This window comes from Plutella xylostella, chromosome 12 (assembly GCF_932276165.1).
Source record: "Plutella xylostella chromosome 12, ilPluXylo3.1, whole genome shotgun sequence".
Lineage (NCBI taxonomy): Eukaryota > Metazoa > Arthropoda > Insecta > Lepidoptera > Plutellidae > Plutella > Plutella xylostella.
Genome location: NC_063992.1, coordinates 5503600 through 5575688, shown reverse-complemented (window position 1 = coordinate 5575688; position 72089 = coordinate 5503600). Strand labels below are relative to the sequence as shown.

General features: G+C 37.4%; 1 protein-coding gene across 1 annotated transcript; it reads left to right on the top strand.

The window, feature by feature from the left end:
• Positions 1–41044: 41044 nt before the first annotated feature.
• LOC119693991 lies at positions 41045–71406 on the top strand. Its single transcript, XM_038119178.2, has 4 exons — positions 41045–41367; positions 67627–67669; positions 68636–70219; positions 70439–71406. Exons 3-4 carry the CDS (start codon positions 68697–68699, stop codon positions 71256–71258), a joined length of 2343 nt encoding a protein of 780 aa, XP_037975106.2. The 5' UTR covers positions 41045–41367; positions 67627–67669; positions 68636–68696; the 3' UTR covers positions 71259–71406.
• The last annotated feature ends 683 nt before the right edge of the window (positions 71407–72089 follow it).

Below are 72089 nucleotides of genomic sequence, written 5' to 3'. Positions count from 1 at the left end.
TGTGACTCTGACTGTGACTCTGACTGTGACTCTGACTGTGACTCTGACTGTGACTCTGACTGTGACTCTGACTGTGACTCTGACTGTGACTCTGACTGTGACTCTGACTGTGACTCTGACTGTGACTCTGACTGTGACTCTGACTGTGACTCTGACTGTGACTCTGACTGTGACTCTGACTGTGACTCTGACTGTGACTCTGACTCAATAAACAAGTATAGTAGTACCCATTCACTATAAAATGCACACAGGTCATCATTTGCATATCTGTTTATCTGCATTAGGGTATGCAGCACCGCAATACCGGGATCCCGTAATGCTGGGATCTCGGACAAACTTTACGCTTTGAAGTAACACCGGAATAGGACTCTTTTAGGCTATAAATAAAGCGATTAAGATATAGTTAGCCTTGTGTTCCTATATACCATGAAAGCCCTCTTGTCTCCAACCGTTTTATGCAGTTTTCGAACGTAGGAAATCTACTGTTGTCCATGCGTAAACGAAAATCAATGTTAAAAAATATATATTATAAAATATAAACTCTAATACTCAATTGTTGTAAGAAAAACTAAATTATTGCTTTTCTTGTTTAATTTGGTCCTATACGACCTTTAAACACAATATATGCCATTTATTACAATGAAGTCTAATACCGGCACTAATACCGGAATCCCGGTATTGAGTTGTAAACCGGAACTCAATACCGGCATTGAAAATTTATCCGGTATTGTATATGCCCCAATCTGCTTACCTTGCACTAAGGTGTTCTTATCTTATCTTATAATTACATAATATTTCAGTTACATCCCCATTGGGCCTCAAATATTCATTTCATGTATTGACACTAAAACACAACAAACAGCAACAAATGACTATGTACCTCATGTACCTACATGTTGCACTTATTCTATCTATCCTTCTTCAAGCCTAATACATAGTACGTAAGCACCAGTTTGCACATCCGTTCTCTAGTTAGGTAGGTACTCAATATTTAACATGGACATTGTTAATATTTAATTTTAATTGAGATTTAGGTACCCTTTTGCTTCAACACTCAACACTCACACTACTTAAACTTCTGACTTATACAACGTTCTTCTGATATAACATCTGTATGTTAAGGAAACATAAAGAGGATTACCGTACATCTGTCTATTGAATTCTTCTTCCATTTGGTGACGTACGTACGTACCCATGTATATCTAAATATAATTCTGTTCTTACGTAGGTACTTTACTTTATGAGTACCAATACCACATGCTAGTTAAGGTCATGTGCATTATATGTATACAATTATACATTGTATACCACACATAATTGGATTCTAAAAATGATATAAAATCTAAAAATATTGCAGATCTCAATAAAAGGGATGTGTTTATACTACTTGGTTATCCATACTATTTACCTATGGCCAACTTGTTTTGAAAACTATTTTGGATCCAAAATAACGTGAATCTGAATTTTATCTTTGATGACTGATTTAAGTCTGTGGTAGTCTATGTCTTATATCTAACGTTTCTCTATATCAGTACTGTTATAATCATGGATTTAAGATCACGTTTTGTAAGGTAAAACTCTAAATTAATAATCGATCTACTGTACCAACATGATATGTATCATTAAGATTTTGATAGTTACTTTGTAGGTATTCCACATTGTCAATTAGTAGTCTAGATTGACTTCTTAACTAGATCTGAATTTTTATTTCTTAATAGCAATGCTTTTGCTGCAACTGGGCTATTTTACGTGCTATTACTAGAATGTTATAATAATAATAAGAATAACATTAATCATAGCAGAACTTTCATAAAAATGGCCAATTTTACGACAGATTTGAATATTAGCTAAATAACTCATTTTAAAAATATGGTGAATACCACATACCACAATGCAACGTTCTGAATGACTGACTTAACTTGATCTCTCTGTATAGGCAACTTACTGTTACTGATAGGTCATAACATGCAACCATGCAAGTGTTGTCGCGCTACTTTATTACTTGTTTTATAATTCTAATGTGATATAATTCTAACAGCTGTAACGACACTAATCAACTTCATCTCACATACTGTTTCAACTTTGATGAAACTGAAACTACTTATTTTCGTCTCGGACTCATTGACTAAAACTTCTGAGATCACTCGTGATCCTTTAAATTATATGATTACTATAAACATTCTATAAGGTATATATCTTGTTTACGTTGGCACGTGATTGTGTGCCCCAACTTGGTACTTATATGCAAAGAAAAAGAATAGTCTTAGTTAACCCAGTATTCATATATCTAATTTCATCTGAGTATATCAATTTTACAGTTTGTTTTCCTTTACCTTCAGAAACTTTAGGTTGAAGGTACAGTACTTAAGCAACTATACAGACTTATGTTACGTTTGGTCTGCTTGAGAAGAAAATCGCAAGAATTTATCTGAAATTTTACATTGCTAAGATATATGTAAGTATAAGTAAGTATACTCAGTAAGAGAACGAGTTTCAATACAATGACAATTCAAACACTCTTAACAGTATTGGGCACAATGTGAATCATATTCATTTTTAAGAGGAGATTCATTCTCCGATATTGGCCACCCTGCTTGGGTATTAATAACCAAAAACGTTCTTTGATTTATAAGCTAAGTACTTTAAATTATGATCCTTTTCTGAGTCGCTCCTTGGTTAAGGCCATTCACTTGTAACTAAAGTTTAACGCTTACTGAAATCTAAACATTTTAAAGTTCACATTGAACTAAAGTAAGACATACATTTAACTTCTAAATAACTTGAAGCTTTATTATATTATAAAGCAGAATTAATTAAAATAACTTCAGAGAACAATATATACATGGGTATAATCTTCATTAACTGACAACTTCACTATTCATATTCGGTACAATTTTTTGAATTTAATTACTTGACTCCATGTCAAGAGATTAATCTTGACCGTCTAAGAAGTTCAGTGGAAATCCCGTATGTGCACGTGCAACGCGGACTGCGCCGTGGCGGCCGAACTCAGATACTTAGTACAAGTTCTACCAACTTTCACGATATCTAATTCTAATATCCTCGAATTATCAATCCGAAGAGAACTACAAAATGTTTGGTAATAGGCAAACTGTTCCTTTCGAACATCTGGTATAGGTATATTCTTTAGCTCATAGCTTTTCAACTGGTTATTCTAAATTTCAAGGAGTAGCTACCCACAAGCAAGAGCATCACCTGAGTTTTGTACTACTTATCATCAAATCAAAAAATATTTTCTGGGAAATCCTTCATTAAACTGAACCATATTCAATAGACAATAAAAAACAAATTTCTTTGCAAATTATTTAGACTGCAACAATGTAACATAACAAAGAAACGGGCGGTGGCGCCAGCGCGGGCGCCTGTTGTCTACTCGCCTCGTACTGTGACTTGAACCTTTACAAGTTTCATTTCATTATAAAATTGTAGAATTTGTGCTTCATTTATCAAGGATAGCATTAACTATGTAACATCTTTGCAGTCCAATAACTTGTGAGCAACCACTTGATTATCCCGATGGCGTCTAATTCAATCACTAAATATCTGAATCTGCACCATAATAAGTGCCAGGAATAAATTACTCACACACGCTATGATATATTACTCAAAAATTCACTAAATAGGTATATCTATAATACTCAGGGAAAAATATATGCTGAGTGAACAGATTGTAGTCTACAATACTCATTATCTAAAAGTCACAATTCGGTGAACGGACTGTACTATCACATTATTTCAGTATGATAACTAATAAATTCAAATCTGACTTCGCTCATTTGCTCAATTGCTAACTGCAAATTGACATACTGCAAAATTCCAATCATAATCCTCTCAGATATCGTATGCCATCCACTACTGGAAGGATCTTGTCAATATAATGTCACGCTACTCTAAAAGCGACTCTAATGCATGTATCATTTAAACTCTCATAGGTTTACTTCAATTTATAGGTACTTGTAATTTCATCAAATACTCAATAAGCGATGCTCAAATAAGTCAAATACTATTGACTACTAATATAACAGCTACACCAAACTAACTTAGTTGTATCTTAATCTTTATGTGTATATTTTCAATAAAACCTTTTACGAGTCTCAAGAATAGTCCCCAATTTCTATCAAACAACTTAACTATTCACTGGTGAGTGTTTATAATTGAATTTCAAAACATATTTACTTGTCTTTTGCAAAACCCTTATCAGGGTAAATTTAAATTTGCTCGCAAGTCAAACAAAGCTGTAACACTGGACTCAGATCCCAGCATCTCCACCATGTCGCGGTTTCATTAAACTATTTATATGAGTAAACGCGAATATCTGAACTGTTAATAACCGTGATTAGTACAAACATACTAATCACGGTGACGAACTGAATATGGGATATATCATAAACATATTAGTTACTTAATATCACGCACACGTGATGACCGATCAGTCTAATAACCTGATCGTCTGAATGTCAAGGATAATCCTGATGTTCTTAGGGGTTTCACCCCAGTGGCCTCCAACCTCCCCTATAGCCACCCCGTGCCTCGCTAGCAGGGTTGTTCCCTGGGACTGATCACATGGGATTGTTTCCCTAGCTTCTTACACTGATCACATGGGATTGATTCCCTAGCTTCTTACACTGATCACATGGGATTGATTCCCTAGCTTCTTACACTGATCACATGGGATTGTTTCCCCTGGCGCACTGAATATCTAATCTATCTATTATCACACGGTACGGGTACGGTATGTACCTCGTACCTCCTTTAAACCTTACATTATTAGCTCCTTAGTTTCCTTACTCATTATAAACACAATTGGTACATCAAGAAATCAAGTGTAGGTATAACTTATCAATCATAAACGAGATATAAAAGGTAAGTAGAAAGGTCACTTAGCTGCATACTTGCAGTAACTGGCTGTTGTCTGAACCGGGCCATCACGCCCGCCTCGGCTCCCCAAGCCTGGGCGCCTCGGCTCCGCTCCGCGGGGTCCTCTCGCACCCACGACACTGATAACTCCCTCACTCTCCGTCTGCTCACCGCGGCTGCTCACAAAAAGTGAAAAGCGCTCCCGCGCGTTTACGTGGATATTATATCGTCTACCCTCAACTCGCCGATATTAATATTAAGGCTCGTCTACACTCAGAATAATTATCTTGATTATTCTGTGAGTCGAAATCGGTACAATTCCCGATAATTCGGGACAGGAGCCATTTTTTGATATAACAATGTTTTAGGGATATGTACAAGGTGCTCCGGTGAGTAGAGAAAAAATCCGACTTTTAAAAAAAAGTTGTAAAAAAAAAATAACCGGACCCAAGTACAAAGTGTAATAGAAACACAAAGGGTAACTCGTCATAAAAAAATATACTTTTTTATTCCATACATTACGTAATTAAATTAAGTTGTGATGATGTGAAAGAGTGATAGTTTGTGTTTCTTTACAATTATAAGCACGAGAGGTAATTTGTATGAACTGGCATTGACTACTTTTTATCCAGGATCTTAAAAGCGAGAGAAATGTGGAAAAAAATAATCGTGTATAAAATATAGCTGGTAAATGTACCACATTGTATAAAAATATATTACGTTAAATAAAGCTAAATCTTTCGCTTTTCTCTTTTGAAATTCTGGCGGTTTAAATGATAACAGAAAAATATTAGTGACGTGGCTGTTTGTAAGTCAGGCGAGCTCGCGGCGCGCGGCTTAATGAAGCGTCCCTAAGCAGATAACTTCATTCCGGAGGTCACACAAAAACCACCCATTTGAAACCCCGCCTAATTTGACTTGGGCTTTTCCTATATGTATCGCTATCGCTATACAATTTTACAGAAAACTAAACGCTACAATTTCTAGTAGGCTATACAAATGAAGACTGAACAACTTATAAGTATTTAACTTTTCAATACCTTTTAATTTTTCTCTACAAAACTTTCCGAACTTGCCCGCCCAAGTTGGCAGTTAATTAACACGATTCATAATTCGTAAAGCTGCTGTAGATTTCAATTGTAGGGCGGCAGTTTAGGAGACAAAACCGAGGGTCGAAGGCGAGGAAATAATTAGAGAAACTAGTCGGTTGCCGACGATTAATGTAACTTCGCCGGTAGACGGTAGATTTACCGTCAGAGCGGCTCCGCCAACTTTGCTCCCTGTACTCCATGCTCTATGCGCTTTGATTTATTCTCGTAACTTGATTTCCTTTGTTCGACAACCTGAAATAACGAACAGACCCGCAATTTGCGGTGGCGCGTCAAATCAACTGTCAATAAAAATATGGATCGACACATCCGCATAATTTTAGTATATTTTATTCTAGTTTCACTAACTACCTATCTATGATTTAAAAATGATATATATTATTACCATGCCATTAGTTTTAATTAGCTCTTTATCTTATGTGAGTATTGAAGAGTACACGGATACGTAGTAGTGCTTTGTATTGGGATCCATTATCGCATGGAAAATTACTAAAGAAGTCCCTAGATGTTTGTATCAACTGTTTTTCCTGTTCATGTCCTTGGCCTTTGTGTGCATTACGATTCAGCTACTATATATAGCTCACGGGTTTTGAGGGGTTGCTTGCAAATGTATAATTATAATTGTTTCTTTGTGGAAGTGAAAAAAAACCTAACTACGAGTATAAAAATATATTAACTTATTCAAGAATACTGTGTACATTAGCTCTTGCCGAGAACCTCTAACCGCTCCAAATAGTTTATTGGCTGAGTGCGGTGGAACGCCGAAGTGGTAAGATGCTCGAAGTTTCGAATCGTGAGAGCCACTTCTCTCCTTTGAGAACATCACTTCCTTTCAGTATTATTATTACAGAAATGATCCCGCTAATGGATTATGAAGCAACTTTCTCATACGATTGTTTCAATCTGGGTTAAGATGGTTCATAGAGATGCTTCTCCGCCGAGCAGTGTTATTGACTCGGAAGTAGGTACTAGTGAGCACTTTGAAGTTATTCAATGTTATCACGCGTTTACAGCGAGCGGCCAGGCCATCTGGCACGGGCCTGTTTGCTCAGAGGGACTCCGTGTTCTGTCGATTCAGACGCACTCTCGCCGTTGCGTGTATTTGCGTTTCTTTAGAAATAGGTGATGCGTTCCGTCGCACGCGTCAATAGCATTCACGCCTCCTGCAGTCTGTTAGATAGAAGGCCACTTTTCTTACTACTTTCATACAACTGCTATAAAAAGAACGCGCCATCTAATTTCACAACTTCATTGTGCTTCCATCTAGACATTCATACACGTAGAAAGTTATTACATACTAGAATTTTTTAAATTGTAAAGTCAAAATCTGAAAGAAACAAACGTCAGGTTAGCACGGAACCTCTCAAAAATTCTCGTTCAAATGCACGAGAGCGATTCATAAGGCTAGCTTCGTTTGCCTCAACTCGTCTGCAATCTTGTATCTCCCCACTTTGAGTGTTCGGGCTCTCTTCGCCCAAATGAAGCTTACGAAACAGGCTACCAGGGACCCATTTTAATTCTTATTCCATTGCGTTAAGCATTACTTTCGCTCATTTTGGGTGTACCCGTAACATTGCAGGGCATGTCTTTGTATTTCTTTTTTTTAGTGTGCACACTCGTAGAAGAAAATCAGCCTGCCTCATTCCGATTTAGTGTTGCCAGTGGAATAAAATGGCTGGTTGGGTTGCAGAGCTACGGTACATCTTGCGTATATTGTGGACACTCAAATTTCCTCCTAGATGCGACTTTTCCGCTTTCCTTTAGATTTGAGCTTTTATACGGACTTTGCTCTTTCGTTTACGTTTTTCAGTGGTTCTTTACTGTTTGGGGAAATGTAAAGAGAAACTGTAGAGAGAGCCTGGGGTGCACAGTTGGTGGACATAATCATTGTTTATTGTTACATTAGTGCGATCGTCTTTTATAAAGATTAGTAACTTCAAACTAACGCAATAATGTCTCAGTTGATGTATTTTTTACTGTGTATCTGTGTACCTATGTGTGTATCTGTTTGTGGTAGCGTAGCTCCCAAACGGCTGAACCAATTTTCATGTTTTTGTTTATATTTTATGTTATATGTTACCCCATTTCTTATCTTTTTTTTATTAAAATCATCAAAAGTTAAGCGACTTTTACTCTTGAATTTCAGGGGATTTTAGTGTTAGTTAGGTAAGATATAGTACGATAACTTTGCAAGTTTGTCATGTGTTTTTGAGTTCACAACTTTCTCATGGAAACTGAAGTAATTCTTGTAATATTAAATCAAGTTGATGAATAAATATGTTCAGTGTTTATGCTTCTGCTGGGAGCGCATAAGTTAAGTGACATACAATTTAACTTTAAATAAATAATCATAAAATACAGGATGGTTCCTATCGGTTTGTAGCGTCTTTAAATAAAAGTTAATATTAGTATTGAAATACCAATATTTTTATAAAATTATTTTAAAATTATAAGTAAACGAATACTTTCTCTGCGATACAAAGCTGTATATTTGTATAAGTTTATTATGATATTCAATACATGGGTGACAGCTTGCAACTATTGATATTCATCTAACAGCATTATTGCCGAACAAAACCATCCGACTAATATATTTTTATGAATTCGAGCGGCCTGTGCTAACGAGCCATGAATATTCCTGCATATTCATTAACTCAGGAACGATACAAAAGAATTAACTTCGCAACTTTATGAAAAAGTTGGAATAAAAATGGGTGAATATTGAATATTAAAAGGTCTCCGTGCTAAGGCTTTTAATGCTATCGGTGTAATTAGATAATACTTATATATCACCGACATAAAAAAAAACTTACAAAACTGACCAATAATAGCTCGTCATTACGAATATGTTAATATCCCAAGGATCGTCGACTCGAATCAACATTCTTCTTAAAAACTACTTTCATGACATTAAGAAACAAACGAGAAACGAGCGTCGACAAGAATACGTAGTGATTAGTGACTCTATATTTGTCTTCGGGTCTTGGGTGTTGGGTGTTAAATGTTTGTGCTCTATATCCCCAACCCGCCTGCCAAACGTGAAGATTATGGCAAAAAGTCGTCGAGGAGTCCCATATGTCCTTCAGTGGACTATTACAGGAGGTGTGTGAGTGTGTGTGTTTAAGCAACAAAAACCCTAAAATTATTATAGTATTACTCCTACTCCGAGCACACAATTTAATTTATGGGTCAGAATCTGCACTATTAACGAGGGCAATAAACTCAGCTGTAAGTCTGAATAAATACCTAGGCAGGTCAGTAGTAATTAGTGCTAGTTTGTACCAACAAGCAGTGAGCGGTATGAGGCTTCGCCGCCGGTATCTCTGGGAATGTGCCAGCCCGGACGGCGGACGGGCCCGGACACTACAGACCTATATTTCCTGATCTCGGGCCACCCAGATTTTAATTAATACTGACATTCTGTGCCAACTACTGCCAACACACCACCAAATACCAATTGTCATGATTATTATGTTTTTAGTGGTGTTGGTGGAAGTTAGTTTAATATCATGTCTCTATTACAGTTCTTTTGAAGTATACTGTAAGACCTTGTTTTATCGTAAGGATACAAAATAAATTTGCGTTTTTAATGTAAAATTATGAACGGATCCATTCATGTTTTGAGCTTGTTTTTGTATCTAGTTCATACTTGTTACTATATTTTTTATTTTATACATGCGCTCACAACACTAGTAATTCAAATATAACTTTTCACACAGATTAAGAAGTCCCACGTCTTTCTCTTAGCTTGTTCGAGCACTGTACCACTTATTTTGCGGTCACTTTGCTGGTAATAGGGTAGTTTTTCGGTCAGTAGCGTTTGATATTTGAAGCAAAATAAAAATAAACAGTTATTATGAAGCCGACCGCCCGCCGCGTGTTCTATTATGTTATATGCAAGGTCATTTCCACTAATGGTCACTTTGGAAATGTCACGTTATAACGATTGAGATATCCATCTGTATTTTTGTTTCTGTGATGAATTAATACATATTCGTAATATTGAACGTGACGTCGGTTAATTATGTTGTGAATCAGGAATATGCGTGGATATACATACAAGATATAAAAATAAGTTGGGCACTGGAGGGAAACTACGATAAATCTTTAAGATAATTTTTACTCATAAGACATACCTATTCATTCATTTTATATATAAAAAAAGTGTAAACTAAGTAAAAAATGTAGATATTTCGTATTCAATCAGTGCACAGTCTCTTAAGCCCAGTACAGCCGGGTAAATATCAGCAAATAAACACTTGGCAGGGCATTTTATTCGTGTCATCACGAGCTCTTTATTTTAGTCGGTGGCCTGTCTCGCGCCATAATACGGTTATAAGTTGAGGCGCTCTTGCGCGGCGCTGCCGTCGACAAGTCGGCCATTTTACCAAAATTATCGCCCCTCAGCCGCATAGAGGACCTCTCGCGAACTCTTACAACGCATTACGTGAAAAATATATCAAAAAAGAGTCTTGGCACTCTAAAAGACGTCAAATATAAATATGAACACTGCTTAAAACACAAGAGTTTAAACACCGGCCGGTCACAACCAGATGATATTTTGTTCTTGGGACCGGGCGCCGTCTCTCCTGCCCCGCACACGCTCGATGGAATGACAACAGTAATTACCAAGTTTTCACAAATTCGTGAAACTGTTACGCGAAAGCGCTTCTAATTATAAATTAGCTAAATCTTCGAGTCACAAGTTTGAAGGCAGTCCTTGCAAGTTTCAGCAGTGGTGAGTGTGACATAAAGGAAACATGTGAATAATAAATCACTTCAAGTGCGAGTGAACGCAATTAAATAGACGTACTAAATCATTACATGAGTGAACTTTCTTGTGGAGCGGCCAACTTCTGTGCGGAACAAAAACGACCCCACTTTAAACATAAATAAGTAATTAAAGCAGAAAGTGTTGTCACGGCACCTGCGGCCGCCGCCTGCCTCCACTCGACGAAAATTAATATTGAGTTTTGTACAGCGCTCGCCTCACTACGGCGATATTGCTCATTGTTCCTCCAGATTTATATTTTATAATTTAAGCAGCGACGATGACCACATTACCACACTTTCAACTTAAACGTTACAGTTCGAACGAAATTGTTTGTCCCGAGTGGAAAGCTTAAGTAAAAAGTTGGAATTGCCTTTGGAACAATAAATGAATCCGCGCCGTCACTTCCTCAATGGAGTCAGGATTTCTTTTCAGGGGTGCTTAATTCACGAACCGCGAGGAAATGAAAGCTGAATAAAAACTCGTTTTTGCCGAGAGCGGGAACATTTGGGGTAGAAGGCAACTAAATTTAAAGAGAAGCTCCAAGATTTAGTGCTGTATGACGCCAAACGCAGCGGGGGATGATGCGGAAGGGGCGGGGCGGGCGCCGCCGCCGCCGTCGCCGCGCGCGCCAAAACGCCGCGCCTTCCAGAAATAAAAATTACCATAATACCCTCCGGGGAAGGTAAAAACGTTAGCTGTGATATTGTATGTTTTCCGTTAATATTGTGTATCAGCTCACTGTAAATTTTGCCAGAGTACCTAATATTTAAATAAATATGGTTTATATTATTATTTATAAATACGATGTACGTATTTTTTTAATAAATAAAACTTAACCGAGTTAACAGAACAGTTTATCAGAAAATCCCTTCTTCTAACTTATTTTCAAAAAGGCAGCGATTTTTTAAAAGAACGATAATAAAAATAAACTTTGGTACCTCATCCAGGCATCGCACCCCTCGGCAAATCATATTTAAATTTTCTCGTTTCAATTATTTTCCATGTTCCTCCTCACACTTCCATCGGGCAAATTCGTCGCCCGGAGCTGATTGAAAGATTTGTTCGCGAGCCTAATGGCGGCTCGATCAGATAACGGAATGGAATGTAAACACGTATCATTTATATTTGAATTACACGCGGCAACACAGCTACACATGTTAAACGTTCTTTGCCAAAACCAATTTCAGGAAATGGTTTACATATGCCCGACTCCCACTATGTACATTGTAAATCTCAATCATATTTACAGTGACAATTTAATTGAAATACTTTACATAGGTAAATTAATTATTCACATGGAAACCCGTGTGCACCAATTTTTTACGTTTAATAAGGTGATATTTCCTCCTTTTTTCCAGCATGTTGTTAATATTATATTATTATACATAATATACAGGGTGTCCCAAAAGTCAACGTCATCCCTTAAAGGGCTGATAGGTCAGCTCATGAGAGGCCAGAATATCACAATATGACCTTAGTAAAAACTCGATAATTTTCGAGATATTGACACTTTTATAAATTTGCTGAAAATCGACACCTTGTATTAGTTTTTTGCGTGCCGCCGGTACAAAAATCCATATTGTTAGAATTTGTTTGGTGTTGCATCACCCTGTATAGCGCTGCTATTGATCACAGTCAAAAAAATATCGAGTAATGCTGTATGTTTAAAAAAAACACGGTTTTCAAAGTCATAAAAGGTAATCGTATTTTTTTATAAACAACTTTGACTCTACATACTGTAAAAAAAATATACCACGCAAACCTGGCACCTTATTTGAAAAGATTGCTCATTTAATGCAGTTTCCAAAATGGTATAAAACGTTGCTATTGTTTTAATTAACAAAAAAGTTATTGCTATTTTAGTACAAAACGACCTCGATGTAAAATAGTTTGAAGGAAATTTATCTGAATGAATTTATTAAGGGTAAGTCATGTTGGAATGAGTAAAAGTAAAATAGGTGATGGGGTCAGCCGTGGCAACATAGACGTCGCAAAAAAAGCTAAGAAAAAACTTACCAAACCCTTATAAAACATATTTTGCGTTTTTTACACCTTATTTAAAAAAAAACAAACATTTATTGACTTTTATTTTTATTTCTCAAAATTATAACACCACATTATTATACTAAGCGCATAATCAGCAAAAAATTATACTCATTAATGGTCATAATCATAATTTTGAGAGTTTGGTTTTGTTTAACAATAACTTTAAAATAAATAACAAGTAATTAGAGGTAATGTTAATGACAAACTGATCTGTCCCTTTTTTGGATACTGTGGGTGTACAATGTACATGTGTAAGCGTTTTACTTCATTATATCACACATTAGCACTACTCAGGAATGTACGTTACCATGAGCTACATTTATGGGGAATGTGGAGTTGCTATAGTCCACTTTTTTCGAGAAAGATACTCAAAATGCGTTTTTTTTATTAACTGTGACAACGCGGCAACGTTGTCTCTTTTCCCACTCCCGGCCACACCACCTATTTTACTTTTACTCATTCCAACATGACTTACCCTTAATAAATTCAGTCAGATAAATTTCCTTCAAACTATTTTACATCGAGGTCGTTTTGTACTAAAATAGCAATAACTTTTTTGTTAATTGAAACAATAGCAACGTTTCATACCATTTTGGAAACTGCATTAAATGAGCAATCTTTTCAAATAAGGTGCCAGGTTTGCGTGGTATATTTTTTTTACAGTATGTAGAGTCAAAGTTGTTTATAAAAAAATACGATTACCTTTTATGACTTTGAAAACCGTGTTTTTTTTAAACATACAGCATTACTCAATATTTTTTTTGACTGCGATCAATAGCAGGGCTATACAGGGTGATGCAACACCAAACAAATTCTAACAATATGGATTTTTGTACCGGCGGCACGCAAAAAACTGATCCAAGGTGTCGATTTTCAGAAAATTTATAAAAGTGTCAATATCTCGAAAATTATCGAGTTTTTACTAAGGTCATATTGTGATATTCTGGCCTCTCATGAGCTGACCTATCAGCCCTTTAAGGGATGACGTTGACTTTTGGGACACCCTGTATATGCTGATAAAATTATAATTATGCCTGATAATATATATGTATCGGATGAGTATTGCGTCCATGTTCCATGTGTCCTAATCAATGTCACGCTTGATGGACCAGCGATATCGTTCCCATCTCGCTATCGCTATTTGAACAGACGTGGGAAGGTATAATTATAACTTATTCTATTCAGTAATATATTATTATGTCAATATTTTGTACATCCTACATTTATTATTAATAATAATAAAGACAGACTATTTAGAACGTTATTCTTATGTTTATCTAACGAGAGGTGAACGTGGTATTTTAAGTTTACATAATTAACATCGACGTAATATTATAATACTAACTTACAATCGAATGTTAACCAACTAACAAAGAGATGAAAATCATATTAATGAGTAAATACCTACTCTATTTAGTGATGAAAAATGAAAACCGCAGAAAACCATAGATGTTTACTAACACAATACATACACACGAAGGTAATATTTACAAAGCAGAAAATTTTACAAAAGGTAAAAGTAAAATCACTCGTGTATGTAAGTATGACGTACCTACATATGTACTTAAAATACTTTTCTGGTTCAGACGATGCCTCATACACTCACGAGCAATAAAAACGTAATTTAAAGTAATATTTAAATTTAATTTAACAAAACTTCTTTATTTGTATTGATTTTAATCTTTTACTTAAAATAAATGTCTCTGAGTACGGTAGCATGTTATTTAAAGGTTAATGTGTAGTAAAAAACCGTATAAAAATTTCAACAAAACAACAGGTAAATCCTGTTAAAATGGTTAAAAGAAATTATGAGAAAACGTAAATTATTTTTATACCTACCTACCTAAGTATAAATATCTCTAGAACTGCTAGTATCATAATATTCATGGTAATGTAAATGAAGCATGCCAAAAGCATGACGTGAAATGGCCAAAGTATGCTAAGTTAAGTACTTTCGAGTGTAATATATTAAAGAAAATTATAAATATTTACAAAAATATATATTGTTTTTCTTCTCATAAATAATTTCATAAAATAACATTTTATATAAGAATTAAACATTAGAGTTTAATTATGGTGCTTGTAGATTACGACCACAAGAGTAGGACTTTATTAGTTTGATCCGCTTTTATCTCCATAGCTTCGTAACAGATAATGACACTGTGTTGTTGTTTTATAGAAAACCTACATTATTCCTAATGCGTCACTGCAGATTCTACAAAATATATTAGACGGTCTGCACTGCATCGGTTTAACCGGAGCACCCACACAATAGTATCTTATTTGACAACTGACTTGCAGCAAGCACCTAATATTTCGGGCTCCAAAAAACCCATTTTCGCCAACAGCGGGTGTCGTAGCGAGAAATTTACATGCAACCTACCACCAGACCAAGGAAATGTAACACCGCCACAGCTAAAATTGACTTTGATCTGCGAGCGCGTTGTACACCCTCTTTGTTGCATGCCACAGTCACCAGAGCAACAACAAGAAATACTGGTAAGAACCCCGGCTTCCTTAACAAGCACTTGGACTGTAGCCAAAATAAGGAAGCACAGGTTTAGGGCGGGCGCACACCGTCGGCCGATTTGCGACTGACAAGTGCACGCGCGTGGAGGCGTCGTGGTGGTGTCGTGCTGGACGACCCCTGTTGCACTTCACTCGTGTCAGGTGAGGGAGCTACCACATTTGGTGTAAAACAAGATTTCCTTAGTGTCACAATTTCATATATTGCGGACAAGAATACTTCCACACTTCCACAGTACATGACTGCTTCAGTCGTCTGTGTACACTTTCCTGAATTTGGACAAAATTGCAAAAGTACGTGTATTCAATTTAATTTAAACTATTATGCTTGCAAAAGAATACTTAGATTGTATTTTATTTGACTTTTGTATAGTCGTAGAAATAATTGGTTCAAAAGTCCTCAAAGCTGTAAATGGTATAACATTTCTTTGTGAACTATTTTGTAATTTATATGTATATTGTGACTTGAATAATTTTAATTATATTTCTCAAACCACAACTTATTGCCTTATCGAAACCAACAGCATTGACTATTCCTTGTCTTAGTTAAGGTTGGAATAAAGTTTTTTATATATAAGTAATTTGTATAAATGTTTTACTTAACCTCATCAGACACACACAACATGTCTATGAAAGACTGGTCTGCAATTTACCGGGTCAATTTCTTCAAGTTTCAACTATGAATAGGAGCAATTTGATCAGGCGGCCCCGGGCGCGCAGGCTCGTGGGCCCTAGGGGCACCGTCTAAGTTTGACCGTGATAAATCTCTTGTCCAACATTAGACCCCGAGGTCTTGTTATAACATTGTGACCGAATTGTCCCGGGGGCGAATTCGCGTTTACCGAATACAGCTCTCCGACGGCCGCTATCTTTGTTAAGCCTGTCGTCTTGCTTGAATTATCGTATTTAGGTAGAGTCTCTTTTTTTCTAGAATAATACGAGTTTTTATAGTTTTTTAGTCATCTTGCTACATGGTTTGCAAGACCAAATGGTCTTTCAAGAATAAATATTTTTTTATTCAATTTATTGGTTAACGTTAGAGTGCAATTGAAGCTACAAACAGAAACATAGACTTGAATAAATAAATATAAACAGAGGCAAACATTATTTTGTCGTCAAGGTTTAAACACTACAGCTGAGTCTATCAGCTTTGTCCTGATGTGCATAAAACACATATAAAGACACCGTAAAATGATTTACATTTGTGGCAGACATAATTAAATCGTAGATTCACAGAAACAACAACACTCAGGAATTCAATGTTTGAATTAAGCTCTAGGTGCCACCCGAAATGCAGTTGCCATTTGCGAAATCCCTACAACGACACGATTCCGAATTTGGCCAAATATAGAATATGTAACGACACCTTGTCTTCCATTTCCATTTCAGACGTACAGGTCAAACCACGTAACTTGACCGATTTTACTGTGACTTTTTCTTATTTATTTTAGTACACTAAAATGTATATATTGTGTGTGGTACCCACTCTTAGCTTAGCTGTAATCGTTTTCAAAATCGTAGTCACACAGAGTACCTAATTTTATTATATCATAATTAGATGCCAAAATAATTAAGAAGGCTGTATAGAATAGCGTAGTTCTGCGTGGGCGTGGATATTTTTTGTCTCTTGACAATATTTTTGGTCAGGTTACGTGAACCTCAGTACACCTTTCATGACATTATGCTTGTTTTGAAGTTATGTGCGTTGAGGGCAATGCCCTAGTTTCGGTATGGGTGGTTCGTGCTAAGTACAAGCTGCTTACTGTCAAACAAATAAAATACAAATACATATTTATGTTATAAAAACAAATCGGTGGAGTACTTTTGGAATTTATGCTGGGGTATATTGGTTAGTGTGTGCTTGTTTGGTATTTTTGAAACGAAGATAAATAGATAGAGTATTTTTATTTGTAATTCAAAAGTAATAACACAATTAACAAGTTGTAACTAAGTAAATAAGGGTAAAAATTATCTATACAGGGTGTTGCAAAATTGGTATACTAAGCCGAAACCTACATGTGCAGCATGGTATATCCCGAAAATGAAATCAGAATTTGGAAACTTTGTTGGTCACGTGACTTTTTACTATGGAAAATGATATTTTTTTTTCGCTAATTTCCAAATTCTAATTTCAGTTTCGGGCTTAGATATACCATGCTGCACATGTAGGTTTCGGCTTAGTATACCCTTTTTGCAACACCCTGTATACGCGGTATCATCACTTAAAGCGATCTTAGCCAGACAATGGATTTAATGTTGAGTGTTCTTTTACTTTCTTTTAAATGAGAGTTGCCTAGGTTGCTAATTGCCGGTTTTTCATTTTTGCGGTTTTTTTTATTAGAAAAATACTACAGACACCGTCGAAAATACTACGAAAAACCCGTAGCAAGATGCTACGAAAGCCGTAGCATGATGCTACGAATGCCGTAGCAAGATGCTACGAATGCCGTAGCAAGATGCTACGAATGCCGTAGCCAGATGCTACGAACCATGTAGCAACGCGTTACGATAAACGTAGCAAAGTCAACTAATGGACGGACAAACAAAGTAGGTATAAAAGATTCGCTTTAAAAAAAATTAGTACGGAACACGTTAAACAATTGTGATGTCATCTTACTCGCTTCGGTTTGTGAGAATCAAATTATGCATGTGAAGTGAGCTCATTGCGGTATGGATGTATCCACTGCTCTATTCTATATTCCACCAGAGGACCAATTGAAATCATTAAAAAAAAATAAGATAGATATCTAGATACTAGTGTATGATTGCAACGTTAGTTCTCAAGATTTTAAAACCATTATAGGCATTAATTGTTCGCAACAATCGCTAGATCGAGTAGATCATTCGTGAATGTTCTGGAACATTCCATCACTTTCCTGAAGTTTCGATAATGGTCTAGAAGAATAAGTATGGATTCAATAGATCTACAATAGTCTGGATGCTTCTAGAACAATATTTAGGGAATGTTCCACAACGTCCGCGAACTTTCTAGATGCTAAGTTAGCTTATAGTTAGTAGATAAGTATGGATTATTTATACCTACTTATTAGTAATAATAATAAATAGTGTGACCTCGAGTATCTCTGGAACTTTCGGGAAGATCGCTCGCCGGCCTATATAAAGCGAGGTGTCCGGCGCACATTAAGTTCAGTTTATTAGTAACAGTCGAACAGTTCAGTTGAATAGTAAGACTCAAACAGTAAACATCAAGCTCGAATAGTGAACATCCCCAGAGATCCTCGAAGTGAATAGTGATAGTAATACTGGTGTTTTCTTCTAAGTTCGTACCATCCGGAATTCGTAATAGTTGTGAGTCGTGTCGAAGGGGCTCACATTAATAATGAATAATACTAAGTTTTTTAATGTTGAAATGAATAAAATCAGTAAATAATAAATATTTTAATAAACCATGTAGGTTATTTAATTTATCACATAGGCAGTAAATAGTCCACGGATATGGGCTCTTTCCAAGAATTAATTATTTCCAAATGTTTGATAAATAATCAGATCTAGGATAAAAAGCCATTTGCCATTTTTCAACTATAATTTGGCCATCACAGCAAATTATTCATATATAATGCATATTCCTAGTAAGTATTTTTAATTTTATAGAAGATTACGTTCGCTCTTGCAATTAATTTTTACTAGTTCTTATGCTCAAATTGATATTACGCTTGCAATAATTACTATAACATTGGTTAGGTGTGGGCCAAGTAGAACAACTGGAACAGTTTTGAATATTCGGTTTCCGTGCTACATGTCCGGAGAGGCAATTTGGATAAGTACGGTACTTACATTTAAACTTTCAAATTGTGCAGTTAAACTATGGGCTAGATACAATATATTAAGCCTAGACCTAGTTGTGGAGGGACCGACCATTGGTAAGATGCTGACAAAAAGTGCAGTTCCGACGGTTCTGGGTTCGATTTCACGGCAGATACATATAAAAAAATATATTCTATTCTCAGATTTTGGATGTGTCCAAAATATCAATAGACTTGGCCCTTACTTAATTAAATTGGGACTGTCAGTATACCTACTAAGCAAAAGTGGCTGCAACAATCCTCCTCTACCTACCCCGTAGAAAATTATAAAACAGGGCGTAATCCTTTGTTCTTCAAATGTGTGTATGTACGTGTACATTAGCAATATACGCATGCAGATAATACGGAAAACGTATTTCACATTAGTTGCATGCAAACAGGCCTAATCGGAGGATTACTATTGGCTGGCATTGTCATGTGTCATCATTCATTAACAGCCGACGTCCGTTTGGAATTATCTGTGACCACGACGGCTATTATGCTAACCAGGGATAAAAAAATACTCACAAAAACATCAGAACACTATCTTAAAATTTCAGTCCTTTCGACGTGCAGTGAAAGAGAACACAAACAATAAAATATATGTCCAGTGACCGTAAAATCCCGCTATACATTCGCAGCTCGCCAAATCCAGAACACGCTGGGACCGAAACACACATAGAAAGCAATCTTTTAGCAGCGTCCCCATGTGTTTTAGCCAGCGAGCGTGGCTAATTTGCAAACGCTGCAATCGTAGCTACGCGCCGGCTTTTAGCATGTCTTCCCATTGCGACACGTTCGATAAATGTCTACGGACGGTAGCAACACCAACATTCTACTATCAACTTTTCTCAATTTTAAGCTTACATGATTTAAAATGTATTATGTTTTATGTGGAAAACACAAGCTACATATATGATTGTAGATCCATAAACGGAGCGTTTCTTAAAAATACTTAACTTCTTATCAACAAAATGCCCTGAGCTATCAGACAGCGGTCGGAAATTTTATATTCCACTCGTATCTAAAGCGAAGATAAAAACATAAAGCATTTTTACGCTTATGAAGTCTGGAAAACGGGTGAGAGGATTAAAACCGTCATGTTTCTCGTTTAATATATAATTTCGATGAAGCTCAGTTATTGGGGAGTGAGTTAAAAGCCGAGCGTCGCCGCGCGCCGTCGTCGCTCCTCACTTAGTGCCACGGCGCGGCGGAAATGTAAGGGCACTTCCACTTAATGACGGTCGTCATTTCGACTACCTACTGCCTGTCCTTTTAAACTGTCTCCGAAATTTACATCTACAGACCAATACTACTCTTTTAAAGGCACCACAATAGGTTATGTTTTCGCTCGGCAACCCGCAGCTCTGTTAACGAATCAAGGGACCATGTCTCGGTGAACGAGCATCAACCGCAAATGCAAATTACAAGTATGGTTTAAATGTGATAGTTTACGTTGCCCTAATCCCATGTGATCCTTGCAACTTATAATTTCGGTGAATAAAATTTGATTCCCTATATTCATCCATGACGATTCTCACGTAAATTTTAACGATGATATTTCAGGTAAGCATACAGTTTACGATACTTTTATCGTATAATAATACGTCACAAGTACTATAAAAAATCTATATATATTCGTAAGCACCTACTTTGTCAGTAAATGTGAAAGACAACCAAAATACACAAACAACTTTAAATCCGCATGCAACACTTAAAATAGGTCTTTTTAGAGAACAGAATGCGTTATTCAGTCGTAATAGGACCGTTTGGTAACGTAGGTTCTTAGTAATGTATATGTGGAGCTCGTCACTTGAGCCAGGATTTGGGATAGCAAATTGAGTTGTAAGCTTCGAGCGTACTCAGCGGGAGTACAATTGTTCACTGAATAAGCTTCTACATATTTCATTTCAAGTTTTTGTGGAGCTGACAAAGCGTGGTGGATTTTGTAAATTAAGACTTTGTTCTAATATTCGATGGTGCTGTTTTGTTATTATAGGTATAAGAAACGGTTTAATAAGTTTGTGTTAGCGTCAAGTAAAATATGTTGTAAGATAAGTTGAAAGTTGACATCAATTCAACTGTTTGTTAGTAAAGGTTAGTTTTAAGGCAAAGCGGAAATAGCGGGCAAAAGAGCTATTTATATTTTTAGAATCATTAAACTTGTACGGTTCTCTTGTTAGCTCCGCACTGTCTTTAGTTGATAGGGTCTTGATGTAAACCAAACTTGATTCTTGATAGATTTATTAACTTTCACAGTCGTAATTATATTATAATGATATATTGATATATGCGATCGCACGCTAGCGTGGTGATATGAGTACTGAGTTGAATTACAATAAAGTAAGTAAACGCTGACGCGGCAAACATGTACGGTCGGTTCCGTACATCTTCCCCGGCCAGAAATGATAAGATGAAATAACCTAAGCAAATTATGTTAAGACTTAAAAACTTGAAACTTAATAAAAGTCTAATATACATGCAGACTAAACTTAAAAACTTAATAAAAGTTTAATACATGTCAAATAAACGTAAAAACTTGAAAACTTAATAAAAGTCTAATACATGATACTTAATTATTTCATTAAACTGAATTTTCACTTATGAAGTCGTTAAATTTTTTCAACACTGGGCTGGTAGACTTGTTCTCCCGTCGCCTCTCCAGCATTTCGAATACTGTGTGAGCGCTCTCTTGTCGCGCCACGGTCGTCCTGCTCTGCCGAGGCGCCGCCGCCGCTGTCGCCGGGCTCCTTGTCTGAGCACCCTCTCCGTCTGCTCTGGTTGTAGGAGCTCTCTGGCGCCCGCATTGGACTCGTCTTGCCATGTAGATTAGTCCCACCATACCAGCTGCGCCAACGAGTAAGTATATCATAGCGTAGTGGTGGATGTCGTGGTTAGACACGCTGTCTGATATCAGTACTTGTTTATTTTTCAAGTCATTAATTTTGTTCTCAATAACTGTTGCCTCCTTTTCCAACTCTTGTTGTGACTCATTTGCTATGTGCAAATGTGGGACAGTTATATTGATTAAATTATTGATAGGCGACATTGTAGGGCTGTGTACTTGAGGCAAAATTCGAACCTCACTTTCATGTGTCTTGTGAGGAGAAATTGTCAGCTCATCTGTCTTGATAATACAGCCATGACCTATGTGTATAATGCCCGCTCCGGTCAGCTGATGCGCGGCTACTTGATACTCGCACATTGACCTTATCGCGCACGTCGTGCAACAGAAAAATAGGTATGTGTTGATGGCATGGGTGTCTTTCCACTCGTTCTTGCATAGATGTATATTTGCCTTGCATTCTTGATTCTCCGTCTCACATAAGTTCTTGTCGCTTTTCATTTGATATTCTGGCTTCTGACTATGGCAATAGTAATTATTTTTCTGTGCATAACAACCTCTGACGTCATGTTCGCTCATAGGTATAAAGGTGTCTCTCTTCAAGTTCATTGAAATGAAATCTGATATTGGTATGACACTTATGACTTTATCATGTTGTATTTTAGGTATAGGAACAATCTTGAATATCTCATAGCTTTCTCTGCTTATAAGTGGTATTGTAATCTCAAAAATTAGGACTTCTTGCAGCATCCTTGTCTTGATTTTGAGAAGACTGTAGAGTTGACGTAGATCCGAATGTATATTATCTATCGGTAGTGACACATCTTTGGGCAGTTTACTTGATATAATGCTTAATTCGCTTGTCAGCTGTTCTGGTGTCAACAGATGCACGTTGAATCGTCCTTGATTTATATCTGTTACTGTTTCTAGTAAAGTTGTTTGTAGGTTTTTTAAGTTCTGGAGTACGTTACTTGCTAAAATAGCTCCAATTGCAAAGTCATTACTGTCTTGATTGGTTTGAACTATATTTTTCATGGAGTCTATTGTTTTTTCTAATGTTGTTATGTGTTGATTCATGATTTTGTACTGCTTGTTCATTATGCTTTCTGTGCGTTTTAGAAGGTTATTTTCAGATTCGACTATAGATGTTTGATTTCTCCATAAGTTAACTATGTGTTGCTGATTAGTTTGTAGTAAGCTTATATCTTTCTGATACTGCTCGGCGAATCTCTCGTCTAATACGCCGAATAAAGTGTTAGCGAGATATCCGACCCCGTTTACGATCCCGCGCGTGCCGCGCTGTCTGGCGCTCTTTCTAATCGCTTGCTGGCCGAATTGATGACTCATTAGGACTTGATTATAGTGCTCTAGTTCGACGAACCCGTGGTGTAACTGGATAAGTATTGAATCACAGTGAGCTTGATCTCGCAGTGTTAAACATGCCGTATCCAATTTGTTAATGTAGGTATTTAATGCCTTGTTGCCTTGCCAATACGGTTCCATTTCATAGTACACAATGAGCTTCCATTCATCTTTGATAAGGGACATGTCGGAGATTTTGTCAAAGTAAAGGCTCTGGTTATCTCTGAACTGCGTGACGTTTACGTAGCTGCTTTGAACACTTGATACGACTGTCATAAATAGCAGAAATGTGGCTATCATTGTAGTGAAGAATGACCTCGGGCTTGTGGAATTTCTTGTTGGAGGCTTCTTCTTTTCGTTTCTTTCTTTTTCTTGATTCACATTTACGGTGTGATTTTGCTCTTGACTTTGGTTGGGGTATGTGACGTTATCGTGTTCGGTAAGTACAGAGAGCTTAATGACTGGCCGCTTGAGGTACCCACTCTTGGTTTTCAAGGTAACCACGCGAACGTAGCCGTCCTTTCCAGGGTGTAGCTCTATCACTCTGCCCATGATCCACTTGCCTGGGAGCAGGTTATCATCGTGAATAAGGACCACGTCATCAATCTTGATATTGCTTTTAGGTTGTCTATTCTTAGACCTTGCTGTTAATTGTGTTAAATACTCAGAACGCCACCGCTTCCAAATATCTTGGTATATTTTTTGGGTTAAATGCCAGCGGGTTCTAAGGTCCTTTTCAGTTTCTATGATTGTCAACACTGGGCCGCTCGAGAGGAAGTGGGACGGTGTCAGGTAATCAAAGTCTTCGGGGTCCTCTGATAGAGGACAGAGGGGTCTTGTGTTCAGACATGCTTCGATCTGAGCTATTATTGTCGCGAGTTCCTCGTAGGTGAGTCGTTGCTCCCCGATGACGCGTTTTAGATGGAACTTGAAACTCTTGACAGCACTTTCCCACAGTCCTCCTGCTGAAGGCCATGATGGTGCGTTGAAGTGGAACTTGATCTCCATATCAGTGATTGCATCTACGCACTCTTGATTGAGCATCTGTTTGAGTTCTTGGTACTCTTCTTGAAGTATGCGACTGGCTCCGACGAAGTTTAAACCGCAGTCGCAGTACAGGTCAGTGGGGGCTCCTCTCTTTGAGGACATTCTGCGAAGACTGGCTATGAATGATGAAGTTGTCATGTCACCCACCAGCTCCAGGTGGACAGCCTTTGTTATCATGCACACAAAAACTGCCACGTAACCCTTTGTGGTTTTCATTCCACGGCCCTTGTTGGCTTTCATCATGATGTGACCCGTAAAGTCAACTCCTGTGTGTTGGAAGGGCCTGGAAGGGTTCACCCTGGCTTCAGGTAAATCTCCCATAATTTGTTCTTTCTGTTCTGTTTTCTGTATATATGTATTTTCATGTTCTGTGAACTTGGCTTCATACTGCTGGTTGGATCCTTCAAGTTCGCTGTCTAACTCCCAGTGAAGGGCGTCTATTGCCATCCAGCGTGTTTGCAGAGTTTTGAGGGAGTCTTCGAATTCCCATTTTTCATTCATGGTTTCCACACAAATGTTCGAGACTGATCTTGTAAATGCTTTAAAATTGCTGAGCTGCTTTTTCAGCAATTCGTCTAACTTGCTCTTGTTGCCAGAGCTCTTGAGCTCAACTGTTTGTTGGCTTGATGGTTGGGCTGAAGACTTACTTGATATAGCTCCAGGTTGAGTAGAATATTTTGTGCTTGTCTGACCTGGTCCTCCATATTCTGCTTGACTTGGTTGGACGGGCGCAGGCGTAGGCTTGTTTCCTGTAACACTTGACTGTTCCAGCAGCTCCCGGGCATGCAAGTAGAGCTTCTTCGTTTCACCGTAAAAGTCACCGCGGAAGTAATCAATTTCTTGTAGGGGGTAACTTTTTACCAGTTTGGTATGATTGGCTGTGTAATCAGACCAATACAGTTCTAAATTCTCCAGGCGTCTCTTGATATAGTCTGCTGTTTTGCGATCTTGTTTATCCTTCTTGAAATTTATGATAATTTTTCCAATTCCATCTTGTAATTGGGCTTGATTTTGCAGTACTGCTTCCATTTCTTGGTCCATGATTTTACTTGATGAATATATTACGCGACAAAATTCTTACTTCTGAATCTTCGCCTTGATAAACTTGATAGGTACCTTATTGTTTATTGATATATGTATATGCGCTGCTTGATTACGCTGTCTTGATAATTCGACGTAGGACTTGATTCCTTAGCTTGCTGGGTTCATGAAATTCAGTGCTCAATGCGTTCCGCGTGATATGTGCGCACTCTCAATCCAATCGGGGGATCCCGCTGGTGGGAAGCCGACGGAACCGATTCGCTACCACACAAAACTCACTAAGACACCAAAAGTCGCTTTCGAAGGACCATAAAGATGTACGGTTCTCTTGTTAGCTCCGCACTGTCTTTAGTTGATAGGGTCTTGATGTAAACCAAACTTGATTCTTGATAGATTTATTAACTTTCACAGTCGTAATTATATTATAATGATATATTGATATATGCGATCGCACGCTAGCGTGGTGATATGAGTACTGAGTTGAATTACAATAAAGTAAGTAAACGCTGACGCGGCAAACATGTACGGTCGGTTCCGTACAAAACTATTACTTAAAGGTAAGTCATGGTTAAATTTCTTGGAATATCAACAACAACCCTTATTATAAACACCTACCTAAATACACATATGCCTGTGCTAAAACCGTAAAACATAAGCCGTTGTGTGATAAATAAATAATTCAAGATAAATCATTATTTTACCAAGTTATACATCTAGACATTATGTAGCTGAAATTATCTTCAGCAGAAAATTCGAAACTGTGGTCTAAGAATCCGGTTACGTGTAAGAGTCGTCTGTCAGAGTGCAAGTCTGAACAGTTTGAGCAGGTCTAATTAAAGCGAAGCGAATACTAATGCGAGTCCAACAGTTACAATGGTCGACGCTGAAATTAGCAAACTTTGTTTTCAACTTGCACTAAGCTTTTGTTCTGAAGAGGCGCCCTTTCAATCTTGTCTATACTTTAAAATACTTATAAATTTTGTAAGTTTCCGCTATTTTACAATGCAATTAAACAAACATTAATATTTCAGGATGTGTGTGTGCAATACCTAACAAACGACGTAGCAAATCACAGTCAGTGCAAACCTTCGGGTGGTCCGATACATTATATCAAGGATTTAGTAAGAATTTTCGAATCAGCAGGCTGCGAGACAAAGGGGACAAAAGGGCCAAACGCGAGCTGGGACAGTCTCAATTGATGTAGAGAAAGACTTATTGCTGCTGTCCGGACATTCTTCTTGAATTAGAAATAAATTGCATTTTGTGTTTGGTTAAGAAGCTTTTCTACTTTGTGTACCTCAATATTTAAAGCGCTGATAGTTTGGTTAGCGATATTTTCATAGAAAAAAACACCCTAGGTGTCCCACATAAATCTTAAAAAATAAGTACAATGACTATAGAATTTCTACTAAACTAAACTTAACAGTGTTTGGCAAACAGTCATTTCATTTTAGGGTTTAATCAAATCGTTTTATTTACACGAGTTAAACACTCACGAGCAATTAAAAAGTTCCACCTGCCATTGCAGTTCCATAATTATGTCACTGGAACGTTTTCATTGCTTGCGTATATTTTAGATTATATTATATTATCTGGACTCCTAAATAATAAAAAAACGATATATGAAAATCACTAACTGCCAGTTTCAATAACTCTATCTATCTATAACTGATAGTTACTTTCATACGATTTGACAGATTGTTACTTTTGATCATGTCAAAATCGTATGAAAGTAACTACCAGTTATGGATAGATAGAGATATAGAAACTGGCAGTAAGTAAATAAAGCTACGCTAATTTACAAAACAATTATAACTGTCAAATAAAAATACACAGAATAGTATATAATCAGCTATTTTAGTCATTATATCCTGGAGACAGTCGCCCGGCGACCCGGGCGCTGACTCGGCCGGTAATCGTCACACAGTCAATTGAGTTTTATTAGCACCGCACTGTGCGTTCTGCGGCTGCCATCGCTCGAATAAATCTACACAATACCAAGTTAAGTATACGTAGGTATAGAAGAAACAATGCGAAAGAAACAACATTTTACAAAAACAATTTTTTATACGTATTTTTAAATGTCGTTAAACAATAACGTGCTCAATCACTTATACCACCTTTGCAACCAAAATATCTTTAAATGTTGAAATGAAATAAGTATAAAAAGTAATTTAATCAACTTTTATAGTAATTTAATTACTCCTATTTCCTGAGTAACTGAAAAATATAACTCAAAGTTAATATCTTCGTTTAAATCAGTCATCCAATTAGAGTCGGGATCTTCCCTTTTTCAGCCAAAGCGACAAACATTAACACGCTAGCTAGCCATTTCGTAAAATTAACTACAGAACCGCTCGTCTTAAAAGCTTTATCCAGAGTGGGACAAAATCACGGAAGGATTTCTTCTTATAGCCCGATAAACAAGTTGGACTGCTGGTGTACTGGTAACACAGACTCCGGAGAATATAGTTACGTCATTAATTTCATTATAATTAGAGATGCAATAATAAAAATCATACTAATAAGATCCATGTTTTCTTTATGACTAATCAGCATAAACACTCAAAGGATTATTTTGAAAATAAAATAAACCCACTATATTTACGATTCTCTATGCAAACGCTCTATAACTGTCCTCAATTTGTATAGTCAGATAAGAAGCATTGTAGTTAAAATGTTTCGTCTACAAAGTCTCAGCACTTGCTTATACAATTTGAAGAGACAATAAAGGATAAGATACTGTCCGAATAAAACATGAGTCAAAGAAAACAACAAAATTTACCGATTCCAAATGGACTTATACAATGTAGGCTGTAGCAATGTAATCTTAAACTCTAAAGCATGAGGTATTGTTGCTTGATCATCACTATCTAAAACTCCAGTTTACATAATACATATTATTATGAAATATTTAATTTACCATAAATTCATGGGCAGTGATTCAGTGATTGATTCGGTCAGAAATGGCTCAGGTTTAACTATCTTGAAATAGTAATGTATGTGTGTCCAATTAGTGCCGATAACTACAATTGATGATTGTGCTGCACTGGTTTCGCATAAAAGGTTGCATGAAATCATGCTCTACGCATCTGTCCGCCGCATGTACGAATTAGGTAAATCCCCGACCAAATCACGTTATCAGATTTACTGTGTTAGCGCGTAATAGGTATATTTCAGTTAAAGCATCAAGAACACAAGAAAAGCAACACGTTTACGAAAATATTTTTATTTTGAATAGAATTTGCAAAAGTTTTTGAAGACGATTTGAAAAGATATCGTCCGATTTTTAAATCGGGTCTCGGCTCGCGGGATGTAGCGGCGGTTGTTTATTTATCCGGGTTCAATCGGCGCGGTCGACACGACCTCTTTGCCCTGAAATACGTTCCAATTAAATCCTACAATTGCTGCCGCCGCCTTTATTGTCCCTCTAGGCTAGGACTCGCCTTAAATACTGTAAACCCGTTTTGCCTCAATTGTTTTATTTTTATCGGAGACGGGGCTCGTTGAATTAATTTTCTTTGTCTTTGCATCGAGATATTCTTAATTGCCTAATGATTTCGGCGTGATAGCTAAGACGCTTTACATAAGTTGTGTCATTTGAAAATCATGGATATTATCAAAGAATTGCCAGTCGTCACTTAAAAAGTTTTTAATTTCGGTAATTTAATCATATTACGGCTCGCTGTACTCTTACTGAATTTTAACAGAGTATAGGAGAGATGTGAGTGAGCGCGATCTAAATTTTGTATCATGTCTTGCATCCCATGCTACGCAGTACGCGGCCAGGGTTACTGAAAATAAACGACAATAAATCCAACATTATGATACGTTCGGGCGATTCTATGAAATACAATATTCAGTTATCTAACAAACCATGATAAATATCTTATTGTTTGCTTAAACTTACAAAGTGCGCAGATACTCATGGCGGTTACCTCATGTCACGATGCGTAAGACGAATAACAAAGATTGCAATCGAAAAACATTGTGCCCCGTTGTCGCATGTTTTTGACAAGATAGAATGACAGTGTCGGTGTGGTTTTGACAAGGACGATAGGCGACGGTACTCAGACGGTGTGACTGTGAGCATAAAAAATAATGTAGGTACACGTATACAAGTTTAGTTTACTTACTGTAGATACATTAGAGTTTTATAAGTGAATGAAGGGTGAAGAACCAACTTCATTCACCCCTACTCATCACATCACTAATATATAACTAACGTAGACGTTGGAGAAATGTTTTTCATTTAGTCTTCACAGAGGCAATCAGACACAATGGCACTAAGGGTGTTAACAATGCTCGGAGGTAGGGTATGGAGCACATTTTTGAAGACGCGGAGACGGGTACCTACCGGCGGGGCTCGCGGGGCAGGCGGGGCAGGCGGGGCGGGCGGGGCGCGCGGGGCAGGCGGGAAGGCACAGGAATGCGTGCGCTATCACCACAAAGTCGACATTCGCGAGCTCGGCCGAGCACCTTCCCTCTGGAGCACCCTTCATTCCGCCGCCGACGCAGCCAAGCGCTTTGTTAAAAATACTTACACGTCTAGTCTCCGTCACGCTGACAAAGAGCTAAGAGAAAATTTTCAAGTAATCGCTAATGAAAGGTTTTCCGCGTCCCCCCAATTTTTGTTTGCAGCCCGAGCCTTTGTTTGGCCATTGAATTGTCTCAGCATCACTCACTTTTATGCTTTGTTGATATAGCATGTTTTATGTGTTTTTACGTCGATTTATAGCGATGTCATATTTTTGAGTTGTGTATCTTTATCTCCATAATGATTGGATTACTTTGAATATCATTCATTTTCATATTTTAATATTTTTACCATCGCATGAAATCATCAGCTTATAGTAGGTATAAATGATAATATCTTTCGTGGAATGTCAATACATTTCACAAAAATGGATTCAGTTCAGCCCGATAAATCAGACAAAGCGATGCGGCTATCAATAATAAGCACGCATTAATTCGTATCCAGCTTTATTCACTAACAGCATACGCGTCAATATTAAATGAGTATAATGAGAGTGGCCAATTAAACGCGGCTAAAGCTGTCTATTAACTAGCTCGCCCACCTGCCGGTTGGCGGACGTGAATTACGCAGAAGAAGTAAATTCGCAAACGATTGCACTCCCCTTGGGCTCAAGCGATCCGATCCTTTTCCGATCTCAAAGAGATTCACTTCCAAAACAAGGGGCATGTAATCAACGGTCAAAGGGAACGGTTTCTTTTTTAATACCTTTGTTCCAAAGCAGTAGTTTGTGTCGCTGGAATAAGCCTGCATGAAGCATTGTGCAGGGCGATCCATTATGTAGGCATAGGCATTGTTGAGACCTGGCCAACTGAAAAGCTTGAAACCATACAGTCTTTGATATATTCTAGTAACTGTGACTAGCGGATCACAGATGGTTATGGTTTAATGAACATCTCATTCAACAAAGATGACGTAACAAAATTTTATGTGGATATTGTACAGAGACGAGAACAATTGGTTTCCATTCATTCATTCTTATTATTGTATGTTGTCTGTTGTAATACTGAATAAATGTTTAAGCCTATAATATACCTATATCGATCTATTCTAATGTTTAGTTTACATAATTTACAGACGTTTTTTTTAGTTAGTGGTGGCCATCCAAGCGCATATTATACGCGTTATTAAGAGTGCAAGTGTTCCTTTTGGCCATTAAGATGGCGCCGTAAAAAGGCAAATTTTGCATTTTCTCGCAGCTGCTTGCAATAGCGTTGTGACACAATAATTATTATCTCTCGGCGGCGCTGCGGCGCTGCGGAATTAGAATACGCAATGCAATGCAGCCGTATTACTCGCGGGCCGCGCTGCGTCGCAATTGTGGTTCTAATACGTTTGCGGAGAATAAACTACTTACCAAAATGTTGTACTGGTTGACCACTAACACACTTGCTTACGTCTCGGCGCTCGTTATTGTTTGCGCTTGGAAATCTTGTTTAAATCTTTTCGGTTTAATCCTTGACTATATTTAACATTTTATTAGTTCACTTTATGACTAAGTATTATACCGAGTTCCGGATGCAGAGCAATATTTTGAAATTTACCTATCTATGCTGCGAAAAAAGCGTAGCAAAGAAGGAAGAAAAAATAGTAAATCTTTAAATTAGAATGATATTTTAGTAAAAAAAATTACATCCATTGCGACCTTACTGCTAAAAACATGTCGCATAAACGACAGGTAGCTTTTCCAATATTAGCCAGAAACAAGAGGAATAACATAATATTGATGTTAGTGGTCTGCCCCTGCAAGGCTCCGCTGCAGGTGTTTTATGACCTCGTATGAGCCGTTACCTTGCTTTCTACTGCGGTTCCGATTCTGAAACATAGGGTGCTTACATAGAGAATCGGGTTCCCTATATCTACCCGTACCGGTAAACGGATTATGTGAAAGCGCTCACTCACGGAGCATTTCCCGGATTTTTTAATGTCATGAGCGCTTTCACATAATCAGGTTACCGGTACAGGTAGATACAGGGAACCCGATTCTCTTTGAAAGCGCCCATACCCTATAGACTCAATACCTGTATGTGTCGTAGGAGGATTTGACAACTCGAGTTTTAGCCAAAATCCTAGGGATACCGAATACACGGATAATTAGACATTATACATATATATCACATATTGTGATAATTTTTAACCTGCGAGGAGGAGAATGTTTGGTGCATAATTAGTTATGTTCGTCAAAAGCAAGCGGAGCGCAGCGATGTGGAGTGGAGCGACTATCTTAGCGCAAACTGGTTGCTAGAGAAAATTAACCATTTATCACATTGTTAAATTATCAGTTTTTTGCAAAATCCCTACGATTTTTGTGAGAATTCAATTTGATTCATTTTATTCGCTTCATTTCATTTTCAAATCATCCTAAGACGTATGCAATATCATAACTAATTTTTATCGTTCAATTTTTTATAATAATAATGTAGGTAAGTACTTAGTTATTTTTTATTAGAAATTGTCAAATCCCACCCAAACTAGCACTAACTTTTCCAGTCAGGTCAAAAATCAAGAACGCTGCATCCAGAATACAGCTGTCCTGGAAAGCAGCCAGCGTAATCATCGTTGAATAATAATATTTGCTAAGCGTTTGTGTTATTGCCAAGGGTGTTTACATACACACACTGTTTAACTGTTTAACGTTAAATCATTAATTTAAACGCTTTCGTGAAATCTGTTGCGCGGGCGGCAAAACATGCAATTGGATGTGCAACAGTAATTTGTTACCGTAAATTATTATGTGGAGTTTTCCGTATAATTTATAATGAACAAATAAAATGAACACGTTATTTATATTTTAATCGAACATTTTATTGTAATAGGAATTCATGTTTCATTGTTGGCTTAAAAGTACTAAGTGCTATTGATTAACAATTTGTTTTTTCTTACATTCATGCAGCCGTATTTAAATAAAAGATATATGTATTAATATAAAATAACGCAAATTTGTAATATCGATTCCTCTATGATAAAATATATGAGTTTTAGTTTGTATGTTCCGAAACTTTGAGTCCTCTCTGAGTGTGTCGGGACTTAATTAGTAAGTATTTTATAGTCCAGTCCTACATTGACAAGTATGAGGTTCGTTCACTCATTAAACACTCGTAGTATACTAGAATATAATGTTCATTAAACTAAGTTACATACAATTCTGCCTTACAACCCGTTCTATTTCACTGAATTAACCCGTCTAGTGTCGGGCCCACAATGTAGTCATCTGACGGCGCCACATTTACAGAACCAACTTTTTAATTGACGATTATTTCTCCGGGAGAAAATTAATATTAAATCCTCTAGCGGCTTCCTTCGGCCTCGAATTAAGTAAGTAGCTGGATTGTTTGCTAACTCGGTCTCAGTAAACACAATTAAAATAGCATCTCGCGTGTGCCCGAGCTTGCGAAGGCTTAAGACATAATTTTCCTCAGTAAATCCGGGATCTGCGACGGCCCTTAAACGGCCCTCTCCCTAGTAAACAAGTTACATTTCATTTGCGTGTGGTCGGCACTTGATAAGCGAGGCTTGTCGTTCTGTATGTACACTTTGACAGAAGATAATACAAGCCTAGAGATATGTGATGTGATGACATGTGGATGACGTACAATATCAAATATCAGAATTTGACACTAAAATAGGACTTTCTTGTTATATTTCAATTATTTTTTTTTAATTTTATTTTTACTATCGTGAGATTTTAATGTTACAAATATTCACTGATAGCGTATCTAACACTGCGGATACAGGAGCTCTTTGAGGCTGATAATGTGTAAACTAGATTCAAAGTTCCACTCAATACAGCAATGTACACACAGATTTTAACTATTTCACGATAGTACAGCGCAATTTCCTGCTGTGAAAGCTTATATACATGCTCCCGGAAACTAATCTGAACCAGCTAAATAACACATCAAATCTCAAATGAGTGTTCAGAGATAGACGCACGGAAATTGGGATGACAATAATTTAAAAGTCCCTTTCAAATACATTTTAAATGTTTGAATTGAAAACGTTTTATCTTTTCAAAGCATGACTAATTGGCTCGCAAAAACTCTAGGGATGTCAAAAGTAGGGAAAATACGTAGCAGCTGTTTCGTTGAAAAATGCTGAACCATTAATCAGAACTGGTGAAAAGAAAGCTCCGACGTGGCACCGCGACAAGTAGACGCTTCCTACACACATTTGTATACGTATAATATATATAGCATGCATATAAATATAGCATATCACTTACATTGTGTAACATTAGTAAGTATATATGCACGTATTACTTTTACTATGTGATGTTTGCTCGCACGATGGTAAGTAACTGTAGGTTTAATTCCCTATTCATTCATGGTTTCTATTCTACATTTTTGAGTATAGTTCACTAAATACTATGCACATTTTACCCCCAAGCCAAAAGAAAAGGTATACTTACGTAAATATTTATATTTCATAGAAATCTAAGGGATTCCCGTTGTCTTGGTATTATATTGATTTTTATTTAATTTGGTTTATTGAATATTTGGATTTAAGAGTAGAGCTCATACTTCTATAAGTACGATCTAATAGTACTTATATTATAGTACTTTTGAGAATATTTGTGGTTATTTTTGTATGAAAAAGGTATAATTCCAATCAATAACTGATATACATAATAGAAAACTAACTTTGCTAAGAGATTCTACATCACCGCATTACCTACTATCTTTTTGATGGAAGTCAATTAGATAAAAAGGTTCTATTCGTTGCAAGAAAATGATCTATTTAATTTTATCCTTATATAGCAGAAGAAACCCATCGAAATATATTTTACTTGGTATCTATTGAATCTACTGTATTTATTTTTAAGCCTAAGTAGGTACTACCTACTATTCGTTTAAGTGTACCTGCACTACATACATATACCTACAAATGTAATTTGCAATCATAAAAATCTTGGCAATACGGGGATTCTGTCAGTAAGCGTGTAATTTAATTATGCTTAGTATAATAGAGACAATTTACGATCCTATGTAGAGTACCACTATTTGAAAGATGTGAATTAAAATGGTCTTAGAAAAAAATTACAATCGCCAACACAGGTTATGACTTTCTTATGGACATACAGTATCAGTCATATTCGTATTAAATGCAGAATGACTATTGTCAAAACTTTTTCATGAGTATTTTTCAATTCGTTACAAGCCTTTTTAAATTTAAGTATTTGCACTTAAGCATAAATACATTTCGCATATAGGTGGCCTACTTTCGTAGAGCCACACTCATTCCCAATCCAAAGTGTAAGTGGAATATAAATTATGTATGTTTAAATCCGACATTACCATTTATTATTACGATTAACATGATTTCCTCGGAGCGCTCGCAGCAAGACGCTGTCTTCGCTTTTATGAATTAACCTCTTTGATGGTTTATTCCTAGCGCAGTTGCAGAAATAGGTAGTAGTAGTAGCTAGAAATAGGTAGTAAATAGTACACTCACGGGCTATGAAAATGTTCCACTCACAAAATGCTGACACCCCCAATTTTTTCAAATATTTGATTTTAAATTTAAACAAAATACTACCGTTTTCAGTTGAAAATATCCTGATGTTCTGTTAAATGTACTTCAGTGTTGCAGAAGCCGTCATTAAGCTAGACTTTTACGTTAAGGAGTAATTTGGTGCTTTTCTGAGTGGAACCTTTTCATTGCCCGTGAGTGTAGTAGCTAGAAGTAGGAAGCAGTAGCTACTAGTACAGATTACACTGCTGCCCCGACCACGTGACCAATTTAAATCGCCATTTTGGCAGTAGTCCACATCTGTACCTGTTATTATATTACCTTGGCAGACTATTGACACAGCCTCGGAGTAACGTCACTGTGTTCAGAAGGTACAATGTTTTACAACTGAGTTTTCACGAAAATAAATTCAAACGTAATTTTGAGAATACCTAGTTGTTGCTGTGTTTGGGTGACTACTTGTAGATAATTTTAGACTAAGTCTTTCAATTTTAATTTTAAACTACACGAGTTTTTATTTATCTATCAAAATTGATGCTTATTGATTTACAATTAGACATATTATACACACAAATTATATTCATACAAGAAAAATAAGAACACAGTCACTCCTCTAAACAAGGTAACGTGTTGACTGAATCTGCACTAACTAACTGGCTAGAGCAATTACTTTCAATACAGGCAAAACTGGACTCTATCGGCCGTCAATTAGGGGTTGTTTTTTGATAAACCCAGCCAGAGTCCACAGACCGGTGTCTAATTTTCCGAGATAGTGGGTTAACGTTTTAAGCCTTGCCTAATGCAGGATCCGTTTGTAGACGACTCTGTGGCGCCATCGAGGGCCGCAATCGCTCTCAGTAAACCTGCTCTCACACACTCTGCCGTCACGTGGAGAGAACTGGAAGGAGCAACTAAGTCTGTTACCTTGACATTGCAATGGGCAAGTTGAAATTATAGTGACGAGGCGTGTATGAACATCTGCCTTTATAAGCCAAAGAAGTGGACACAAACATAAACATGTATAACTTCAAAGTTATGACTTCTAAGACCCGAGTCCGCGTTGTTCTATGCTTCTAACCCTCATGAGTTAAAATTTGCCTGTCTACCACAACGTAGACATTCAAATTCGTTCCGTGTGGAATTATTAAAAGTGTACAACTGAAAATTACTTGCTTGTATAATGTAGAGTGTTATTAAATAATAGTAAGTATGTAATTGTGATATTTACACTGAAACTCACAGGTTAATACTCTTCAAGGTAATCTGCTAAAGTTCGAGCGGCAACAACAATTAATTAATATTACACCTTGTTCTGTGTGTAGTGAAACGCGTAATTTAATTACAAATCAAATTGTGTTCAGGCACGCGGCACTAGATTAAATGCAAACATTTATGTTATTGATTTGCTGAGAATTGAAAAGGATATCTATTGAGTAAGGCTCTTGGGTAGACAAGATTTGCAAAGATTAAGCTCTGAATAACGATATTTCAAAGTTTATAATGGAATATAATACTACTTTATTGATTTAACAAAACACAAAATATTATCAAATTATCATACCGTGGCAATTGCTTAAAAGGCGGTCTTATTGCTTAAAACGAGACCACCTATGGGTGCAGGAATGAATTATAAAATTGATTACAGAAGGTGATCACTTAAAATTAAATTAAAAACAAAAGTAAAAAACAACTGGATTTCGCAGGTTACTAGCGAATTATCCGGTTTGTTCACTGTAATAAATAAACAAACTAGTGTTGCTTAACCTAGGATTAGCCGGTCCCCAGTCGGTTCATTGTCTACACAGAAATGGAATCACCTGGCAACACATATTGCAGGTTGCCACGACTAGCTTTAAATGGCAGCAAGCGGTGTATTGGATTTAATAAAAGCAACGTAGCTTTTCAGTTGTTAGTCTATGAAATAATAATATATTTGCGGCCATGTTGGTTTCTGCAAGTGGTTTTGAGTTATTCAAAGTTGGAAATAAATATATACAAGCACAGCTTTTCGTGTACCTGATTTAACATAAAGAAACTTTGACCAAGGTTTTTTATTTACATAACTTAAAAACACCTAAATGTTCATAGTTGAAAACATACCAACATAACAAACAATCAATTATCTACCAACTGCAACAATTAAATCGCTTTCATACTTTTGAATGAAATTATTCATTGCAGAATGTAGATATGTAAAAAGTTTATTACACAATTCAGCAACAAAGGCTTCAACAGGTGCGTGATAGGTTCAATTTTTATTTTACCCAGTATTTTATACCGTGGTATTTCGATGTTTCACGCATAAAGGTTAAAAATGTCTTTATAAGGCCATTTGCCGGATGGCCCGGTCGTCAGGGCCATTACTTATCATTGTCCAGGAAACTCCCGGATAATTCCAGCATTAACACTGATTATACAGGCTTACCCGCACTCGGGGATTTACTTTAAGCGTTACATATTAAGGAATAATAATTTTGGCCCAAGTTATAGTGCGGCTGACAGGTGCTGTTCGGTGGTTTCACAATATAAGTAGAACAACGAAAGCCGTTTTAAGCTAATTTTCATGTAAATACTATCAAGTTGCATTGATTTTAAAGTTTTTAGTATCTTTGTGTTCAATTCTAAGGGACATGTCAAACAAATACCTACAAATAACGAGCTTATCATATACGATACTGATGTGGCAATAATAAAGATGTATGGAATACGAAAAAATCAGCAATTTTAATGACGGCACTACGCCACACCATCGCCACTGCCACAACGTTGTACTGAGAATTTTACCAACTCCACTACATGTACTTATTACATCGAAGTTCTGTTTCAATCCAATCAAATGTTTACTGATTAATCAAATGTTACAATTGGGTTAGAACACAGTTTAAGTAGTGCACAAATGCGGTCTTCAACTGAAACTATTGTCCAGCCAGATTAGTGTCATTAGTGCCATATTACATTCTTTACATTATAACAAACAGGTTACGACTCGAGGAGGATCCTCTCGTGAACGGCACTATGCTGGTGGTAGCAGAAAGGCGGGTGGTAAGATGCGATAGGCACATTATGTACATCGGCCGAGCGTCATTGTCCCCGCAGCATTCACTCGGATCATAAAACCGGAGGAGTTATTGTTCGTCGCTCTTCACCTGGATTCATAACAGAATATCTACATTTTACCCACTCCCTTCCCAACTGTCCCTTGTCTCTTCGTTTCCTGGGAATTTAAATATACGATCGAGGTTTGTTTGGGTCCGTAAATTTTGAATTCTGCTTGTGTTTTGAAGTTAAATTACAATATGTTTAACAACTGAAACTGTTCTCTATAGGTACTGAGTAAATTGGGTAGACATTTAGTAGTACAGCGGGTTTTCGAAATCTTTGTGTAGGTACATTGTGATGACAGCGTAACATTTTTTTCATGCTAATGGGACGCTAGTGCTACTAACAGACTATTTGAAGATGTGGATACAACTATGATAACACTAAGAGCAATTTGTTGATTATGTTAAAAAAACTTACATAAGAAAGATTTATCTCAGTTTTACATAAGAGCAGCGAGCAGGAAGCCACCTAAGCTTTTATTGCAGCTCAGCGCGCGCGGCTCAATATGCGTTTTGCGACATTTTCGCTTACAGCCGGTAACTATTGTGCGCCGCGTCATTTCGACGACTAACCGCCCCGCGCCGCCGCTCCATACATCGCCGGGAATTTGTTTGACATCTAGAAAATATTTAACGGTACATTCATTGTGTATATTTCGTATTTCACATGTTTGTATGAAAGCTCTAAACGATTTTCCGTATTTTTTCATGACTTGGTACAAGACTTGTTAAGTATTTCCAGTTTAATTATGAGATTTTGCGTTTACTTTGTATTTAATCAACTACCTTATATGTGTTATGTAGCTATTTATAGAATATCTTTTATTATTATGAATAATTTCGGTTCGAACTAGAGCGTTATGGAACAAATATTATTATAAGGAAACAATAATTTATTCACTGAATTCTGACCGAAATGTTAAACTGTCTAATGCACTGTGAAAAGGCATAACCAAAATAGCACAATATCGGATATCTCTATTGATAGTATTTAAATAGTATATTTATGTAAATCGCGTTTGGTCGCCGTTTGATTGTAGTGTAGCTGCTAACTAATAAATTAACACTGCCAGTGACAAAACTAGGTTCACCGCGAAACCAGGGTTTGTAATTAAATGAAATCGTATGCATCCATGTATGATTTGATTACGCATACAAGTTTAATCAAGAATACATACATACATAATATGAAGATAACCACTGATTAGTCGATTAAGGGTTGGTTTGCAATGCATGCATGGAAATTTAGTATAGGTTCAACCGCTCAGGAGTTAAAATATATTAAGTACGTAGTGTAAGTAAGTATTTGTGTATTTAAGTTATCAAAATCAATCAGAGATATCCGATATTGTGTAAATTTAATAAACAATAGTTTTCCGCATTTCAAGCGTCGGCATTTGTTTTAATTTCCACCAAGTTTTTCATTATAGAAGTAGAGGCTAGTAGGAGAGGTTGTTAATGGACAATTGTAACGTACACACACATACCTAGAATATTATTTTTATACTTGTTTTTTTTTGTATACATAGTTTATAATTTATTATTACATTGGTCCTAATTGTTATTGCCATGTAGCCACGTAGTTTTTTGAAACATTTGAGCCAGTCTCCTACAACAGTCCCAGGAGCGACGGTACCCCTACCACGACATACATCATTTATTCCCGGCAACCACCGTGTACTCGCGATTTCGCCGAGAGGAAAGCGCCGCTCTCGAGGGGAACTCCTGATTTTATTTACTGCCAAAGTAAGTGCATGTCTGATACAATGTAGCGAGCAAATGTAAGGACGTTACGAGAATTGGCCCCGTGAACGAACGTTCTACGTTACCTGGGGTTTCATGTGCACCTATGAAAACTGTTAGTATTTAACTAAGTAGAAAATGAGTACTTACTTTTTAGTTTTTTATATATAGTTAGGTATTAATTATTGTTATAAATATAGGTGATTCTGGCTATAAATAGATGTTACATAATTAATTCGTAGCTTTGAATCGACGCACGCAACCCTAACACACAAAAATCTCCACTGTTGGATATGGACTGTTGGATATGACTCATTATAAGCAGTACTCTGTTTGCGTGAAGTCGTTGGTCCAGCAGACTGGATACAGACACAGGATTGGGGAGTTCTTGACAGTATATTTGCTTGTAATGCCCTTCCACTGCCACACACTCCGCGCGCGCAGCACATCACACGTGCCCCTTCTACTGGTTATTGGTTTTTTGGTATAAAAAAAACAACTGATTGCCATTTTACCTTGCAAAAATCTAAACGTGCAAAATATTCATATTTTCGTTATAAAAAAACAACAATTATTCATGAGTACCTATCTATCGCACAAAAACCCGACATCCCCTTTTTGCGGAGCAAACAGAAAATATTGATAAAAAAACTCATCATTCAAATAAACTTGACTCGACCAGCATCACTTTTTACGAGTACTCGGCGTTCGGTCGCCGTAAAAAATTATCACTTCATCGAGTAGGTGTCGTGGAAATAGGCACCGGTCGGGAAAACTCGGGGGCGGTCGGGCGCGCTCGGCGCGGGGACCCGTGGGCGGGAACTCAGTTCAAATTGAGAACACGCCGCCGCGCGTCGCTTCCCAACCGCTCCCAACACGCACGTGAAACAAGTTACAGTCCGCCGTACTAACTGTGCAATTATTATTGCTTGTGAGTGAATTTATTCAACTTCCTAATTGGCTCAGTCCGGTGTTGGTTTTCAAATATTAATATTTTCCCGTGAAATTGGACAGTGAATCACAGTTTTGTCGTACCTGTATACAGAAAGGATTTTAGAGCTTCTAACTAGAGGGATGAGACGAAATGAGGTAAGTTTTAAGCGCAATTATGGTTAATGACAGCCGGCACCGCGCCTTTCATACACGCTCTCCCGAGCCGTGATTAGCTGCCATTGTTGTTGCTTTATTGACATCGCCTAGTGCAGGTCATAAACAACTATTTAGATAGGTGTTAGTAAATTAAGTTAGGATGCCGGTAAATTATTATAAGTACCTATTGGCAAAAATATAATACATAACAGCATAATATTTCTTTTTCTCATTATTATTTTCATATTTTTGCATCTCTATGTTGTAAGGTCAGATGGGAGGAAAACAATGGGGGGAAGATAAACTAGAATTAATCTATTCCATAATAGATATAATTACATACATTAATAATTACAATTATATGGATAGATTGGTGGACCTGTATCTAAGGCTGTACAACTTAATTAAGCAAATCTGCTTATTAAGGCTCACGGATGCAGAATGCAAGCCTCTACCTACCTGTAATTATCAACCTGCCTATGTATGTTCCTTCTCTATGGGAGTATTTGTGTACTAGGGAAACATTGTGATTACTCAAATATACTAAATAACTTGTATAGTGCAACCACATAAGGATTCAAATTCTGCTCCGGATATTGAAAGCTATGTAATATCCGTTCAGAAATTAATTTTAAACTTGACGTTACGTTAAATCTAAGTTAAACGGATTGTATATTATAAATACATACCTTTTACCTAAATACCTGGCACAGCCATTTTACGGATAAGGGAGCAAATAGAAATAAGATTACAGCAGACGATGTATCGCAATTACTAGTTTCTATGTTTAAGGCTGCCTGTCCACGGAGTGGCGTACGAGGCAATAAAGGCCCATTCACACAATCAGTGAAGCCACAGTAACGAAAATAATTATCATTGATACTTGTACCGATACTGTATTGCAACGGTGCACGGTGGCATCACTGATAGGTATGTGTGAATGGCCATAATCGTACATTGAAATTTTAATGCGTTTTTATGCAATTTCATTGGTCGATTTGTAGCTCACACACTGCTCCGTTAATCCGGTCCGCTCTATTGGACAGGTAGCTAAGGATTCATTTGACAACCAGCAACGTGTCGCTTGTCGATACGGCCATAGAAATACGTGAACTTACACTTATGAGATATGAAAAGTTCCAGTAACATAATAACATCGAACGTCAATGGCAGGTGGAACTTTTTCATTGCGTGTGAGTCTAGAAACCAGCAATAAAGTTGCGTCATGATATCTTTTGCAAGCTCAGAATCATGAAGTCATGAGTTCGCGATACACTTGGAGGACCAACTGATGTAGGCTGTGCGCGCACTGCGATTGTTTTGTAGCGCGCTATTTTTATCGCAGAAATATGACATAAGTATGTATTTATGAGCTTGTATGTGAATAGCGTGCTGCGTGACTTAAAATCGTGTGCGCAGACAATCGCGCTACAAAAAACAGCACAGTGCACGCAGGCCCTTAACAGTCGCATCCAAGTGCATTCATTACTGCACTTTTCAGACATCAGCTAAACCGTCAAACTTTAGAATTTTAGAAATAACTTAATAAAATATGCTTCCACGGGTATTGAACCCAGGGCTTCTGGAGGTTTAAGCACAGTATATCTAGACGGAGATCTAGAGATTGTTTTCCATACCGAAACTGCCTCTGAACGCATTTTAATCAATTTTGCACCGAACTTAATTCAACACATGAGTCAATAATGTCAGGAAATATTTTCAGAAAAGTAAACGTATTGTTTGTTCATTAAAAATATTATTTGCTTGCCATATTCGTTATTTTAATATTGAGTGAACTATTTGTACTTCAATGGTCTTAATAATATATTATGTACTTAAGCTAAGTCCTACTCTAATATCAATAAGGCTATAAAATTACTAGAGTTCATTTATAAATTCAATCATAAAATTCTCAATTTTAAAATTATGCTTTCATTGAGTATTAGTTTTAGGGCTAATTTTTCCTCATTTAAGTATAATCATCATTCTTTTGCACCCTGCATGCATAATGCAGGTAAATTCTCCATTTCTCTAACCTTTATTAGACTGTAGAAAAACTATTTCCATTTGCAAATCAGACGGTGGAGCTCCCTTTGTCACCGTTTCACTTCATGAATAGTGTAACAGCTGCAATCAAACTTTGTTGCGTCCGATCGAATAGAAACTATGAAGAATATTCTATTACGGACACCCAGGTGAAGTTTGTACAATATTACGTTACTTTACTCCATGTTTATGAATTCGGTTTGTTTATTTTTTTGACGTGATTATTATGTTTTTAAGGTACCCTTGTACCCTTAGACAAGATATCTCTGACTGTACCTCAAAATTTTTAAAGAATCACTTTCTTGTCGGTCTGTCCGTTACTCTGTGAACCTCTTTACTTCAACGTGTAGAACAAAACACTTAGGGCCACTTGTACAAAGATATTAAATCTAGATTTAGTGTAAAATCTCTATTTATGCCATAAATTGATATGGAACGACGTTTCTTAAATCGAGATTTAACACTAAATCTAGATTTAAGACTTTGGTGCATGTCGCCCTTAATACTTAATAAAATCCTTTGATAACTGCAAGCTGGACCACCAAGAACACTGCATAGTTATAAATACCTAACCAAACTAAGTATGCATAGTTCTGATCTACGCAGTAGCACCACAACTGTGCGGACCAATATATCCAGTGATTCATATCTGCATCAATAATGATCACGCGCAAGGATAACCCAGACCCAGCCTCCATGTTGCGGGACAACACTTAAACCGGGTGTTTTATATCCTTGCTATTCGCTACCACTTTACATGCCAGTAATAATGTTAAGCGCGGCATTACGCGCTAGCACTCTCGTAAATCTTAACTAAGATAAACACAAAAATGCATGGTTTTTATCTGAATACTTAACTAGATTTTGTTTAATCAAAAAAGGAGTAAGCTCTGAATGTAGTTTTCATACATAATATATAGGTACCTATATATACATACATAATTATTTATGTATTTTATCAAAGAGAATTTGTGCAGGCATTTTACATAATAGGTATACATTCCATCTATTCATTTGTGAAGAGATGTTGCAGTGCCCATTATGGGTATCAAGTTGTAAGTAGGTACTGTTTTATTTTAAGATCAATAATGTACACTTGATGGCAATACAATATTTGATTTGAGAGCTATCAATAAAATACTCTTAAATTCGTTCAGTAGGTACTTGAAAATTACTCAGCCTCAAGGTTGGTTTCTCAAGTTACCTAGTGTAAGCCGCTTATAATATATTCAAACTCAAATTTTATATTCAGAAACCGGGCCTTTATGATGGAGAGGTAATTACCAAGACGATAAGGGATGGTTCTTAACACCTGAGCGAGTGCGATAAAGGCGTATTGTGCGGAGTGACTGCCACACAATCATGTCATAGTAATTACATCAGACAGCGTACATTTCCGGTATTTAACCTGCTTACACAATGCTGCCTCACACAGGGCCTCACGCCATGGTGTTCATCGGATAAATTCTTGTCATTCTACACAATAACAAGCTCAAGCAATATTAAATTTTCCTTATCCGGAAGTTACTTTTAAAATTAAATCATATCGGGATATTTCACAACTTCTTGTTAACGTTGTTCAGATTTCAGCGTTAACTCTTAAATTCCTTTAAAAGTTTCACAAGCTATTAACGGAAAGCCTGAAACAAATTGCTACTACGTACAACTTTTGTAGCAACAGATACGCGTTCTCTATCACTAGACTTATATAAAACCGTAAGAAGCATTTTTATATATTATATACGAGTATAATAGTTTTCTTTTACTATAAAAATCAAGTAAGGTTTTCGCTGAGTAAATTTTCCATCTACATTATTAAAAGTACTTTCTCTTCAGGTGGCATTACAAAATTGCACCTGTATTTCCAATTTGGTGAGAAGGCATTCGTACAAACACCGTGTATCTAGTAGACATTAATTGTAGGACATCAACCCCGTGGAGCGGCCAGGCGATACTGCCCGATCTTGTAACAGGATTAGGGCAGTAATACACCAGGTACGAAGCGCCCCCGCCGCCCACCGGCGCCAGGACTCCTAGTGTAAACACGCCCTACTATAACTAAACATTCGAGATATACTCGTAGGCAGAATGATTTAAGCGCAAACGTATGTATTTATTAGTTAAAAGCAATGGATGGGGTCGTATCCGTAATGTTTCTTTCGGATTATAATGTGTATCCAAAAGAATAAAGATTAAGTACTACTGAAGAGCAGCGCTGTTTAATAATCCCGCGAGAGTTGTCGGAAAAAAAACTCTTAATTTTAACACAGCGTTTCCTTACGTTAGTAGAGTACGTTAGGTTACGAACTTTACTTAAATTCACTGTACCTATTCGATTTCAATTTACACTTGCACTTGATAACGCAAAGTACAGATTTACATTTCACTGTAAATAATTACGTTTGATCTACGTCAGATGGATTTAAAACATAGGCAGCGATGCGATATTATAATAAACTAAGTAAGTAGTACAGTATCTGAACCTCTACTGGTGTTGAATGATAAAGTGCCTAAATAAAACAAATTAAAAAGCTAACTGTGTGACATCGTGCACGAGGATTACGAGACGTACCTACACTCGGCTATAGCTATGCGGCATGTTGCCGTTGACACGAAGCGCAAGAATGTCAATTGCAGTTTTAGAGAAAAACTCCCGTTTTCACAAGGCGGAAACTGGAACGAAAACGTCACATGCACTTGTTAATTTTTCACAGGAAAAAACTCACATTTTCATTTGTTGGACTCGCAGTTACAGCTGTAGGCAATGTTTTTAAGAAAAACTGTTTTTAGTAACATTTTGCAAGCAACATACGAAGCTGTATGTATAGTGTTTCCTATTCTTTAACGAATAAGTGAGTTTTTTACCCTGTAAATATTGTTATTAGTTGCTCGGCTGCCAATTTTCAATATATTTGTATTTTATTAGTTACATAGTACTTCTTGATTAAATTTGTTATTTCAATTATTTTGTATCAAATATGAAATCTTTGTTTCATTCCTTCAGCATGTTGCTACCGCTCAATGTCTGGATGCATCTTAAGTTACCTAGAGCAGATGAAAATATTATGTTGTTTAATTTGTTACAAGTAATTTCAATCTTAGTAGTAGTAGTAGGTCCAAGATCCTGACATTCTAACAAACATATAATAATATGCAGAATGTCACACACAAAACACAATATTTCGTACTCTCAACATTCCCGAATGTTCTACGAAAGCGCTACAAAACTAACCAGTCCCAACCTGAGTTGATTGACTAGCACGACCCAATAGAGGCTATTTTCGTTTGAAACTCGGGGCTGGTACCAACAAAGCGACAGAAAAGCAAGCACCCTTCGCGCTGTTCTATACAGTTTGAAATGTCAACGAGCTAATACTTGGTTAGTATTAGCAGCCAGTGGCAGTTGCAGCTTTGTCCAGAAATGCGCATGTTGCTCTAACCCGATTCTATATAAGCGTGTTTCACGTTATAAGGGTTACATGTGATTTAAAACTATTTTTGTAGGTACAGACCTACTACGCAAAATTACAAATGTTAGCATTATTTTATTTCTACACACAAAGTTATTTATATTGTTTTCAACCAAATAATGTTAGAAAACAGTTATTAGATAATAATCACATTCATATCTTGTATTATCATTTTAGAGCATACACAATTGTATAACATAGTATTCTCCTAATTAAGTTGGAATCTATTGATTAATGGAGACAAACAAATAAATTTAATGCAATACACAGCCAGCAGAGTCTACAAACAAATAAATACAATTTATAAAGCAATCGGTAAAATTATATTGTGTTGGCTAGTGATTGCTCACAATGATATTTGTATAAGTACTATTGCACGGTCACACAGGGTGGATTTTACGAGTGATCAAGCTGAAAGCAGTTTGTACCCAATAGACTATTATGTGATATGACTTAAAATATGATTTATCACATAATAAATTAAAAAAACCTGTTGTAAATACAAAAAAAAATATTTTTTACTTATATACTTACACATAAATACAAGGATATACTTGTCTGTAAGTATATGTGTCTAGAAGTAAAAATGTAAGTACAAAAACTGAGGAAAATAAACATGAAATAATAAAACTATAATAATCCTTCATTAAAATTATAATGTTTCACCATTATCACTGTTTTTGGTAACTATAAACACATTATTAGCGTAGGACAGCCCTCCTGTGCGTTGTAAATTTTATCACTCACCGTACTTAAAGTTATTTCCGCGCTTATGACGATGTTAAAATTAGTTGACTGGAGGTCTGGGGACTTTATGGAGTTGATTCGGAAGTACCTATGTGATACTTTCTTAATTTCAGAATTACAAAATAAAATAAGTACTTACTCATTTTAAAAAGGCCTTTGAATTGGATTATAAGTCATTCCAAAATATTGGTTTGATTACAAACATCGCAACAAGCAAAAATGCCAAAAATATATACCATAATTATTTTATATACTTACTTATTTTCAAAACATTACATTTACATATATTATTATAGTATTTTAAACATATATATTTGCAAGAGTAACAAATTCTTTCAGACATACAAAAAGTTGTATAAAACATTTTTTTATAGAGCCGTGGTGGTGTAACGTTTTAGGCCTCGGCTCTCATTCGTGAAGCCGTGAGTTTGAATCCAGCCTTGTACCAATGAATAAAAGTACAATTATACCACGTAGGTACTCTTACAGTGAAGGAAAACCTCGTGAGGAAACCCATAGATAAAATTATAAGTGCATTATACTTATTCAAAAACGGCGATACGGCTGACGACCTATCATGTGAGTACACATATACAGCGAAAAGTGGGTGGCTCTCTGGTGAGTCATATCTGACTACATCTTTGAGGATTACAGTCGTGAGCATATTATGTATGTTATGTTTTATATCGTTAATAACGTAGGACACAAAACGAAAATGTAATTACAGATATTCTGTCTGCTAATGTTCAGTCCACTGGCCGCTGTTTATAAACATTGTTATTAAAGGAACATAAAAAGCCAATCAAAATCTTTTTATCGAAATCCGTAAAACAATTTGATTTTATTCTCTAAAGGGCTATAATTTGGAACGTAATGGCGCTAGAAGGCCATAAAGTGTTCTTATATCATTTTTACGCGCCGCAATGTAATATATTATTAATGTTTAGTTACAGTGTAATAAAATACCAGCAATTTATATTCTACACAATACACGCCTTCCTGGTGAAAAACGATTGAATATGGCGGACGCTTACGACATTAGTTTTTGCACGATCGTATTAGGTATTTGTCGAACTATTCATACTTTTAAAATCATTGAAAGTAACTGCTAGTGGAACTGGTTTATGATATACAACAGTAGTCGGCAGCCGCCGGCAACGTTGCATATTGCATTACACGGTCTAGTAATTTCAAAGGAATAGCCTCCTGCAGATTTTTTGCTGCACCTTCATTTAATTTCACTTTGCAATATTACTTTCCTCAGTTAATCTATTGAAACAGTCTAGTTTGGTTCCCGTTGTAAATAATCAACATCTCACGAAGTAATGACTAAAGACACAATTTTATCGTTCAGCCAAAACGAAACACAATGTAAGCTCCCACGTAGGAGTGTTATTAAAAAACCCCAGCCTATCCCTCAATACCCCCTATCTGCCGAGGACTTAAAATTTTACGAGAGCAGCCAAATGTGGCCCTATCTGAATACAGGTTGTATGGGATTGTTTAATATATCGGAATCCGCGGCACGCCCTAACTCTACACATTCTGAATACCAATTCGGTTGTGTTCTTTTTTGTGCAAACCCATTCGAGCATATAAACTTTGTGGCCACCTTCAATTCCATGGGGGCATCGTTGTTTTTTATTGATATAGGAAACACATACGTTACATACATTTTGTAAGGAATAAAAATTAAAAAATATGTAATAACGATATGCGGTCCAGTGTTAGTTAGTGTACTAACTACAATCTAACCCTGTTTGAGGTTAGTTACCTGCGCAGGAGTTCAACTGTACACAGTATACTCGCTCATCACAATAATGACTCATGTTGTGCGACGTAAAACTTAATTATTAAATAAAGTAGTCAAATAAGCTATTTTTATCAGTTTTAACCTAACCTTATTTTATACCTTTTTTGATCAAAAGGCACAATTGATCAGAGCCCTGTTTCTCATATGTATAAAGTTGAGTTGCAGTCGCACCATGTCATGATGCACAGTGACTTGTTTATATATGGCAGTCATTTTTAGAGATAATTGTGAGACTGCGACTCAATTTTGTACATATGAGAATCAGGGCTCAGTTGAGTTTATTGAATAGAGGTTAACTTCATAGTGCAGCAAATTCTATACTATTGCACCAATGAGGCAGTAATACATATGGGTATAATTGGTTCGTGTGGCCTAGTTAAATATTTTCAAATGGTAACGTAGTTACATATAGGCGGGTATAACAACTAACACTAGCTGTTCACAAACTTTGACACGCTATTAAACAAGGTTTAATTGACCTAGTTGACATAGATACATACATATTACCATAGAGTAACCTACTATTTATGTTCCTGGGTATTACGTACGGCGCAGTTATAATCCAAAGTTAATTTGGAACATGAAAGATTTTGTGGAAAGCCTTTCAAGTGGCGATTCCGTACTAATATTTCCGCGGGAGCGCCAGGCACAAAATGACTTGTTCCGACCAAAATCTTTTAATTGGATAGTAAAAGTAAGTACTGAATATATTGCTACCTGTACTTGATACCTGTTCAGTTTTACTGTATTTTTGGTGCAGTTTTCGTGCTATCATCGAATGAACAATTCTTAGCCACCATCCGACTTAACCTATATACGTTTGTAAGATGTTTAGTTGCTTCTTTATTGTTTACTGCTGGACATTTATACATATAATTATGTTAAGTTCCTATGCACGGAAAATCTCTCTTTAAAAATATAAATTTTTATCAGTGACATTCACGCTGGCACCTAAATACAATATGTACCTACAGAAAAACTCCAACCATAAAAGTGTGAATTTCAATGTCAACTTACACTTCCACCTCGGGCTTCTTTGTGGAACCCCCTCACCATTCCAACTCATCTCTACCACGGATAAATACACATATTTTTTAGCATAAGTTAAACTTTAAGATTATTTTTCGATTTCTAAAATAAATAAATGTAAAATTAATCAAAAAATCATTAACCGAAGTCACTTTAATTAAATTTAAGCTTTTGGCAATATCGTTAAACCTTCAATTGGAGCCAAAATTAATGGTTCGGTTGTCAAATATAATAGAAACTTCCTTTTGATAAATTATTGATAATCATAATTATCTGTAGGCAGTTTACCTATGTCGCAAAATTATTGAGATTTTGTGATGGCAACAAATTGGAAAACGACACTGATTTGATTTATTAAATTGCGGCAAAAATATAGGTACTTGTAACTGAGAGAATTTTTGCCCATAAAAATCTAATCTCAGCTTTTTTCAATTTCCTTCCAATCTGCTGCTGAAAATTCATTTTAAATCGTTTTAGCACCTCCCGCTTAAGTGCACCGGACCAAGTTACAAAGTACCAGGTCTCATTCTACAGACACGGAGAGCGCATCATTTTAAAATTTATGAAATATATACTTCAGAAAAAATAATTTATGATTGTAAATTTATGACATTTTATTATAATTGTTGAGCTTTTATATTACAGGGTGAAATTATATGAGTGACACTACCGTTGCCAGGGCAGTTGTACCCAACATACTAAGTAACTTTCAGTACCTAATCGACCAAATGAGAAATCGCGAAATAAACACTATTCCGTAATAATCGTTTCAGTATCGAACATTTACTTTGTATATAAATTAAAGCCATAATTTGTTTCATACCTGTAAACGGTAACAACATTTTATTCTTGGAGAATACCGTTTACCCATATGTGTATACAATGATGTATGTACATTTGTAGTTTAGCTATTATCAGTGAGCTGGGCGGGCGGCTAAGCGGGCGGCTGGGCGGGCGGGTAGCGGCAGCCCGAGCCTCGCGCGGACTGAAGGGCCACGAATCCTTGACGAGGGTCGGTGCCTGAAAGTATTTGTTCAAACTTTCCGAATCGCTAATCCAACTTGCCTCACTTCCAATAGAGGGCGAATCCACTGATTTGAGCGGAATAAATTGGATATTGATTCGACTCGAAAACGAATTATGGAGGCTTAGCAAGCGGCCGCGACAAGACGTGAGCAAGCTCCTGCTTTTTTTTGTTTTGGTCTGACTTTTACCTACACACTTTGCAGGCAATCATTTAAAGAGAGAGTTTAGAGAGAGATTAGTACGTTTGATTGATCTACTAAAACGTGGTTTAAAAAAATAACACTTAATTTTTTACTGAATAAATACTACCCAAGCATAAACTTGTGTCCTGCTTGATCACAATCTTACCAATAACCTCACAAACTGTAAGTTCACTTACGCTGTAAATTGGCGTTCTAGTCATGGTAGCGCCAGTTAGAGTAATGTTAAATTAATTACCAATTAAATGTTAATAACATTTGCCTCGTGTTCTACAAGTAGGTATATAATTATGTACAAACCAAAGCTTTGTGTTTGTACATCCAATACCCTTTGTTTAAGAGCCAATATATTATGAAGAGGTACAAACCACGATCGATACGAAATCACGTGTTCAACACAGCGCTCAGTTTTTTCGCTCACAAATCATTTCTCAGCGTATTCCCTATTTACATACTCGAGCGCACTTCTACAAAAAACAAAAGATCAACTGTATATTTCTAACTTTGCTCGTTCGTCCGCATTTTACCCCTTTTTACGCAGTTAATTCACATGGTTTTTTATTTGAACACTAAGTAACCCTAGAAGTTCATTTGAGGGAAAGCTTTTACTACAGCGGCTACATGATATTATAAAGTCAGAAATTTGTAAGTAGAATATGCTTTTTAGTCTTTCACGGAAAAACGGCTAAACCAAATATAAAATTTTGGTAGGTATGTAAGTGGTCTATACCCTGGATTAATAACTGATTAACACTTAAGCTCTATATTTTATACCGGAAATCCCACGGGAAAACCTTTGAAGAAAAGAAAGCTAGTTTTTTGTAACAATATACTTAATACTTACCACTTAGAAATATTTTTGTTAATTACCTATAGTAAAATGTAGGGTAAATAAGGAAAAGTTAACTTAAAAGAAGTACAGTCTTAACATACGAAAAACTAAAGATAAGTTATTTTTTTTTCGCCAATAAAACAAGAAAACCATTGAACTAAAATCCCCGCAGACAAAGAGATGTCGAGTTGTAAATGGAGATGGATTGACCACACATTGGGTATATTACATACGTGACTATGTGCAGCTACAGAAATAGTACAGTCAGGGACAATTTAAGCTAATTTTATGTCAAAAATTTTATCTACAAACATAATTTATTGTAAATTTTATATTCAATTAAATCAATAAATTCATTTGCCAAGCCAGTTGCAGTCACACAGATAGTAATGATGTATTTGCAAAAGAAATCCAAGATATCTCAAAGAAATTGCAAATGCAAGAAACCGAAAAGGATTTCCAAGCCAATGATTGTCATAACGAGCCAGAGCGAGTGCAAGCGGCGAAGGTTCTATAGTGCGAGTTTCAATGAGTCTCCAGAAAAAACATCGTCGGCTCATTATGTTCGTAGTTTACTTCCGTCGCATCCGGTTTGAATAAAAAGATAGAGATCTCAGTCGGCACAACCGAAAACTTTTACAGTATAAACCTCTATGTTTATGTCGGCTTGGCTATGTTCTAACTTGGAGTTTATTAAAACAAAAAACCATGAATATGTAACTTTTTCATAGTTTGACTTATTTTATACATATAATAGTATGAGGAAAACTGTTTTCTACATTTGTCCCACGATAAATTAATATTTTAACATATGAAATCATAAATTTATGATTTAAAATTCATGCTACTTTCATGAAACGTGTAATAAAATTTATATTTACATTCAATTAATAAATCCAGGATAACGCAATACCATTTTATGAATCTCCAATAAAATACACTACCTTACCATCAAAGTAGGTGTAAAGAGATACTATTATTATTATAAATATGGGGACATCTCAGACACGGCTATCTGACCCCAAACTAGGCAGAGCAGACAGCTAGACAAATTCGTATTGGGCAACACTGAAACATGGTATTATTTAGATATGAACCGTGAACAAATATCTGTTTATAACAAATATCTGCCCCAGCCAGGAATCGAATCCGGGACCTTCGGCATAGGAATCAGGGTCACTAACCACTACACTATTCGGTCGTCACACTTTGATATTATGGTTACTAGGTTACCTACTATCAGTAGTTGTTTGTTGCCAACACTCGTTTAATGCAATAGATAAGAAGTTTCACTTATTATTATGTAAAACAGGGCATTATAAATCAAATAGGTTTTTTTTTTATCTTTATTTATTTAATACATGTAAGATTACATAAAGTTAAAGTACAATAACCATGCGCTGAAACCACTAGATTTAAGTGCGACATGGTGAGATCGCTATATCGCTAAACAATATAAAAAAGTCTACATTTTTTAATTATTATTTTAAACCTGAATACGTATAAAAATAATATATTTTATGATAGGTACATTATTATGTTCTTAACAAGAAAAAAGTTAAGACAATGAGACACAAAAATGAGTACTTACCTAGGTACACACAATCAGAACTTGACTTTTACTAAGGCCTAAATTGATTTTACATGAAAAATTATTAGTTATATGTATATATTTATGTAGCTTACTTAGGTATATTACTTAATGTAACAGGAAAAATAATATGCTTTCAACACGGCTTTTCTCTTGGATACATTGTTTGTGAGGCTATCGACGGTTATCTTTGGTATCCTATTTAAAATACTGGGGAGCATGTATTCCCAGGTCCTTTGTCCGTAAGTATTATTATACCGGTGAGTGAGGACTTTGAAAATCCACGCAAGAATAAAAAATATTACCTCGCTGATAATTTTCTTGGTAACTTTACTTTACTTTATTAGGGACAATAAACAGTTATACATTAAAGTGTAATACATTGTGTTAAATTTAAAAACTTACATAAATGTACAACCCACGACAATGTCCACAGGTTACAAAGAATCAATATTTATAAAAGAGGATACGCTATAAGAATATACTTAGGATAGCATTAAACATAAATCAGTAAATACAAAACCAAATAAATAAACACACACTTACAAACAGTGCATAAAATAAAAATAAATCACTATTTATAAACATAATGTGGATTTTGTGTAAACATCAGAACAAGAACAAGAAGAAAGAGAACAAGAAATCATTTACAAACACTGTTGATTAGAAATAAGTACACGAGTGCAATGGTTTTTAAAGCAGGATGGTGAAAGGGCAAAAATATCCACGTCCACAAAAGTTCCATTATAGGTTTCAACCAGGCGATACAGGGGAGATCGTGAACCAGAAATGGTGCGATTGGTCCTCATGGCAAACAATCGTCGCACGCGCACAGCACGACGGTGAACGGTTCTTGGTACTAAGTAGCATAGACTGTTAGTTAACTGATTGCAATCAAATTTGTTGTGGCAGATTCCGTACAAAGTCATGGCTTCCAAAAGTTGGCGTCGGGACTGAAGAGAGAGAATTTTGTATTTTTCTAGTAACTGAGGATAACTGAGGGAGAATTTGAAAAATTTAAAGTGTACTGAACGAAGGAATTTACGCTGAACTCTTTCAATCATATTTATATATTTTTTGAAGTAAGGATTCCAAATGGGCACAGCGTATTCAAGTTGTGGTCTAATAATTGTTTTATAAAGATGTAGGTATGTTGAAGGTCGCTTAAAGTCTACAGCTGCTCTCATGACAAAACCATACATTTGGAAGGCCTTACTGACGATTTGTTCTATATGCTGGTCGAGTTTAAATTTAGAGTCAAGGGTAACACCCAGATCGCGCACCGTAGTAACTTCTCGCAAGGGGGCCTCACAGAGAGTGTAAGTGAAGCGAGTTATATTTTTCTTTTTGGTAAATATTATTGTATTACACTTAGAAAGGCTAAGATGTAATTTATTTGTGATGCAATAATTAGAAAAGCGGTCGAGATCATCTTGAAACAGATTGCAGTCTGCAATGCTGTGAATTGTTTTATAAATTTTAAGGTCATCCGCATACAGTAAGAATTTCGTATTTAGGAAACATTTTTTTATATCATTTATAAAAATTACGAAGAGTAACGGCCCTAAGATAGAGCCCTGGGGAACTCCTGATGTTACTCGTACAGAATTGGAGGCAAATCCGTTGACCACAACTCTCTGGCTTCGATTCGAGATATATGAGCAGAACCATCGTAGAAGATTACCTCTAATTCCGTTATACGCTAGCTTATTTAGAAGGAGAACATGGTCAACCTTATCAAAGGCCTTCTGAAAATCCGTATAAACAGCATCCACCTGCTCTCGATTATCGATACTTTCAAAAATAAACGAAGTAAATAACATAAGGTTAGTAGTTGTTGAACGCTTTTTGACGAAACCATGCTGTTCGGGCAGTATGATCTTATGGAGAGCCGGATAGATTACAGAATGTATGAGTCTTTCCAGGAGCTTTGACAAGGCTGACATGATAGATATAGGTCGATATTTATCTACTTCACTTCTGCTACCACTCTTATGCACGGGAACAATGTTCGACATTTTCCACAAAGCCGGACAGGTTCCCTCCCTCAAGCATTTGTTGTAAATAATGTAAAGAGGAGTGCAGACGCTTCCAGAAGTATTCTTTAGGAATATGGCAGGGAGGCCATCTGGACCAGGTCCTTTATTAGCATCTAAATACTTTAATTCATATTGAATCTTTTGCAGAGATAAATGGATATCACTGAGATGAACATCGCTATCAGAGAGAACAGAAGGGGGTTGCCAGGAGCTGGTATCAAGTGAACTTGGTTCATAGACTGATTTGAAAAATGATGAAAACATATTGCAGATTGATACAGGATCATTTACCACTTTATTGTTAAGTTTAACTTGTGAGGGTATCCCAGACTTATGTTTACGGTTAGAAACATACGACCACAACTTGTTGGCATCCAACTGTATACTATCCTCCACGCTTATAATATATTTATTAAAACATTTTTCACATTCGTTCTTAAATCTTTTCCTGTACAGAGAAAAAATTTCATAGTCAGAAATATTACTGTATTTCTTCCACTTTAACCAGTATCTGCTTTTGTTTTTATGAATATGGATTAAAGATTTCGAGAACCAGACCGGGAAGTTCCGTGTTTTGGAACTACAGAGAAGAACGTTTAATTTAATGATTTCGAATATTTTTTCGTAGAAAACATTTAACGCTTCCTCTGCAGAAAGATGATTTAGAAGGGACGACCAGGACATTTCCAAAATACTAGAGTTAAGTTTGTCATAATTTGCTTTATAAAAATTAAACTTAGTTAAAGAATTACTTTGTTTTAGTGGTGGTGAGGGAGCGTTAAACTTTACTATTAAATAGAATGATGGATGGAACTTACCCTCTGGCAAAAGCGGAATATTCGGTTTATAAACTTCACACTCGGTATTCGATAAAGCCAAGTCCAGTAATCCACCAGTTGAGTTAAAAATCGAATTATATTGCTTAATATTCATTCTTGATAAAAGGTCGACAAGATGGCGACCGGGGGAAGGGCCGCCGGATGTTAAACATTCCATGTGAGTATTATTAACACTCCACTTTAGTGAGGGCAGGTTAAAGTCTCCTATTAGTATAATACTATCAAAGTCTAGCCTACCCAATTCTAACTCCAGCTTGTCTAGTAACCTGTTATAAGCTGCTTCGGGGGTTTTCGGTGGGATGTATGATACACAAATTAGATTATATTTTTTAGGGGTTGAGCTAGGCAATTGAACAATTAGACACTCACTAATATTAGGAGATAACGAGGATATAATGACAGATGGTTGAAGATTACGTAACACTGCAATAAGTACGCCACCGCCGTCCTTTTTACCTGTCAAAACACGATCACGGTCACATCTAAAAACAGTATAGCGTTGATCAATAAATTCATTATCTGAAATATGTGGTACGAGCCAAGTCTCGGTTAAAACAATAATATCATAGTTATTTGAGAGGATATTAAAGTATAGCGTATTGAGCTTAGTACGAAACCCACCACAGTTCTGGTAATAAATAGTCAGTTTATCATCCATTTTTATAATTTAGTACAAAAATAGAAATAGGTTACTAAGATAAATTATTGTGTAAGTACCAGATCCAATTTCACCATCGATAGGACCCATGCGCTTGGAGAATAGTAGGTATAACTGAAACATGAAAAGTTGAAACACAGTGCACTCGCATCCAAATTTACAGTAATATTTACTACTATATATCAAACCCAGAAGTAGTTTGTAAATAAAGATAGATTCAGGATATAAAATAAATGTTACAATATTAATTATACCCAGTAGCTTAAACATAACAAACAGCATAACTATACAAAAATATCTGTTATATAAAATTACGTAGTACACATTAGTTTTTAGAGCGAATTTTAGCAATGTCTTTTTCCGTTTTGATCGCAATTGAAGGTGAGGTATCAGTCTCCCGAACAAGTATTGTGGCGTGCTTAATCCACACGTATTTATATTTGTGGAGCTTGGCTGCATCGCGGCATAGACGAAATAACTGTTTATTTTTCAGAGTTAGGTGTTCATTAAAATATATGGTGTGCATGGGACCAGGTATGTCCAGGACATCGGTTTTCACACCCTTTGCTAAGCGATAAGCGCTCAGTATATTATCTCTCAATAAACGTGAGGCTAATTTTACTATAATATTCTTCGGTTGTGTAGTTTGCGAGTTTGCGTGCGGCACACGGTGGATTGATAAAACATCTCTTTGTTGTATTGTAAAATTGATGACCGATCCAATTTTTTCTAAATATTTCAGTAAGTTTTCTCCTCGTTTTTCAGGAAGATTAGATATTTCCAGGTTGCAATCACGGGCGTGCTGTTCCATGGATTCTATTTTATGTTCAAGCATAGCCACGGTGTTCGTCACCTGCTCCGGCATTGAGGTGGAACCAAGTTTTGATACTTTTGTTTTGAGGTCGTTGTGCTCAGCGGAGTTAAATTCGATTGACGACTGGAGCTCAGTGATAAGTTTAGAAGTATCCTGCTGTTTATTCTCCAGAATCCGAACCTTGTCATTAGTAGCGACTTGATTGGTACGCAGGGAATTTATTTCACTTTTTATTTCCATTGAGGTAGTGCGTAGGGTGTCCAAATCCTGTTTGATGACAGAAATACTGTCACAAATAGTTGAGATCTTACTATCCATATCTAAACGCCAACCTCTTATCTCAGAAGAAAGCAACTGGAACGCGTCCATCATCTCAGATTCAGGCTGCTTGCGTTTGCGCTGACTTACGTTTACGACTCGATCATCGGTTACAGATAGGTCCGGATTAGATTGATATTTACCGGGCGAGTGGAACATTATTACCGGTTACGCCCTCTGACGTTGATCCGCAGTACTGGTAGATCCAAGCGATGAGGCAAGCGTGTGAGTTAACGTAGGTGTCAATGCAGATCTATAGATCTTATAAAGCGCTAAGCAGACGAACTAGTTCGAGAGAGTGTAGCTAGATGGCGCTAGTGTCGAGGATGATAAGCGAAATTTGATTAGGATATTATGATAAATAATTATGAATATTTTAGCACAGAAGCAATAGCACCACACTTATAACTGCAGATAATTCAATGTTATTATAGTTATTGTATAGCACTTGGAATATCAGTAGCTTAATCACTTCCTTTACAGTATTTTTTGGCACAGTTATTATTTCACAAGAGAACACTGTTTTGAACAAATATGTTCGTATTCTTATTATTTGTCACTGAGGATAGTTGTGTAATTAATGTCCAAAAGCACTTTTTGAAGCGGATGAATAACTTTTACTATTATTTAAAAAAATGTTTGTACGGAGATATAAATTCGCAATGTTTACTAAGCAGCGCCCTCTATGAATATGGTAACGTAAATTTGTAAGTACTTATTAAGAGAGTTTTTCTCGATTTTCCAAATTATATGTACAAATTTGCCAATTTATAAATAAGTTTAGTGTAGCTATGTATACTGTTGAAATTTTTCGATACCCAGTAAATCACAACAAATTTAACTTCTTGAAACTCTTTTTGACGATGAAGTTACAGAAATACAATAGAAATGCAATAACTTATTTTACGATCGTTTATCGTGGAAGAACCCGCTCGGCTGTATTACTTGCGGGGAAGCAGCCGTCTTCGCGAGCCTTACTGTAACTTGGCCATTCGCACAGCCGAACTTTGTAGCCTTATTCAACACGCAGAGAGCATTGCCAAGCTAAATCTTATTTTATTAAAGTTACAAAAAACAGGTCCATTTTAAAATTCATAAATGGTATTGAATTTTTACGCTTTAATTGGACTTTTAACTATTTAATTGTTTTGCGGAATGTTCGGATACTTTCGATTGATATTTCAATTGTTATGGATTCCTAAAATGAAAACAGGAAGGATTAATACATAAATTTTTGCATCGTTATTTTATTTAAATGAAACAATAAAACTCCGGATCATATCAAAACAGCCAGCTGTCCCATAGATACTTGCAGAGTTATTAAGTTAAGTGGATTCGCTCTCGTGACTCTCAAGAGACAAATAGCAATCAATAAAACAATTAAGTACCTAGGTATCCACATCACTTTTTATATTTTAGATGCAACAATTAAAGTATTTTTTTTAAACCTCAAAAAAAACTTTACAAATTAAAAAATAATAGACTTAACTAGCTGCTGCGCCGCGAACTTGCCTTCGCCATAGAATGTGTTCCTTACCGTGAAGGAAGTCGTAGCTCGTAGTAGTTTTCGTAGCGCTGTAGCTGGGAGTAGTTTTCAGACCGTCGTAGCTCGGAGTAGTTCTCGTAGCGTCGTAGTTCGTAGTAGTTCTCGTAGCTTCGTAGCTCGTAGTAGCTAACGTAGCCCTGAGTACAATGCCTCTTTTACGTAAGATATTTTTTAGGGAATCTCTTTCTAAAAAACTTTCAGTATTATCGAAAAAAGTTAAACCCGTTAAAACTGATTGTGATGGCGCTAGACATCTGTTTAACGGATGTTTAGTTTATTGTGGGTCTTGTGGGTATACATAACCTTTACGTCTTAAAAAACCATAAGTAATAAATGAAAATCATAACTCATAAATAAGTTTGTTATAGCAAAAGAGAGCCACAACGCTCAGTGCGTACGCGCTAAATCAGTACTTTTTGATCACACACAAAATCGGTCATCAGTGTGTACTGAACTTGATTGCATACTAATTACCTATATTGATGGAACACCTTAGTGCCTCAGACTGAGACTAGTGAGTGTACACGTGCCAGTGGGTGAAGGGTCTGCACACATGTACTGATCACGTGGCTTGTTGAACTCCAGGCAACATGTGTTGGCTCGTTAATTGCCTCAGCTCATGAATACCAACACCATATAATAGGGATTAGCGTCGAAATTCGACCGACGCGGCTTTACACTCGGCAGTTGTTTATTGAAAACGTTGCTAAAAGAAGGTACCTACAAGATAATATTATGTATGAGTAAGTATTCAGTTTAATTGGTTGATTGCCTTGATTGGTTCGTAATGAAAATGACTTCGTTCGATCTTACGATTACCTATAAATTAATGCATTTTTTTGGCCTCATTTGTCAGTTGGACGTTTTTACATGCATATTCTCGTTGTCATTGCAAGGAATGTTCACCAGTTTTCACTTAAACAATAATCTAACTAATTCTATTCAGTATAACAGGTACATTCACCTGCCAACGGTTCAGTCATTGATAAATTCCACACTACATTTGTAGGTACGGAGGAACAAGATAAGCATAGTAAACATAACAACCCTAGAGCCACCGAATGCTGACCAGAATGTCGGCTAACTCCCTATTTTTATGTTTCGGTGCGAGGTAAAAGGTCAATTCCTACCTAATGCTTTGTACATGTGTAATGTGTTGTAGGGTCATACCCGTAAAAGTGGTCCGTACATTTATTTCTAGAATGAGTTTGTTGTAAAATATAATGGCAATGAAACACAATTGAGGTAATACTGTTGGCGGAGTAGGTTCACTAGCAAGAATATAAACTCTAGGAAATTATGAATTTGAAAGTTTGTGTTCGTGTATTTGTTACTCTTTCGCTCAATACTACAAAACCAATTTAGATGAACGAACACAAGTACACTTCACAGTCACACAGCTTATATTTCGGATTGATACATGTACACACAAATTTATTACAAATGATCTTAATCTTCTTAGAATAAGAGGAAGAATATTACTTGTAATATGTGTGGTTATCTGTTAGCGGTAGCGTAGCTTGGTTCGTTTTCCACGAAAGAGATACATGTAGTCCTGTGCATGTAGTGTATAGACTGAAAAAGTAGTTATGTCGCAATTGATTGACTTTCTTTTATATATAAAATAAATGTATTTTGAATTGCTACTTTTTGTTTTTCCTCTATAAAAAATGTTAACTTTATGTAGTTAAAAAGCGCATTTAAATTCATCAAACCGACACATTTATCTAAACCCACAGCCATCCCGAGGGAATCTTCGGATTCGCAAAAGATGAGAACAAAACAAACAAACTCATTTACGAATTTACATATTAGGGATTTACGTCAACTGCAAACAGGTTTTCATTTATTGAATTTCACTCTAAAGTTTAGCTAATTGCTTCCTTTTCATGCCATTTACGAATCATATTTACATTTGAATAATGCTGAAGCTCAATTTCCTATTGCATATAATTTACTTATTGACACAAATAATTTTAAATATTTATTATACATTATTTTCTTCACAGTTGTTACGTACATAGTACCTATGCTATAACATAACTAAGATAAATAGGAAATAAGAAGGAAAGTAATAAATATAAGAGTGTTCAATATTTCAATCTTGCATTATCAGACCAATATCACGATGCATGGGTTACTTTGACAATATAACCATTAGGTGTACCTACATTTTGAACTAATAATAATTCTGATTATACCAATGGTGAACACGAGTACATGTGTTACAATATGCTTCGAGCAATAAAGTCCTACCGAAGCTAAGCCTAAGAGATAAGGTAAATAAGGATGAGACATTAAATCTTAAGTTCCCGATACCTTTGTTCTTAAGTCATTAAAATAAGTTGAGAGTTTGTTTGAGATAAAATTGAAGAACTTACGAAGTAAGAGAATACGTGCTATCGGTGCTCGCAATACGTGCTTAAGTGTAACTTTACATTTTTTTTTGTCTAAGTTAGCGGTATTATTGTACTCAATTACAAAACTAGCTTTTGCCTTGCCCGGCTTTCACAGAATTTTTTTTTTCTCCCATTCCTTTGAATTTAAAAAAAAAAAATTATTCGATTTTTACTGTTATGATGGCTATGCCACTGGTAGGTTGCAGTTTTAAGTTTGTTTATCAGTCAGTTGGTTAATTGTCTTTTGTAATAAAAATAGTAAAATAAGTCAAAATACATATTTTTTGTGTCATGGTTTAATGTGGGGTTTACACATTTTATTTAAACGACTTAATATGTTACACGGCTATTATTTATTCTAACACTCATACTTTTTACGATGAACGCATGTGCTGGTCGTTTATTGCAACTAGCTGTGGCTGGACCAATGATTTCAAAAGGAAGGATACGCCCTTCAGAACATTTTACTCAAACCTTCTTCATACAAGCAAAATATCTGTCATCTGTCATAATTTGTTTGAACTATGTCAGAGCCGAGCAACTATCTTGACGACGTAACCTTGTACGTGCGTTCATATTTTACCGTCATCGTCACTGGACATTGTTTTATTTGCAGGCACCATATTTATATATAGCTTACAATTTAAGACAAATCCATCGACACCTCATTCGTTACAATCCGTCAAGCGTTTTGGGCTGTAGACTTGTAGAGCGTCCCGTACAAATGGACTACATAAATACTTACTTACATAGTTCGTGCAAAAAATTACGCTCCAAAACTTATACAAAAAGAAAATGTTCTCGGACGATAGTCAACAAAAAGTTACGTCCGTACAAGGTTACAGCGCGCGGCCATTGTAGACTTTGTTAGTAAAATAATTATCCCTTTATAATGTGTTTATTACTTAATTTAAGGATACTTATCGATGTTACGATATTCCATGTTTCTTTTTGACCTTCGTATCATGGTTTTTGCAGCCTTTCACAACACAACTACATATTTATCACAAGATTCACAAGACCATTTCTCCGTCACGGACAACTGTCGACTGAGGAGCGTTGGCCCTAAAATGGCGATTTTAGGGCCAACGCGCGGGTGCCATTTTTTGAGTGGGAGGCCCTGTCCTTACGCTAGTAATATATATGTCAATGGGCTGGACCATTTTGTTTGCTAGACAAATATTAGTTCGTTTCGTTGTCGTTTCAAAAACACGATGTATGTGGCGTTTATTTTAAATAGGCTCAAGCATACAAGCGAGCTAACCGCTTCTCGTCATATATATAGGTCATAAGCCTAATTGCTCGATGTATCTACTCAGGATACACACACACACACAATACTCTTTATTTGCACACACACAGAACAACATACAAAATATAACTTAAAAATAAAACAGTACAAAAAGGCGGCCTTATTGCTTACATCAATCTCTACCAGACAACCTTTATATACGATATACCTACTTCTATAATTTTGATAGCCTATTTCCTTCATTCAAGACCATAGAACAACGCGGACTCGGGTGTTTCAAGACAATAGAAACTAAAATATAATCTGTCAAACTTCGGTTGAACGTGGTTGAATCAGTTTGTAAGTGTTGCGTGCACAGTGCACACCAGAATTTTACTGAAATCGTTGTAGAAAATGGTTCATCGGTGTTATGGGTACTTACGTATATACCTACTTACGGACATTTCTGGTGAAGAAAGATAGCTAAACTACTTTTATAGAATAATTAAGGTTTTTACTCTGATTTTGAATGTTCTTCTTCGCTTATCAGTGACTGCTAAAGCTAGACTGTCAACCACACGCACTACGTACCAAATTCGTAGAGCCTTTCTCCTATCCATGGATGTAAGGAAATTAAATACGCTAATGTAGCATAATTAATACCAATGATTATATTAATTAATTTCAACCAAACCCGTCCTCGGTTTAAGAAAAACTTATGACGAATCCATCATTATACACACCTAAATTCTTGATCCATAATGTCTAACGGAAATGTATTGAAATATTTGCAATGAGTCCAAAACAGCGAGTCTGCACGTTTTTTTCATGAATTTATGAAAAAGTGGCAAGTTTCATCAGTCTCACTGTATTAGGGAACTTTTAACAAGGGTCTGGAAGAAAATTGGGGGTTTAGCTGATGTAGCGATAAAGCAACGTTAACAAAAATTTATAGACTTTTGCGGTAAATTGTTTCAAAGCTGTATCGTTAAAATTATTAGACGCATTAAGTTGAACCGTGCGCTAATGGCTTGAGGTCAAATTAGTTCGGATCAGATCTCATTTTACATAATTCAGCCATTTTGAAAATTACCTTCAATGTTAATAATAGCTAAAATGGATATTTCAAATAAACATATAGACAAAAAAATACATAGGTACTTAATTAATATTATGTGTGTTAGTTCTAATAAAATAGTAAATTTTGATTGCATTCAATACACCAAGTCCGCGTTATTCTATGCATTCATGTATTCCATTAATTGTTATATGCACCGAAGTAACATTTCTCATCAAAATGATGGCTATGTTTGATCAAACGTTTCATGAGAAGCTTCACCGACTCATGTGTGAATACCGCGCGCTCAACACACACAGACCATGTACTTACATGCACAAAGCTACTGCACACTGAGTAATAAATCAAAACCTAGTGTCAGGCGGACAGGTTCCCTGTGTCCTTGTTTGCTTACACACCAGTGGCACTCGTACAGTCAAGGAAACAAACACTGTGAGGCCTTTGAAAAGTGACAATACTTACCACCTCGCAGTCACAGCACCACTTCTTGATCTATTTAACTAGTTAGAGCCAGGTTCAGGTACTTGCGCCCCCACAGAAAATATACTTAATAATGGATCAACTAGTTTCGGCTTAGTATACCCTTTCTGCAATACCCTGTAATATATGTATAACGTATTATACATATAAGTATATGTATGGGTATTCACGTATATATACACAATAATTTTATTACAAGTAGACAATGCAATTACACCCGAAAAGTACGCCTCAGCGCCGGTTGTATTTTGATAATTCAATTGCATTTGGAACAACATACAAGTCTGAATGTTGTTACAATTAATTTGCTGGCACATATCTAAGCAGTTCGTGATTTATACCGCCCGGGGGCGTTGCTGGTGTGCCGCGTACTAAGTAATTATGCTAAAATATATCGCGTTCGGTACCTCTGACTAATTGTTCAACATAAGCTTGAAGGATGCTCCCTCTCAGCAAGGATAAATCTTTTGAGCAATTAATTAATTATTTCAGTGCACGCCGTTGTTTTGATGAAGGTAAATATTTGCATTTGAATGATGTGGCACTTGGAAGACTTGTTTTAATGGCACTGCGTTAGAAAACTGTACCATCAACTTTTAAAGTTTGCACTGGCATTCTACAATAGTTTGCGAGAAATAAAATAATTTCCTATTTTCTTTCATATCGTAGGTAGTCAATCACTATTTATATCTCAATCGAGTTCTCATTTGAGTCTGAATAAGCCCTCAGACCTCAAAACACGCTATCGCGTGATCCAACCTAAAGGCCAGTATAATTTGCCCCTTTCTCACTGAGTTCTATTCATAGATGTACACTGAAGATATTAAAGTGCGCCCGTTAATAGATATGAAATCTTTAAGCTGTCTCAAGGGTCTCTTTTTTAGATGGATTTATTTGTTCCGAATTTTCTCCATACAAGTATGCTTTTCTTAGGTAAATTTATAAGAACTCTATGTAACTGTATTTATTGTTTAGAACTTTAGTTTTAGATAAAAAAATAGCATATTTTATGATCACGTCAAACCGGATATCATTATCACGACCATCTATTCAGATTACCGCGTAAACGCCACATAAATAAGGTAAAATCGCGTGTCAAAATAAGTAATATTATAAAGAAAAGCCTTCTTAGCGACTGATCTTAAATCGCCAGAGTTGGGCAGACAGGCTACACGGAGTAAGAAAAAAAGTATATTTTCCCGACAGTGCATTTTATAATATATGTATTTTTGTCGCATTTTTTGCATCACTAGAATCGAAACTATCATAAAAGCTCCATCTAAAAACTAGCGCTATATTCCCCGGCATATGCTGAGCCTAAGACCTTTGCTTTGATACGGTGAGCTACATATTTGCTTTGTTTTTTTAATGTTATTATATATTTAGCGTTTGCTTCCACGAGGTTTTCGTGGTAATTTCGAAATAAAAATATCCTGTGCGATGAATTTTACTGATGTTCTGTTATGTACGTGTCCACGAAACAATCACCACAGAAGTAAAATTATAGTAGGAAACCCACTTATATTGCCATATTGTGCACAATGTGCAGCTTGCATTGGATGGTTATTCTAGCTCTAGATTCGTTTCCAGAAGATGGTAAAAGCTCGCCCTCACTGCTGATCAGTATTGAGATGCCATTCAAGAATACTATCTATTTCCTTACTCTATACGATCTATTTCAGCATATTTCTTGGTAGTGTCGTAACATTTTATTGGGAAAAATGAAGTCTTCTGTTGATTTATAATTCTTGTTGTATATTGTAGATGCTGCTTCGTTTCAATATTTTCTATTTTTGTTTGAACACTGGTATTAATTATTTCAATAGTTAATTTAAAATAGAAGTAGGTATATTAAAATATATCTGCTTCATTAACCAAACCAAAATTGTTAAAATTAACGGCGAAATCACTTCATCAAATAGGTATATTAACCGCTGCGCCATCATGTGAACCTATTTCGTAAATAATGTTATTTATTTTGATATAGCACAATGAAACCTGTGTCATTTCATGCGTTATTATACCTGTCCTCGGAGTACATTACCTTCCCTTGCCGACGTGTGCTGAATATTTTGGGTCTCATTATGTGTTTCTCTCTTACAGATGTCACGGCCCACCACGCTGCCCGAAATAATGAGAATTTGAGGTATGTTGCCTTGTACATAATAATAATGATGCTTTGAGATGACGATGGTACAAATCATATAAGAAAGAAAGAAAAAAGAAACATATATATGATCGTTATTATTTAAAAACCGTCGACACATGTTCCTCCTAGGCAGTGGGCCAGGAGGCATCCTTTATTACTCTCGTAACTCGTAACATGCATTCGGATGTTCGTGCCCAAAATACGCCAATTCAATGTTTACTGAACACCTGTTAGAACTCATAACAAACACTGTATGTTGTGGGTGTATGTAGGTAGATGTAATACCTACTTATTTGAATCGGAGCAAACGCTCAATAACAGTAAGCCCTTATTTAAAATTCATACTTCGTACCAAAAATAACAGCGAAAAGGAAACAAAATTGAACCGACTCTGCGGGGAATGAATTTATTAAATATACGCGATACTCTTCGAGCGACTCCTACTCATTAAGCTACAGTGTGAAGTGAATGCAACTTAATTTTAATGTTAGGCCAAGGAAGTACAATAAAAAAGGCATTTATATTTTCCTTGGAGGCTTGAAAGGTCGATGCGGGAAAGCCTGGTCGTAAATAATTGGGACATTTAACCTCGGGACGTATTCAAAGGGAAATTTACCTCGTAAATGGGGAAATTCAGTGTGCCTGTGCTCTCTTTGTATACAAAATGGTGAAAATTAGTATATTTTATACTAAAAAGGGTCGCATGTGATGATTCAGAAGAGCTTAGCGTATATGTAATCACTTTAACATGAAATTGAATGAAAGCGGCACATGTGTTATTAACACTAAAACATATTTTGAAACATAAATTGTAATTTTCCTAAACAAATCAGCAACGGAACGAACTTTTGTAAGCTATAAAATTAACGTGACATAAACGCATTATGCGAGTCCGCCCACACTGTTGCGGGAAGCAGCACGAACTGGCAATTAGGTAACGTGTACAGTGTGTTGTATGTGCAGGGCTCAGCGAGCGCGGCGCGCGGCGGGGCATGGGCGGGCGGCGGCGCGGGCGGCGCTAGGCATGTGGGCGCTGCTGCTGCTGGGCGTGTGCGCGGCCGCCGGCGCCGACTGCCCGCGCCACTGCGAGTGCAAGTGGCGCAGCGGCAAGGAGTCGGCGCTGTGCGCGCGCGCCGGGCTGGCCGCCGTGCCGCCGCGCCTGCCGCCCACCACGCAGCTGCTCGACCTGTCCGAGAACCGCCTGGGCGCGCTGCGCGACGACGCCTTCGCCGGCGCCGGCCTGCTCAACCTGCAGCGCCTGTACCTGGCGGCGTGCGGCGTGCGCGCCGTGCGGCCCCGCGCCCTGCGCGCGCTCGTCAACCTGGTGGAGCTGGACCTGGCGCGCAACCGCCTCGAGGCCGTACCCTCGCCCGCCTTCGCCGAGATACCGGAGCTCCGGGAGCTGCGCCTCGACGGAAACCCGATTACCAAAATCAAAGATGATGCGTTCGCGTCCCTGACGCACCTAGTGAGGCTGAGTCTTAGATCGTGTAAGATAGCGGAAATAGAACCACGATCTTTTATCGGTTTAGAAGGTACGCTAGAGTATTTAGAGCTAGATAAAAATAGACTGCAAGTGTTGCACGTGGGCGCGCTGGCGCCGCTGCGCGCGCTGAAGGGGCTGGAGCTGGCCAACAACCCGTGGGACTGCTCGTGCGCGCTGCGGCCCGTGCGCGACTGGATGCTGCGGCGCAACGTGCCCGCCACCGTGGCGCCGGAGTGCGCGCGCCCGCCGCGGCTCAGCGCCACCGCCTGGGACCGCCTCGACCTCGACGACTTCGCGTGCTTGCCGGAAGTCAGTGCGGACACCAAACATACGATAGGAACAGAGAGTGACGATGTGACTTTAGTGTGTAGAGTGAACGGAGTGCCCGCGCCGCGCGTGCGGTGGCTGCGCGGGGGTCGGTTGATCGCGAACTCGACCAGTGTACATAACATAAATTCGGGACGATCGTTCTTTTTACGTAGTGAAGGTCAAACTAGTAATTTAACAATAAAGTCAGTGGAGCTGCAGGACGCGGGGTCGTACGTGTGCGCGGCGGAGAACCGCGCGGGCAAGGCGGAGGCGGCGCTGGCGCTGGCGGTGCAGCGGCGGCCGGCGGCGGCGGGCGGGCGCGCGCTGCTGGCCGGCGTGGCCGTGTCCGCCGTCGTAGTGCTGTCGCTGTGTCTGGTAGCGCTGTGCGCGTACGAGACGCGCAAGAAGCGGGAGTTAGATAGGTGGAACGAACAAATAGTGACGACGAGCCGGCGCGCCGAGAGCTACGAGAAGATCGAGATGAGCTTCAGCAAGGAGGCGGAGGAGGAGGCGCGGCGCGCGGGCGCGGGGGGCGAGGCGGGGGGCGGCGGGGGCAGGAAGCGCGGGGAGTACCAGGACGTGCCGTCGCATGACTCGGAGGAGGAGGGCGAGGGGTACGGTGCGCGCGCGCTGCGGGCGCGGGGCGGGGCGCGGGGGGCGGGGGCCTGGCCCTGCGAGCCCCCGCGCGACCTCTACTCGCGCCGGCAGGAGCAGGACTTGCACATACCACGGCTCATGGACTATGATATCAGGTGAGACGGCGAACATAGGCAACACATTTTATTAAATTAAATCTAAATTTAGATATCATCATCACCGTCACCCAGTATTCGTCACTGTTAGATTAACCCTCTGTCCTCGGCTTAGCTTTTTTTTTTAAACATTAAGGCCCCCCGCGCACGCGCAAGTGGCTGCCGCAGCCTGGCTAGTGCGCGGGGGGCCTAAAGCAAGTTTTGTATGCTTTGTTGCAGAGCGGACGCGACGCCGGAGTCAGCCCCGGGCTCGGCGTCCAGCGGCGGCGGCGGAGGCGGCGGCGGCGAGGGGGCGGCGCGCGCGCGGGACGACAACGCACTCAACAACAACCCGCCGCGGCGCCGCGACCGCCTCGACAACGACCTCTCCGGCAGCGACAGCGAGAAGAACTACCCCGACCTCATCGAGATGAGCGCGCTCGGCACCTCCTACCTGAGGAACGAGAAGAAACGAGATCCATACTTCTACACCATCCCCCGCAGAAAAGACACCGACAGTCGGAGCCCTCTACTGGGCAGCCGACGGAACAGCTCCGGCGGGGACTCGTTCTCGTCGTTCGAGCGGCCGTACGACCCGCGGCAGAAGCCGGGCGGGCGCCGCTCCAACAGCTTCCTGGACCTGGCGACGGGGAACAGCCGCGGCCGCCGCAATCCGAGCCTGCCCGCGTCGCCGGCGCGCGAGCGGCCGCCCGTGCCCTCCGCCACGCCGCTGCTCGACCTGTCCGGCCTGCGCGACTACTCGCGCCACGACCAGCCGCTGCCCGACGACTACGACTTCCGAGCGTCGCAGCTGGAGAAGTTTCTAGACGAGTACAGAAATCTGAGGGAGCAATTGTCGAAGATGAAAGAGACCCGGGAGAACCTGCAGCGGAACCGGGCGGCGGAGCACGACGAGCTGCGGTCGATCCTGAAGGGGCGGCCGAGTGTGGCGGTCACGGAGACGTCCTCGCTGGCCGCGCTGGCCGACGCCGCCTCGCCGCTGTCGCTGGGCGCCGAGCCCAGACCCGAGTGGATCTCCACGCTCATGTACCGGAACTAAAAAACCACTTGTAAATATTTTCAAGTAATATTATACTAGGTACTTAAACTGTAAGGAAATTGTTGGGATGCAAAGTTGTCTCATGGAGATGACTCAGAAAAACAGTGTTCTTAAATGTTGAAATAAATACAATTTGTCAGACTTAAAATACGTTTTCTTTGAACTCCACCTTCGGTCTTTACTTTATAACATAATCATAACATTCAAAATAAAAGTCAGGCATTCGTTTACACAAACATGACGATAATAAATTACTTCGCAACGTGGAACAAATGGGAATGAGGCTTAGCGTTACGATTTTTCTCCCTTACTAACATGTTTATTAACTTGCAAAATGTAAATAAGCTACTAAGCCTACACCAAGAAAAATGTAGATTATTGTAGATAACTAGATATGTATCGCAGCGTTTCATTAACTTTTACCTAACTTATTTTTATGATAGAATACAATACATGTCGTTACATAAATAGGTATGACATTAAGCATAGCGCTACAAGAAACAATAAAAGCACAGCAGTTAAAAAGTTTGGAGTAAGAAACCAAACGCAAACTAGCCAAATTAAAACAACCGCCATTATCGAAATCACAGCACACGATTGAAATTTATTACGACCAAAGCTAATGACAGGCATTGGCCAACTAGGAACAAATCCAGGAATAATGGAGGGTTCGGTGTAAAAATTCGCGTGACCTGCAGCAGTAAAACAACTGCCGAAGTAAGCGGAAAATGTTGTGTTAGCCGCAAAAGATCGTTAAGCAGCCGAGTGCCCGGGCACATGCAATGCGCCGGTGAAAAGGCAGAGTTCGTATTTTTACTATCTGAGCCATAT

Coding starts and splice junctions, on each gene's coding strand:
- LOC119693991 (XM_038119178.2), top strand. CDS start 68,697: ATGTGGGCGCTGCTGCTGCTGGGCGTGTGCGCGGCCGCCGGCGCCGAC. Junction 70,220..70,438: donor CTCATGGACTATGATATCAG/GTGAGACGGCGA, acceptor GCTTTGTTGCAG/AGCGGACGCGACGCCGGAGT.